The following is a 72,089-nucleotide window of genomic DNA, read 5'->3' on the forward strand; positions in this document are numbered from 1 at the left end:
ACAGTGAATGATCAGCTTAATGGATGTGTTAGTGTGCTCAAATATACGGTAATTTATGAAACTTCCTGGCAGATTAAAACTGTGTGCCCGACCGAGACTCGAACTCGGGACCTTTGTAGGCTGTGGCTAAGCCATGTCTCCGCAATATCCTTTCTTTCAGGAGTGCTAGTTCTGCAAGGTTCGCAGGAGAGCTTCTGTAAAGTTTGGAAGGTAGGAGACGAGGTACTGGCAGAAGTAAAGCTGTGAGTACCGGGCGTGAGTCGTGCTTCGGTAGCTCAGATGGTAGAGCGCTTGCCCGCGAAAGGCAAAGGTCCCGAGTTCGAGTCTCGGTCGGGCACACAGTTTTAATCTGCCAGGAAGTTTCATATCAGCGCACACTGCAGAGTGAAAATCTCATTCTGGATACGGTAATTTATATCTGAATTTAAGTACCTACCTTGATTTACCGAGCTCGTGTTGTTCCCAAGGATTATGTGACCATTTTGCTTAATCAGGTCCATCCATGGTACAATGATTGTGGCCCGATGGTGACACAGCTCAAATCACCCAGGACTGGTTTTGTCACCACTAGTATGAATCGTCTCATGTCCCTGGACACGCCAATCACCATATCACAATGTTACACAGCCTTTGTGGTCTACTGCGGAAAGAAGGGAGCGTAATGGTGACTCACCTCCATCATTTCTACAGGAACTTGCCAATATTTCGCCGGAAGAATTGTATAAGATCCCTCGAAAACCATAAAGGACCTGTGCTTATACACCGAGAGACGACTAGTAGCTGTTTTGAACGCCAAAAATTTCCCTAAACCGTATATTCATGGTAATTTATTGGGTTTTTGGTGTTCCCGCATGGCTGTTTGTTCCCATATCAATGTCTAGCTCCCCGTCCTGCACACAGGCACATGATAGACACATGAATCATTAACAACGCAGTCTGATTGCTAATATGAAGCTCTGGAGGTGGCGAAAATCTTGAAGTGCAACGAAAAGAAAAGGCGGAGGTGTGTGCTTCCTCGGAAGTAACGCAGATTTGATTTCAATTCGAAAACTGCCAGGGAACACTGCACTATAGCGCTTCTAAATGTGATACATTATGCCTTATAACTCAATTTGTATAGAACTAACATTGTCGTTAGCAGCCTATACTGTCTAATAAATTGGAAAACTAGAAGCTCGTGTTGTGGAAGAAATAAGATTCGATGACGCCATCTCTGCCGTCACGTATCTCGATGTACTTCATTATGTATGTTATACCTAGTCTCCCCCCACTTGAGTATAACACACGGAAAGTTTACAACGGTGTGAAACTATCAGAAAAGTTCTTCGGAATGTTGTTCAACTTCAACTCATGCTAAACCGAATGTCGGTTATGTCGTTAAAGCGTTGACCCTTCATGTGCGATTCATCCCGCAGTAGTGTTTTGTAGTTTCGGTCTGGTAATACCAAGTCTCGTCATCTGTCATGTGTTTCTTTTTCTTTCTTCTTTTTTTTCGAGAAAAGAATTGTCTGCATTTTGCACTTCAATCAAGTCACAGCAGGCTTCCATTTGTTGTGTTTGTTCCTGAGCCAAGGTGTGGTGGGACAAACTTCACAAACACATTTCTCTTCTTCATAACATTCTGAAGGAAGTCTTAAGAGATGTTGCTCAACTGTCATTTGTGACGTAACAACTTTTACACACTACGACTGCACGTTCTATACTTGACACTGCCTGCTCACAGCTGTCTGGTCGTATGCGCATCTGTTGTTTACAGTCGTTAATTCAAGCTGCCACTTAGTAATTTAACCAATAGAGTCCGGGTGCATAATTCTGACTGGGGAGAAATAACGTATGGGGTTCGCAAAACTCGGTCTTAGGTCCACTATTGTTCCTCATATATGTAATCGATCTGCCGTCTGATATACAACAAGCATGATTAGTTATTTTTCAGATGACACAAGTAATCAGTCCCAGCGTACACACAGAAACAGAAGTAATGGTAAATAAAGTTCTAAAAAGTATCATTGACTGGTTTTCAGCGAATGGTCTCACCCTCAGTTTTAGAAAGACACAACGTATTCAGTCCTCCTCATGTAGGGGCACTATACCAATGATAAGTGTAACACACTGATGAAATAAAAAAATTCGGTGGATCCATATTGATGAAAATAACTCCTAAACTAACTTAGTTCAGTCACATTTGCACTTAGAATCATAAAAATCTTGGGGAGAGACAAATCAGTAAGCTGACATCATCATTTCCGAGGGCCTTTGTCCCACTTCAACGCAGGGTCGGCCTTATTACGATGAATTGGAAATGTTAGTGTCAGAGGGTGGCCAGATGCCCTTCCTGCCGCCAGGCTGTACCCCCCCCCCCCCCCTCCCCCGAGACGGAAAGTAGTGCACCCCAGCTGTCTGCGTCTAGTGTAAGCCATGAAATAGTGCGAAAATATTCAAATGTCTGACAGTCGTGGAACTGAGGCGGAACACGGGGACTAGCCCGGTATCCACATAGTGTGATGTGGAAATCCGCCTAAAAACCACATCCAGGCTGGCCAGCACACGGGCCCTCGTCGTTAAGCCGCCGGGCGGATTCGATCAGGGGCCGGAGCGTCTACCTAAGTCCAGGAAACAGCGCATTAGTTGGTTTCAGTAAGCTGAATATTTTGCATATTTTCTTTCAGAAATATGATATGGAATAATGTTCTGGGGTAACTCATCTTTAAGAATGAAAGCCTTCATTACGCATAAACATGCTCTAACAATAGTATATGGTGCTGACCCATGATCATTTTGTAGACACCTGTTTAAGGAGTTGGGAGTAGGCCATACTGCTTCACAATATATTTATTCCCACATTAAGTTTGTTAGAAATAATCCACTTCAGTTCAAAAGGAACAATTAGGTACATAATTACAATATCAGAAGGAAAAATGACATTCATTACTCCATTGTCTTTAGTACAGAAAGGGGTGCACATTGCTGCAATGTGCAGAACTGGTTAACATCGCAGAGCCAGGAATTTTATGAGACAGCCATTCACCACCTTGTTTCACAGTGAGACAAGTGTCTCAACAGCCAGGATTAATACTTTTAACGTACAGCTACTGGTTTCTGTAATTATGCCTCTGGCTCGTTTCTGTTTGAACTCCCCTTATAAAATGTCTGAGAAACAGCAAGGCAAGAGAACCTGAGAAATTTTCTCGTTGACATCTCCTTCTATTCCGTAGAAGAATTTATATTACTGTAATGTGAGTAATTCCTACCCATCACCTTTTACATATTATAGTAACATATTTTTTTCTACGGAATAGAAGGAGTTGTCAACGAAAAAATTTCTCAGTTTGTCTCCAAATTTTACTTTGCTGCTTGTCGGACATTTTAATCACTGGGTTCCACATCATAGCGTTCTATCGTGCAAAGCCAGCCGGCGTGGCCGAGAGGTTCTAGCGCTTCAGTCTGGAACCGCGCGAACGCTACGGTCGCAGATTAGAATCCTGCCTCGGGTATGGATGTGTGTGATGTGATTAGGTTAGTTAGGTTTAAGTAGTTCTGAATTCTAGGGGAGTGATGACCTCAGATGTTAAGTCCCATAGTGCTCAGAGCCATTTGAACCATATCGTGCAAAACGATCCATGGAACTAACAACATAACTAACCATAGCTACCGTGGCAACCTCGCTTGTACTGCAGGAATAAAATCAGTCTCGGTAGTTTTCGGATGGACAGTTGTATAATGTAGCTCCTGAGCAGACTGTAACATAAGAAGTGAATGGAACACTTTTTTTTAATATAATCCATTATGGAGTCGAGGTAGCAGTTGTCGTTATACTGGTTATCACTGTTAGCATTCAACCGTGATTCTTATACATATTTTAGCAACGCGTTTCAAGAGACAATGCTCTCATCATCAGGTTGTGAAGTCTATGTCATGAAATTAAACGGACTAAAAAGACAAAATACCATCACAAATAGTTGGGAAGTCCATAGAGTAAAACAGAATTAAAAGTATATTGGACTGTGGGTCTTCGTCTTACATTGAAGTTGTTGACACAAGTCAATGGCCGTCCCATAGCTACCAGATATGCTGTCGCACTGCGTCGGCTCGGGAGCTGTTGTGGACTGACGTGCCTAGGTGTTGTGGCGTGGTTACAGCCGTGTGCTTGATGGTAACGCTACACTATTGGGCGCCTGATTTCCTTATTGCATTGGTCTGCCATCGTTAGCCTCTCGCAACTCCGTCAGTGACATGCTACAAGTTTAAAGTCGCATACCTGCCCTAAAATAATGCTAAAAACTCGCTAAAAAATCTCATTTCTTTAAAATTATCTTCTGCATTTAGAATATTGCTTTGTTTCTTTTCATGGATAGCTATCTCGAATTCCTCTAGTAAATCAAGTTTCCTCCCTTTCTTTTCTACATGCAATATTTCTACGTTGTCTTCTATGCTATTAAGGGGATGGCCTGTTTCATATATGTGGTTCGCAACAGCTGATTTGTCATAATTTCCTAACCTGAACGCATCTTTATGTTCTTTATACCGGATCGCGAATGGTCTTCCTGTCTGCCCTATATATTTTGCATCACAAGTTCTGCACTGAATCTTATAAACTCCCGATCTTTCAAACTTATTTCTCTTCTCGCCAATATCGTGCTTAAGGCTATACCTCACTAGGTTATTAGTCTGAAAAGCTATTTTGACATCGTATGGCTTAAAAATATTTGCTATCTTTTGTGAGACTTTTCCGTAGTATGGCATCGTGATAATTTTCACTTTCTCTCTATCAGCTTCATTCTTTTTGCGATTATTACTTTTCCGTAAGTTTTTTAACCATATCTATTCTGTAACCGTTATTCATCGCTGTTCTCTTAACGATATTAATTTCAGTCTCCCTATCTTTTTCACTCATGGGTATATTGACTGCCCTATGCACGAAACTACGGAAAGCAGCTTCTTTATAAGCCTGCGGATGGCATGAATCATTCGGGATCACGGCATCAGTCGTAGTTTGTTTTCTACAAACGGAGAACGCGTGTTTGTTGCCCTGCTTTTTTATATTCAGGTCCAGGAACTGTAAACAATTGTCAGTTTCATACTCCACGGTAAATTCTATTTTATTATGTGCGTCGTTGAATGTTTTTACTATTTCCTCAATGTCCTCACGGACACGTTTTGTGAACAAGGCCTTACGCTTTCATTCTGAAGTATGTGACATGTTGTGGAATTCGTAAACAAAGGAAAACGTGCAGGATAGTAAAATCGCAAAAACCAAACATATAATAAACGCAGTATAACTCGTATGTTCGGCACTAGCTGAAGTCTCACCATATCATGGAAGTTTTCAGTCGGGTGTGCTCGCTTTGAAAGTACAAGACAGGTGTTATGTCCGATCGATGTACTGCCAGGATTCTGAATGCTCTGCTCTTAAACTGCACGAGATGTTCCATCTGAAAATCATAAAGTCCTGATTGGCCCGCGCCGTTCGAAGCAATATCTGCTGAGTCCTTTGCAGTGACGTGCCGCTGCAACAGGCAGCTAGCCTCGGGTCACCTTTGAGTTGACAAGCGATTTACGCGTGGAGCGTAAGTACGAGATCACGAAATACGCTAGCGCTAAAGATGCGATTTTCAAACGTTGGCCAAACAAAAAATGGAAGAAGATCTTTCGTCTACAAATTATGTATGCTTTCTACAGGCAACGTTTCTGTACGCTTCGAAAAGTCACCCTGCATAAACTGAATGTTCTGCTCAGAGCCTAGTGGGCTCATTTAGGGTCTGCAGCCCTGCAATGGACGTCAAGCACCGCCTAAGTGTCGTTAAATGGGGAATCTATTATTAGAAGTCCTGTCAGAAGGCTACATTTTCCAGAGAAGAGCTACTAGCAAGATAAGGGGATTGCTGTTGAAAATGTCCGAAATTTGGTCAAGATACCGAGTACTCTACACACTAGGACAGACTGGCTGAAAGATCTCAGTGTTTACACGGCTTGGGGAGTTGCTTGAGGTTCCCGACCTTTAGAGTTCGGCAAGCAGCTCTTCTCGGTGTAAGAGGCATCGAGGGTATGCTGGCATGGAGGAACTGTTTCATAGAGTTACTCCTTTCTAATGGCAGTACTCGGTGGTCGACTAAGTTATTTTTCCAGTACGGAAAATTAACGGGAACTCTGCAGTGAGTTACTGTGGGCGAATGATTAGTTTTTCCAGCTTTTGCACGTCAATATTGTGGCTAGAGCATTCTCGATTGAGTAACAGACAGGCGTCTCGTTTTAAATCGTGTAGCTATCAGCTATCTGGACTTGACGTCTAGAGGAGAGACGCCACTGGCAAAGTCTAACTGAAGCTACTAAAGTGCTTCCGTTTCCGTGCAAAGTTGAAGTGTTTGGTCTTCGACGTGACTGTTGACCTACTTAGCTTTGAACTGCTTCCCTGATTAACTGATTTATCTTCGTGACGGTTTGTGCGGGAGTTGGCAGGAACCAGTTGACTGAAATGTACTGACTGCTAGTGGTGTACGTTTTCCAGCTCTGCAATTACGTCTCGGAATTTTTCGGGACCCATTTAGATTCTACGGACGATGTATCACTGGCATTAGAATAGTGATAATAGTGACGCTTATAAAGCCTGTTTTGCAAGCGCTGGAATTCCAAATATTTATTTGGATTCGTCCATAACTTATCGACTGCGGGATAAGTCACATAATTGGTGTGGAGCGGTGCACATCGCTATGACCGAGGCCCCCGTCTCACCCTCCTATGTTTGTCTTATTTCCTTATACGTGTCACCAAGCGAGATAACACAGTGGTTAACACCATGGCCTCGCGTGCCTGTTGGAGCGAAGCTCAAATCGCCTTACAGCCTTCCAGGGTTGCGTTCTCGGTGTTCCCTAAATCACTGAAGTCAAAGGGGATCTTTTGTCCGCAGCGCTAGTCGAATCTGAGCTTGTGCTCTGCCCCCAATGGCTTCCTCATTTGCACAATAACCCTGGGTTCGGTGTGGGGCGACGGTGAGGAGGGTGGACTGCTGTGGCCTGTTGTGCGGTTGTACGGAGGAACGAAGCCTCTCCGTCGTTTCTACGACCCCCGACCAATACACACACGTATGAGGGCAGGCGGATACAAGGCGCCAATGTAATCAATTCTAGAATGCTGTTGGAAGTGTTTGTAATTCTTATCACGAAGACATGTTAGGAGACTTCGAAAGAAGACAGAAATGTAATGCTAGGTTCGGAAAACGACGGTATAGCTCACACGAAAATGTACACAGGTACTGGAATAATTTTAAGGGGAATCTTGCGTGAAATGTGACGTCATTCTAGCGGAACGGTGTGGGATAAATTTTGCAAACTACTACGTCATGAACTCTGAGCTTTATTTTTGCTGTTACCATAGTGTAACTCGTGCAGGAATCATTAGATTAACATAAGATACATTAAGGGGCGAACAAAGGCTTTTTCCCTTCGCTGATTCCGCGAATAGAAGAGGACAGAAAATCCTCAATATTGGTATGAAATATCCTCTACCACGCCTGCAGAACAGCGGGCGCTACAGTGTACAAGCTTATGAAGAACAATGAACTGACATCAAACTCACTGAGAATAAATAATAAAGCAGTTAAGCGAGCTGCCCAGACGACTGTTGTTAAGGAGCCGCGTGGTTTTGTGGGTTGCAAGTGCTCTTTCAGCATTGATTCTACAGGAATATTTGTTCATGGTAATGGCTGGGTAACTGTTGCTGGGTAACTGAGCTATTACTACTGCTGTCGCTGAACTGGAGACTTCCAGTAGATAGATATTGTGTTTAAGACATCCCGTATTTCAGTTTCAGTATTTAAATCTACTTCCACGAGTAAGAGAGGGTGTTTTTGGTCTATAACAGTGCCCCAGGTCATTACACACAGGAGAGTCACACATGTTGTTTCTTTGCTTCTTTCAGCTAAGAGCTTTTGTCACCTCTTCCCCCCCCCCTCTCTCTCACTCTCTCTCCTCTCTCTCTCTCTCTCTCTCTCCTCTCTCTCTCTCTGTCTCTCTCTCTCTCTCTCTCACACTCACACACACACACACACATACACATCCCCCACCTCTCAGCCAGTATTCACCTGACAGGACACCCGGTGACTCCCTCCTCTTTCCCCAAACTAAGAAATCAATGGATGGCAGGAATTTACAAAATGACGACGAGTGTTTTTCGAGATGGAACGTTTCCTGAACAGCCGAAATGCAGACCTGTACAACCAAGGTCTCTGCCAAGTCATCCGGTGTTGGGAGAAACTCGTCCTTTTTTGGGCATGAATAAAGAGAAACGACGTCACCATGCCTCATAATCGCGGTTTGATTTTTCCATGCAGTGATTAAAACTCTATGTCTTCATCTGTCTGAGCTGCGGAACAGCGCACCAGTGTTCCACACCCAGGAGTAAAGCAGCCTGGCGGATGCAGACGGCACGCGAGAGACTCATTTCGTCAAACCGTGTGTAGCGCTGGCATACGAGCAGCATGCAAGGACCTCGTCGCTGTTCTCCTACGCTAGTATGCGCGGCAGCGCAATTTGAATAAATGCCGTCATTTCGTCTAGTTGGCTGATAAATAAACAGAGCTCAAGGAGTCAGAGCGCATGTCTGCAGTGCGGTAGATGCGTATCTGGACAGTCCCAGTGACAGGGAGCGAGGAGACGCGCGCCGCAGCATTAATTACCCTATCGCGCGTCCCTATCGGCGAAGCGGCCTGCTGCGACTGCTTGCTGCCACTAACAGTTCGGCCCGCCCGCTTTTTCCAGCTAGCACGCGGGCGCGCCGACGGCGAGCGGCGCATTCAGATCTCAGCGTGCTGCTGCACAGTACTGTGCCACCTCCGCTGTCGCAAGCTGACAATAAGCTGTCAACACACAGCGAGATTAGACGAAAGAATAGTAGACGGAAAAAATCTATAATGGAACTGTACCACAACAAAAGACGAATTCATGTTCACACTGTGGCTAGCAAAATTAGCAGCGTCGTGATAAAGTCGTGCAGCAAACGTCAAACTGGTCTAAAGTCTACTGCATGCTTGTATGTGCAAACGATTACCGTTTTAACGCAACCGCACAATGTAGGTATGAGCAATGCTGTCTATATTCTGAATATAAAGAAACATTCTTACGGTTTCACGTTCAGGAACTAAATTTCAATGCTGATTATTGGTGAGAGGAAAAAACACTCCAATTGTGTGAACAAGTTACATGCCACGGTTTGTTCAAGGCGCTGCATTCTGGAACCGCGCGACCGCTACGGTCGCAGGTTCGAATCCTGCCTCGGGCCTGGATGTGTGTGATGTCCTTAGGTTAGTTAGGTTTAAGTAGTTCTAAGTTCTAGGAGACTGACGACCTCAGAAGTTAAGTCCAATAGTGCTCAGTGCCATTTAAACCATTTTTTAAACCAACCCACGGTTTGTGGTTGTAACAGACAAACCGTCCAAGCGAGGGTTTTGGTTGGAGATGAGCAAATTCGTCACACTGAATCTTCCCCTTTGAAAAATTAAGAATGACTGTGCTGGTAAACTTCTACTTTATTTGATACAGAAACAACTGAGTCCAACTTACTTTCACAGTTTTCTCTTTACTTATTCTGATCATCACTAAACGGACACACGATATTTTTAGCGCAGCGCAATCTGACTTTCAATAATCCCTACAAAAGAGTGGCCCTCACTAACAATAACCTGTACCTTTCATGAATCACTTACCTCACAAAAATCTTGGTTATTCGAACTACTGCAGTACAGCGATCGCCAATACTGCCAGCTAACTAAAAGTTTCTAACGACTGAAGGCACTAACTACTGATAGGCATAGTTAGCAAATGAAAGATTTTGATGGAGAACAAACAACGTATTTACCTTAATAGCGTTCAAAAGACATAATATACCAGGTGTACCGGTATGAAATGAGCGTTAAGATACAAATGTGTCGATAGGGAACGAGCCTTAATTTTTTTTGTTTGGTTGGTTTGACATCTGTCAAAGATATTTAGTATACATCAAGTCATGGAACAAACAACATCATGTGTTTTCATCGTGTTAACAATGTCAAATTTTCTACCAGAAAGTGATGATTTGCGGAAAGCATTAATTTTTTGTTTTCATTTTTAAAAATGTGCTGCAGGGTCGCATCGAATGCTTGTCTAGGCATATGGTGATCATGCTCTATCGGCAGCAGCATGCAAAAGATGGTTTCAACGGTTCAGAAATAATGATTTTGATGTAAGAAATGAAGAACGTGGAAGACCACCAAAAAAATTCGAAGACGCCGAATTGCAAGCAATATTGGATGACTATGATACTTTGAGTCAGAAGCAAATGGGAGCAATGATAAATGTTGCTCAACAAACAATTTCTGACTGTTTGAAAGCTATGGGAAAGGTCCAAAAGTGTGGAAAATGTGTGCCACATGAATTGAATGAAAGACAGATGGAAAACCGAAAAACCATTTCTCAAATTTTGCTTCAAAGACATGAAAGAAAATCAATTTTGCATCGAATTGTTACTGGCGATGAAAAATGGATTTTTTTTAAGAATCATAAACGGAAAAAAACATAGGTTAATCCGGGACAACCATCAACATCGACTGCAAAACCAGATCGATTTGGCAAGAAGACAATGCTCTGTGTTTGGTGTGATCTGAAAGGTGTGGTGTATCATGAGCTTCTAAAACACGGTGACACTGTGAATACTAATCGCTACAGGCAACAAATGATCAATTTGAACTATGCATTGATCGAAAAAAGACCAGAATGGGACAGAAGACATGGGAAAGTAATTGTTTCACTCGACAATGCACCTGCACACAAAGCAAAACTGTTTCACGATACAATCACAACTCTTGGCTGGGAGCTGGTACCCCACCCGCCGTATTCAGCAAACTTGGCCCCTTCCGACTACCATTTGTTTTCATCAATGGCACACGCATTGGCTGAGGAACACTTCGATTCCTGCGAAGAAGCCGAAAATTGGGTGTCTGATTGGTTTGCTTCAAAAGACGAACATTTCTATTGCCGTGGTGTCCACAAATTTCCAGAAAGGTGGTCAAAATGTATTGAAAGCAATGGTCAGTACTTTGAATGAAATGTTTTTATGTTTCAACTCAAAATTAGTGTTTCATTTTCATAAAAAACGCTCATTTCATACCGGTACACCTGGTTTATATAATTTTGTGACATACAATTAAACGAATTTCCTTTTTCTGACGGACACACGTCCAAATCGTCCGCTCAAAATTCTGGCATCTCTGTGCCCACGTCCACCACTGCTGGCGGCTCACCTCCAACTGCCCAACACTACACAAGCGAATATTCCAACAATGAGTCCAACCAGCCACAGACTACACACAATGCAATCAGCAATTTTCATACAGAGCACTACGTGGCGTTACCAACATAAAAACCTAAACAGCCTACTTACAACACCTCGCAAAGTTTCTCTAGAGAACACCTGCTTCCTTCTACCTTCTAAAGATGACGCTTTCACAGGAGATGATAGCACCAGGTCCTGGCCTCGTTGAGATTTAGTAGCGCTGTTAAGTTAAAACTGCAGGAAAGTGAGCAGTTACTCTGCAGTAAAGAGCACGTCATGTATTTTACGAGATGCCACGTTTTATTACGATTTGTAAGTCTTGAACAATGGAAAAGAAAATTGAGGATGTGCTAGACAACGATCAGTTCGGCTTTAGGAAAGGTAAAGACATGAGAGGGGCAATTCTGACTTTGCAGTTAATAATGGAAGCAAGATTAAAGAAAAATCAAGACACGTTCAATGGATTTGTCGACCTGGAAAAAGCGTTCGACAGTGTAAAATGGTGCAAGATGTTCGAAATTCTGAAAAAAGTAGGAGTAAGCTATAGGGAGAGACGGGTCATGTTCAATATGTACTACAGAAAAGGGGAATAATAAGGGTGGACGACCAAGAACGAAGTGCTCGTATTAAAAAGAGTGTAAGAGAAGGATGTAGCCTTTCGCCCATGCTGTTCAATCTGTACATCGAGGAGGCAATGATGGAAACAAAACAAAGGTTCAAGAGTGAAATTAAAATTCAAGGTAAAAGGATATCAATGATACGATTCGCAGATAACATTGCTATCCTGAGTGAAAGTGAAGAAGTACATGATCTGCTGAACGGAATGAACAGTCTAATGAGCTAATGAGTACAGAGTATGGATTGAGATAAAATCAAAGAAATACAAAGGTAATGAGAAGTAGCAGAAATGAGAACAACAAGAAATTTAACATCAAGATTGATGTTCACGAAGTAGATAAAGTTAAGGAATTCTGCTACCTAGGAAGTATAATAACCAATGGCTCTGAGCACTATGGGACTTAACATCTGAGGTCATCGGTCCCCTAGAACTTAGAACTACTTAAACCTAAGGACATCACACACATCCATGCCCGAGGCAGGATTCGAACCTGCGACCGTAGCGGTCACGCGGTTCCAGGCTGAAGCGCCTAGAACCGCACGGCCGCACCGGCCGGCTAAAATAACCAATGACTGACGGAACAAGGAGGATATCAAAAGCAAAAGGTAAAAAGGACGTTCCTGGCCAAGAGAAATCTACTAATATAAAATATCGGCCTTAATTTAAAGAAGAAGTTTCTGAGAATGTCCGTCTGGAGTACAGCATAGTATGGTAATGAAACATGGACTGTGGGAAAACCGGAACAGAAGAGAATCGAAATATTTGAGATGTGGTGCTACAGACGAATGTTGAAAATTAGGTACACTATTAAGGTAACGAATGAGGAGGTTCTGTGTAGAATCGTAGAGGAAAGGAACATGTGGAAAACACTTATAAGGAGAAGGGATGGGATCATAGGGCATCTGTTAAGACACGAGAGAATGATTTCCATGGTACTAGAAGGAGCTGTAGAGGGCAAAAACTATAGAGGAAGACAGAGACTGGAATGCATCCAGCAAATAATTGAGGACGTAGGCTGCAAGTGCTGCTCTGAGATGAAGAGGTCGGCACAGGAGAGGAATTCGTGGAAGGCCGCATCAAACCAGTCAGCAGACTGATGACAAAAAAAGGGTCTTGCAACAACAACGGTTCAAACAAAATTATTTCCGCACGCTTTTATTAAAGTCTCACCTATCATTTGCTAGAACAATAATCCAACATTCGAGTCCGATAGTGTCTCGTTTAATAACGTGATTTTTCGTAACAACTGGCTATTGTCATCACAATCGCGACCATTTACTTTGTATGTCGTCACAATATTCTCATTAATAAACACTTAAAATTATTTTACAACAATTTTCAATATCTGGAGTATGGATAGCCACACACGACCGATCACTGTCGCTCACTCCGCCAAATTCTCACTCAACAATAGTATCCATTATAGTTAAAGCAACTGACGGGAGCCCACACATCGATACCAGCATTCATTGTGGACTCCGCTAACAGACTGACACCACCGGCAAAGGGATCGGAGCTCCTGAAAACACAAGGGAACTCCTGCCTCTAGCGTTTCCGCCAATGAGAGGAAATGAAATTTTCGCGTGGGTCTTTCTTATCCATTAGTAAGCGAGAACATTGCTTCCAAGTGGGTGACTCCGTGGTACGTCTGCAAAACGTTACCTATGCTTGGAATACACGAGTCCTTCTGCCCCGACTGAAAGTATGTGGCATATTGCACCATATTACGAATATTCGGTAGCCATTTTGATATAAGTGTTTAGTCTCGCGTGAGAAGGAGAAACGTCTCTCAGCATTTGTGGTAACTTGATAGCCGGAGGGTTGTCACCTGTCGGCACTGTGGCTTATCGTTTCGCCACATTGCTGCTCGCGTTCGTCGCGACGACTTTCAGGCAGATAGGGAACTGATAAGTTCAGGAGGGCCATAGTTAACGTCATGCGGTATGTCAACGACTTCGCACCAATATCCTTCGACAGAGAAAACGTAATTTTCGTTCGGCAGATACGTCACATATACTGATGGACTTGTTTGCAATAACAGGCACATACGATGTATGGAGCACCATTGATTTGCAAGACAGCAACTACTGTTGCAGCTTTCTTTCGACACTGTTCGCCTGCTTAGATGGGTGGTACCGTGCTTGCCTCCCATGCAGCAGGCCCGTATTCGATTCCCGGCGGGGTTGGAGATTTCCTCCGTTCGTGGACAGTCACCGACACGCAAATCATCGAGAGTGCCGTCAACTGCAATAAGAGATGCAGCACGGCGGCCGCACTTCACCGGTTGGGGCATCCCGGCCATCGTCGCACGCGATCATTTCCTCGACGCGGTAGCTAATTTTAGAACCGTTGTCACGGTTCTGCGTACAGCATCACCGCGACATATCCGCTCAGCAAGACTGCGAGGAGAATCAACGCTGTAAGACTGCATTCGCCATCGTTATACGGGCCCAAGACGTGGCGTAATCGCTGAGACAACACGGGATATACAACGCGATCACTATGGTTTGCATAACCGATAATTTGGACTGCAGGCACATCATTTCTGGCGTGCTGAGTACGGAGACTGAGCACCACCTTTTAAATCTCTGCGATGTCACCTTTGAGTCTTACCCACCACCACACAGAGAGTGTTCGGCTGTTGCCCTACGCGGCAAGCTGCCTAGATATCTCAGCTGGTCAAGATTTGCCGAGAAAAAACTACTCACCAGCCCTACAATCACAGAATTCTGGCATAAAGCTGGTGCAACATGGAATGATGTACCCGTATTTGTCATCCAAGCTCATTTGAACTTGAGACCCAGCCAGGTTGTAGCATTCCTTTTCAAGAGGTGAGCGCACTGTGTAACTAGTTTCAAAAACCAAAGCGCCTACAACTTATATAATGTGTTCTTTCCTCTGTACTACATAGGGACAAAACATTCAGAATGAAATGATACTTTAATCTTTCAACAACTGTTACGATGAACTTTTATAGAGAATCTTAGAAATATAAGAGAGATTTTTCAAGCTATAACACCTTTGCTTCACTCAGTGTCCACTTGCGTTGTGATCACAATGTTAAAATTGGTGAAATTCGGCCTTCGTGCAAAATGCAGACCACCGGTCTTTATTCCCACTAAACCATCCTAGAACGGAATATGTCGAGGAGGGGGTATGTTGGAGGGAAAACAGTGATGCATTATGTGCCAGTCAGTCACGGCACTGACATGTGGAGTACAGGTACAGACGCGTGCACTCCACCAATCCTCACCGTGCACCACTTGTTCTTATCGCACCAGCAGTAAACTGGGGACGGGGAGAGAGGTGCTCACGCCAACCACGTCACCCCCACGCTGGACTGCCGTTGCTGTGCATTCCATCAAGAGTCAGACCGGCCCATTTTCCGTGCGAAGCAACGCGTCACTGTTTCAAGTCCCCGTCCGCTGCAGACGCCGAGCGGCGCGGGTGTTAATACGCACATAACTACGGGCGCGTTTTAATGGAAGACTCTCGCCCCCACCCTCCATTTCTGCCACTTCTGGCAGCCGCCTCCGCTGGTGCTCGCGCGAACCTGCACCGCCGCTGCCCGCCGCGTGTCTCCGTATTAGAGGCGGATACGCGGTGTCGATGTTTCGGTCGAACAATAGCGCATTGTTCGCCAACCCGGTGCAATATTGCGCGGAATACGGAGGGCGCAACCGGCTGATGCACCGTCAGCGTATCACCCCCCCTCGGTGCACTTATTCCATTCTTACCCGTTGCATTTATACTTCTGCCTACTGCGAAAATTTCGCTCCATTTTCACGGCATCCTTCACGCTGTGGCAAGTGACAATGAACGAGAACGTGTAACAGATTTCACGTGAAACCAACCGTAAACGCTTACGACTGCATATCACAGATTAAGAAAAAAGTTCATTTAACCAATTGTGTGCTACGATGAAATATTGAGGTTAATACGCACACACGCTGCAAGGCATTCAGGCAACTCCTTAGCTGAGAACTCCATATAATCTCACTGTGCTTCAACAGTCATTCATTCTATAATTCATCAAGCATTTAGATTCGGGGATATGAGGTTCAAATAGGTTATCACTTACTCAGTATGCAAGTGTAGGGGGCGTCGAATCTAGCAAAAATCTACGAGATGATCATAGGTCGAAAATTCACCTACGATCACAAAACGACGACCAATAGGTGGCGTAAGCTCGAAAATCTACTGCCTGTGCAACTAACCGCAAGAATGTTTGAGTAGGCTATTAGACAATTATACGGTACACTCCGCCAATTTTCACGAGGATGTGGTAGGAATTCCGTCGATGATCTGGCCTTCGTAATCGTGTCAGAAGTAGAAACGCCGAATATGTGCAGAATAAAACAGCGATATTTTCGCCAAAAGTATTTCAGACTTAATTTCTATCTTATTTTACAGTCTTTAAAAATGGATTAAAATATTTTTGATTGCAATAAAATATTTAATTGCAGCGGTTACCGGTTTCGATCAGAATGTGACCATTTCAGACCATTTATGTCATGAAGTAGGCGGTGGCGGTGAAAGAAGGAGGCGTTGTAACTCCACGAACGACTGAGCGATTAATGGTGGAGTCAAAACACCTGCTACGTTCGCCGCCACCGCCTACCATCACGTTATGAAGAGTATGAAGACGGTAGCATTCTGACCGACACAAGTACCCACTGAGAATAGATATTTTATTGCGGTCAAGACTACTTTCAATCCATTTTTAAAGTATTTCAGGCAGATGGCTGTTTTTCTCCACGAGAAATGTTCTCAAAAGTAACTGATATCTCATTTTCTTTCAATATCTTAGTTTACAGTAACTGATCTAATTGTTAGAAGATCGCCCAAGGTCTTCGCACATCATCAAAAATTAAAATAATGCCTTCAGATTTCATAATTATTTCATCTTACAGCAACGAGTCGATTCTGATAATACAGTCCTGTTTGTGTAATGGAGTTAATTATTTTAAGAAACTAACAAAGTTACGATACTTCTCGTCAGTTAATTCAATAATGAGGCTTCATCCAGTAAAATCACAGAAAATTGCATCTGACAAACACAGATTTGAGTGAATTACTGTGCTGGTAAACCTCTTACGTTATTTTGTTTTCAAACAGCTGAGCAGAACTGAACGTACTCAGACATTTCGCTCTTTTTACTTATTCTGATCATCAATAAACTGACATACAATATTTTTAGGGCAACGCAATCTGATTTTCAAAAATCCCTACAAAAGAATGGCCCTGACTAACAATGATGTATACCTTTCATGAATCACTTACCTCACAAAAATCTTCGTCACTCGAACTACTGCAAAACAGCGAGGGCCAATACTGCCAGATAAATAAAAGATACTAACTACTGAAGGTACTAACTACTGATAGGCATACTAAGCAAATGAAACATTTTGATAGAGAACAAACAATGTATTTACCTTAGTAGTATTCAAAAGTCATTATATATATATATATATATATATATATATATATATCAGTTCATGACATCCAGTCTTACAAATTTACTCTCTCTGATGGACACACGTCCAGATCATCCACTCTCAAAACTCCGCCATCTCTCTCCCCACACCCACCACTGCTGGCGGCTCACGTCCAACTGCGCAACGCTACGCGCTGTTCACATCCAACTGCCCAACACTGCAATAGAGAATATTTCAACAATGCCAACCAGCCACAGACTGCGCACAGCACAGTCAGTGATTTTCATACAGAGCGCTACGTGGCGTTACCAACATAAAAACCTAAACAGCCTACTTACATAGCGCCCATGCTCCCCACCAAAAAAATTTACAAATTGTTTTGGGCAGTGGCCAATAATGATTTGAAAAAATTTTTCATAATTACAATAACAAAGATATCAAATGCACACATTTATTGATGCAATGTTGGTCAAAAGCAAAAATTGTTCTGATAAAGACAGTCCTGATCATTTATCACAATAGTAATTGCAGTTTTTTTTCTCGAAATCTGGGCAGTAAAAGAAAATGCACACGTAAGTAGAGGATTTCCATGCAGTCTTGAAGAAGTAGTGTTGTCCTTCCAACAGAAAGAGTGCTGACTGTTGACATGCAGACAGGTAATGAGCCACAACAGAGCAAACCCACAGCAGAGTCAGTCGAAGTTTTGAAGAATACTGGTAGGTAGGTCATTACAGAGCAGACCCACTGTAGTCCTGGTAGAGATCATGGTATTGGTGGGCCACCAGAGGTGCAGTCCCACTGCAGTCCTTGTAGAAATAATGGTATTGGTGGGCCATCAAAGATGCAGGCCCAATGTAGTCCTTCTGGAGATGGCCAGCAGCAATCTGTTGCGACTGTGCAGGTGCACAATCACCATCGAAGAGTCTTGTGGACAATATAGCAAGTCCATAAACCACCACTTGTGCACTCAGAAAAATTTTTTTTGAAATGTCCTTAGAACCAGCAAAGCTGTTAACCAGTCCCTTGCTGAATTATTAACACACGTGCAAATGCTAACAGTCCCCTTTTTTTCTCGCATATTCTGCATGTACGATGACGAACAAAAAAGTGTGCAGCGAAATGTATGCTTACAAGTTACTTAATTTGATAATCTGGTGTCCATTACAAATTTATAACATGAGAACACAATTACAAAGGTACGTAAAGCATCGTTAAAAGACATAATAATACAGATATCATTTGCAGTAATACCGGCTTTACAAAAGAATAGAAATAGACATATGCATCAGTGTTACAGGAATTATGACATAAGTAAATACATAAAATAATGAGAATAGCTTTCGAAACATTAATTTCACACATTTGCATTGAAACAGAACAGAATTAATAATGTATAAACATCTTTACAAAGAAAATAACATATTATTAGAAAAATTCTACAACATAACTCTTATCAGCTAAACACATAAAGACAGGAAAAACACAAATACACAAGGGTACACAAACACATAACGGAACAACACAAAAGGAAAGGACAGGGTTTGTTTTCAGTGTAACATTTGTTACTGCAGTCCAACCCAAAACTTCATTCCACCGATCTTTCCTTAAAAAAAAAATCCTATCTAACCCTGTTGTCCCTAAACCCTACTGTTTTGTTCGTATCCTCTTTCAAAATAAATATTTCTCGTTGTACAATACCCTTTTTTTCCCAAATCTTTTTCATATAACTTCTCAATGCATTCTTTCCCTATTGTTCATAGTTAGTTTCTTATGTAGTCTACCCCCTCTTAAGCTAACTTAAATATACTGAGCTCAGATATATATACTAAGGGACCAGGCAATGCAGCAGCACATAACAAATTAGCACAAACAGCAATGATAAAAAAATGGAAATTGGCAAAGCAAGCAGCAGTATATCTAAATTAGCAAAGAAAATGCTACATTACAAATAATATGAACGAATGTGCAACAACAAGAAAAATAAATCAATAGTAAAACTGGCTTAACAGAGTAATACAAAGTGAAATTTAGTAGCACTATGCCTGGCAAACAGCAGCAGAAAATGCTATTACTTATACCTACACATGACAAAGCTCAAGCAGAAATAAATGTTACAGTAAATATGGACATGTCTAATAACTATGTCACATCTTAACACTAGAGTGATGCATCACCTTGACTTACTCTACGAAACAAGTTACCCAGTCATTGACAAAAATTATGTATGCAATTCCTGTGAAGGGAAATGTCTTTTTGTACTCCCTCGTTTTTTTGTTTTTTTTTTAAGTAGACCATAAAATTATTATTTACTGGATCTGTAGGCATAAAATATCTATATTAGTACATCTATTAAATTTTATTTTAACCAATGCTGCAGTGCAGCTAGAAACTAAATATTAAACAAAATAGGCAAATATGTATACAAAGCAAAGCGTGAAACGTCATTCACTAGGCAAATGGCGTCTCCAAAGGCAGTAAAAAAAGTCTCTCAACTAGAAAGACAATAGATGTAAAAATGTTTCTCATCATTTCATTAGGCATTTTAGTAAATACCATAAATTAAGAGCTCCACAGTGTAATCATGCGTTTTCAAGTTTGAGCGTGTCGTATTTGCGATGCTTATCTACAAAGAAATGTCAATAGCCAGGATAATGGCGAATATCGCTCAGCTGGGTGCCCACAACGAGTTACGTCAAGGTCACTTACCTTTCTTAACGAAATTTACAACGTAAGTTGAAACACGTATATTGTGTGGCGGCAATGGTGAGGCATTGCACAATCTCTGACCAGAGAGCATAGAGTTCAGTTCTGTTGTGAGAGAGTAGTAGCGCGCGAGAGACAGTCGCTGTTGTGTGTGAGGAGTTGGCGGGCGTCGACATGGCTCACTGGTCGGGATTCAGGACGAGGTATATTGTTAAATAAGGTAATGAAGCAGCTTTGCGCTCAGCTAATAATGTATTGTAATGGATCTTAACTTAATTAATTTGTTCAAGAATCGCCCCAACAATAATTTTGTTTTTGTTAAACCAAGCATTTTAACAAACAATCCTTTTTTGAAATAACATTTCTCTTGGATTTTCCTTAAAGAAAAGTTTTTACTTAATTTCAAAGAATTTTTACGAAGCATTTCCTCCAAGCTATGGCGAAAAATAAGAGCAGATGCGGTATTATTGAGGTAAGAATTTGTGTTTAGTCAGGGCCTAAAGATCGACATTTCGGTTTATTTGCGTTTTCATTGACAATGAGATTTCATTTCTTATTAAATTGACTTTCATTTTTTGAAGAGGTTACACTTAGCACGATTGTAATTGTCATTTCAAATTATTGTCATTATAAGAAAATTTCTCTGGGAGGTTACGATAGTGTTTTTCTTCTCTTACATTTTCCGGGGAAGTTACACTTGGCGACATCCGGTTCAGGATCGTATTTCGTTGAGAATCTTCTGATACGTAGCCAGATATCTGCTCTTATTTACTTAATATAATTAGCATTTGGCGCAACGCTTTTACTAATTTTGTAACTTTCTTTCCTCAGATCATCGGCAATTTGTTGCTCTGTTGTATTTTTGTTTGTTGCTTTTGTATTGAGCTTATTTCATTTGTGAATAATTGTGAATACTGTAAAAATGCCACGAAAGACTGTGAATAGTATATCGCGGGGTATTAAGAATGAAATTACCGACTTAAACAACGTGTCCGATAGTAATTGTGATACGCAGAGTAATGATGACAATCCTGCGTTCACTGACAATCAATGCATTCCAACCACTAATGATGATTTTTGTATTAATAATCAACAAATGAACTCGGTTATGTCCTCTGTTGATTTGACGACAATCGATGACGCTGGGCGTTCTGTTGCAATGAGCGCTGCCCAGCGTAACACACCCGGTTTGCAAAATTTAAGTAATGAACAGACAAATTTGTCTAATGAAAATGAACAGTGTAGTCAGAGGTAGGGACTGATAGTGCACATACGATCAGCAAACATTTTCTAGAATCACAGAATATCCAAATGGATACACAAAACGTGACAATTGCAGGTACACTATCAAACAACACAGAGAATAGAAATGCTAATGTTGGCTCGGATCCAATTATGGCAGTGTTGCTACAACTTAAGGAAGATTTCAGACAACAGAGTAAAGATAACAAACAGTTCAATGAAAAATTAGACAACAATTGTAGACAGTTAAATGAAAAATTAGACAACAATTCCAAACAGTTAAATGAAAAATTAGACAAAAATTCCGAACAGTTAAATGAAAAATTAGACAACAATTCCAGACAGCTTAGTGAACAAATTAGAGACGTTGCCGCGCAGTGTCATGATACTAAAGAACAGTTGCGCGAGGAAATTGAGGCTTGTTCAAGAAAAAGTAGCGAAGAGATTAGATCTGTTGCGCAAGAATTAAGGGAAATGCAAATAGTTGCAACAGAAACACTTAGAGACGAAATTAGCGGAGTCGCTAAACAATGCTCTGAAAAGGCTACACAATTACGCGACGAGTTTAAAGCAATGACAGCAGAACTTTCGCGCACAATGGATGAAAAGATTGACGCGAAATTCGACCAACAGAACACTCAGATTGACGAACGTTTTAATCTTCACATAGAAAACAGTAATACGCGTTTCCGCAAATTTATTCAGGATCAAAATAAAGTAAAACGTCAAGTCATGGAAACAATCACTGCACAGAGACAAGAAGATAAACGTAAAATGTTTGCGAAGGCAAAAACATATGTAGACAACAATATTGCTACAGTGTCCGACAAAATTAATACCATCGAACAGTTGAACGCGGAATTACGTGATGAAATTTCTGATCTTAAATCAAAAACGGATACACACACAGAAGATATTCAGACAGTGACAGACAGATTTGAACAATTAGAAAGAACACAGGATTCCGATGTCGTCAAAGCTGACGTTAAAAAACTGAACGAAACCACACGTAAAATGCAAAAACAGATTAATGCCTCTGACACTAAAAACGATGAGCAGGTAAAAATACTGACTGAAAAATGTGATGAATTGGCCAGTCGTATTGATGTTATTGAAAGTAATAATGACAGCAAATCAGACGATACCTCACCAGTTTCATTTAACCAAACACCTGAATTCCAAAATTTACAGCAGACAATTAATGAGATCGATTCGTCTAATAACACGTTGCGTAGAAAATTGTCAAGTTTACAGCAAGAGGTGGCAGAGATAAAAAATGCTTCGGTTACTAGCACATCACAGCAGACGCCACTTTACGAACATTTTTTCGACTCACGCAGCGCGTATAATTTGGGTAATCTACAGAGAGTACGGGACTTAGATTCCGAACAGACACAGACAAATAGATTCACTTACAATCATGAACCTGTTCCAACATATAGAGACGATAATTTTGATTACAAACATTTTCTGTCAGTGAGAAAGTTTAAAGTGTTTAGGAATGACAGAACACAAATTCACCCACTGGATTGGATTCAACAATTTAGCTTTGCTTTTCCACCGACTTGGCCCGTTACGCATAAACGTGAATTTATTTGCAGTTTTTTGGAAGGGGAACCGGCAACTCGTATGAGACCGATCGCGAGACAATGTTATTCAGTAGAAGAATTTCAGAATGCTTTTCTGTCAGCGTATTGGTCGAAGACGACACAGCGCGGAATTAAAGATCAGTTAATTAGTTTACCAAATTATGAAAACTCAAATTTTCCTAGTGTGACGCAATTTTTTGAGCACATGGTGCAACAAAACCAGTACCTAAGTGAACCGTACAGTGAATCTGCACTCATTCAATTATGTATTTCTAAATTGCCACGATCATTAAGAGTGTCACTTTTAACGGGTCAGCAAAAAGAAAATATTTCGGCATTCAGGGATCAGCTGCAGCTTTTAGAAGTGCAGCAATCAGACTATTCCTTCGTAAACAAAAATTTTTCATATAACAACCAAGGCCAACAAACTTACAGTAACTACGGTCAACCACGTAATTTCAATAGCAAAGGTAGCAGACGCTTTAGGAACGACAACCACCAGGACTTCAATAGCAGACAAAATTTTGATTATCAATATCGTCAAAATTTTCAGCAACAGGAACCACATTTTAGTAACAATAGACGTTTTCCACCACAACAGCATGAAAGTCAGTCGGTTAGCATACCTAACCAACAATGGAATGCACAAGGTCAACCGGGCTTTAATGTTTCGCCGCGTGCACGCATAGTCCCTGGTACATCAGATAGTAACGCACGGCAGCAAGGAAATAACTATATACAGAGAAGACAGTATTATAATTCCTATCGCAATGCACCGTATAGGAATGACTATCACGACAGACGTAAAAACCATGAGGGCAATTTTCAGCGTACATCTAACAGTCGGTAATATCAGCAGCAAAATTATCCACAAGAACATATTCTCATGAATGAACACGACAGTAGATTTCATCCAGAGCGTAAAACGTCTGGAAGAAGTAATAGAACAGTTCAAATAGTCGAAATGCCACAGAATCGTCCTGAAAATAATAACACGTCAGATAGAATATGACTAGATACTGTACAGGTCGCATCTTCCAATAACACAAGCACTACCTTACACACGCAAAATGTTGTTCACGAAAATGTTATTACTTTTGACGACATCAGAGACACTCTTTTACAGGAAAGACCAGTTGTTCAAAAAACCATTTCACACCCTGTCATCGAAATTAAAATTGGTTCATCGAAATTTTCAGCAGTAATCGATTCCGAATCACCTATGTCAGTAATAAATGAAGAAACTTTTAACGAATGTAACAAAGAGAATACCTATCCTACATTACCACTAGGCAAAACGAAAGTAAAAGGAGCAGTATCGAGTAAAGGAGTAGACGTTAAATTACAGACACATTTATCATTTTGTATTGCAGGTCACACATTTCACTCAAATTTTTGGATTGTTCCTTTATTGACAACAGATGTTATTTTAGGTAATAATTTTCTGGTACAACACGACGCAGTTATTGATTTTCAAAATTCATATTTAATGCTAAAGGATGAAGATGTACAATTGGCTTTAGAATTTCAGCACTCTTTATCTGCAGAAGAACAGACAATTAATTGTACTGAGGTCATTTCCGTAACGCATAACATAGACTGTAATTCGACATTGTTCACAGATACGTACGTACATAACTATAACACTCCAGACGAAGGTGACTACGACGTAATACAGATGATCTCTGACAATGTTAAACAAAGTTGTGCAAATACAGACGACGAACGCACGCAACTACACAAAATTTTTTTACAGCAAGCTCCAGTTTTTGACAACATTCCTGGTACTATGTCCGGTTTTACGTATGAATTTCAAGTCAAACCGCATGATACATTTAAAGCAAAGCATTATCCCATTCTATATATCCACAGAGAACAGGTTAAAAAAGAGTTGCAGGATATGCTTGACCAAGGAATTATTGAACCAGCAGTTAGTCCGTACATAAACCCGCTCCATATTGTTAAGAAAAAGGATGGCTCACTTCGCCTTGTACTTGATTCGCGTCACATTAATGACATAATTGTTAATGAAACAGATCGACCACAGACACTAGAAGAACTACTACAGAAATTTCATGGTACGGCTATTTATTCTACATTAGATTTGAAATCGGGATTTTGGCAAATTCAGCTTCATCCGAATTGCAGGAAGTATACAGCTTTTCTCTGTTTTGGCGACTGTTATCAATTTTGTAAATTACCATTCGGCTTAACTATTTCTTCTGCAGCTTTTATTCGCGGTTTGAACACAATACTTCCGACAGAACTTAAAGACAGAATCACGACGTACGTAGACGACATTCTTATTGCAGAAGCTAACTGGTCTGAACACAATCTGATTTTAGAACGACTGTTACAAACTTTTTATGCACAAGGACTTACAGTTAATCTTAGTAAATCGCATTTTGGCAAAACTTCTATAAAATTTCTTGGACACGTAATTTCAGCAGAAGGCATTGCGCCTGATCCGGAAAAACTTCAAGCTTTACGTGACAATACTGTTCCTACGACAAAGAAACAATTACGCAGCTTCTTGGGTTTAATTAACTTTTTTCGTAAATTTATTCATCACTCTGCTTTAGACACACCTAGATTATGCCAATTAACAGGTAAAAACACTATTTGGTCTTGGGATAAGCAAGCACATTCTGAATTTGTGAACCTGAGAGAAGCCTTGTTGAATGCTCCACTTTTATCGCACCCAGATCTTACCAGAAATTTTTCCATTGCCACCGACAGTTCCAACACAGCTTTAGGCGTACATATTTTTCAGGAAATTGAAGAAGATGGTTCTACAGTAATTAAAAACATCGCATTTGCAAGCCGCATTCTATCACCTGCTGAACGTAATTATTCCGTTACTGAACTTGAAACATTATGTGTTGTTTGGGCTTTCACGAGATTTCGGCACTTTCTTTACGGAAGACATACCACCGTCTATACAGACCACAGAGCGATACAATTTTTACTCTCGGCTAAATTTACTCACGACAGGTTAAGCAGATGGAAGCTTTATTTACAGGAATTTAATTTTACAGTAGTTCACATTCCCGGCACACTAAATGTTGTAGCAGACGCACTATCTCGTTCTCTCAGCAACAATCAGCAAGACGTCGCAACCAACTTCTGCAAAACAAATTCCAGCATTATGTACATCCAGCAAGTTGCATTTGAAAATTTTATTTCATCGTCATTACAGGACATAGCACAAGAGCAAAGTAAAGACAACGTGTGGCAAGAAATTAAACACCTTTGGCAAGATAAGAATAATGTTACGATTAGAAGCCACTACACTGTACGCAATGACATTCTATTTCGCCGTTCTCATCCTGACAGCAACAATTGGTTATTATGCATTCCTGATGAACTTGTTAACAAACTAATCTGGTACACTCATTTAAGTTATGCACATTACGGAGCCAGAAAATGTTTTCTTATACTGAGACAGAACTGTTATTTTAACAACATGGAGAAACGTATACGACGAGTTTTAGCGTCATGTAAAATTTGCCAGAAAGCTAAGTCAGACACAACTTCACACACTCCTCCATTATATCCGATTGTACCAGTTAAATTAAGACATATGGCCGCAGTAGACATTTTTGGTCCGATTCCTAGAATTAAAAGAGGTTTTTTCTACATCTTTGTCGCTGTTGAACTCACTTCAAAATTTGTTACATTCACTCCGTTACGTAAAGCTACTGCCAAAACTGTTTCAAAAGCATTTGTAAAGCATTTTCTATTTCATGTAGGGCATGTGATGAAAGTAATTTCCGACAATGGACCACAGTTTCGATCTGCAATATGGACACGTATGTTACGAGCTAGAAACATTTCTCCGATCTATATATCCAAGTACCATGCTTCTTCGAACCCTTGTGAACGATTAATGAAAGAAATTAGTAAACTGTGTAGAATTTACTGCCATAAAAGACATATTGATTGGGACAGACACATACACTCATTCCAGGAAGTAATTAATTCCATACCAAATGAATCCACTATGCTATCTCCGTCTGTTATACTGAAAAACGTTGAACCACCAAACAAAATTAAAGAATTAATAAACTTTCCTAGATCTCATAGACTACGACACCGTGAAATAATTGACATTGCGCTGAACAACATCAAACGTGCCGCAGAGCGCCAGAGAAGACAGCAAAAACAGGTTTGTACACGCCGAGACTTTCACGTTGGACAGAAGATATTAGTACGTACTCACTATTTATCCAGCAGAATAAAAGGTAAGTGCAGTAAATTTGAACTTCTATACGCAGGTCCATATCGGATTCGGAGCATTCCTCACACCAATGTTGTACACGTCGAAACTTTGAGAACGAAAAAAAGTAAAGGCAATCACCACGTCTCCAACATCAAACCCTTTATTCAATGAACATACTTTATGATTTATCGCACAGTAATGCCATTTCCTAATTTTTTTTATGATTACGTATGCAATTATACTCACATGAACACTTACTGACGATTATCGTATTTTTCTTGGCAAGTGCCCGGCAAGGTAAGATTAGCAGGTCGCTCTTCTTGTCGATTACACATCAGACCGTGCATATTTTTCCAGTTGAACTTATACATTTTATGACCACTCATGCAATTATATGATTACCTACTGATGACTGTCGTATTTTGTCTTGGCAAGTGCCTGGCAAGGTAAGGTTAGCAGGTCGCTCCTCTTGTCGATTACACATCTGACCGTGCATATTTTTCCGAATGAATTTACGCATTTTATGACCATTTATGCAATTATATTTATGTGATTACCTACTGATGACTGTCGTATTTTTCTTGGCAAGTGCCCGGCAAGGTGAGGTTAGCAGGTCGCTTTTCTTGTCGTTAACACATCAGACAGTGCACATTTTCCATTTTTTTTGTATGTATGATTATTTTGCTGTTTTGTTTGTATGCACTGTGAAATAGTTAAGGTATAACACAGCAGTTGACTTTGACATTTTTTGCCCTATGATATCTCAACATAATGACTATTTTACATTTTTCTTTTTTTTGCTGCTGCATTGTGATATTCTCTGTACATTTTGCCTTTGAACACAGTCTATGTTTTTGACATATTACGTTTTCTGTCATGTTATGCTGTATGCTTAATTATGTTACTATAAATCAGTCATTATTTAATGGGTATATGATTTAAATGCAAGGCATTAATCTTTGTTCATCAATTTCAGAAAGAAATGATACGTAAATGAAATAAATTAAACGGAAATTGGAATTTCAACTACGGAATAAACGAAACAAGATGCAAAAACTTTATGAGAAAGAGTAAATGGATCAGAATTAACAAGCATTAACAAGAATATACAATACATATCGAAGAATAGCAGTCTTAACTAATTTTTTTTTTTCAGAATACGAAGCGATTGATGCAGGCTGTCAGACAGAACTACACATCTTAGTTTTAGTGATGAAATATGATAGAGATAAGGAATAATAGTATAATGAATAATGAAGTGATATTTTTTGCAGATGATAATGAGTGATGATGAATAATGATGAAGAATATGATAATATGGATAATGAAGTTTTTCTTTAGAGGTGATGATAATGATGGAGTTATGAATAATGAAGTGATGGATAATGAAGTTTTTTCTTTACAGATGAGGATATTGTTGGAGTTATGTATTTATCCAATGTAGTTATTTAAGTATTTGTTGCAGTTCGTTTTGACAGTAGGGATTTTGTTGCTTAGTAGGATGAATGAAGGTTTTGGAAAGGACAGCTATGGAACACATTTTTTATACACATTTCACTACCTGTTAATTCGAAGTTCACTACTTTTCAGCATAGTATGCGTTTCTTCTTTCAGCTCAATAATCCATTTTGTATTTTTTCCAGCAGAAGCTTTCCATGATACTTACTAAACCTGTTACTTATTATACCTGTACTAGCACTTACATTTTTTTTACCCATTTGTGTCTATCATTTATAAATGTGATCACATATACTGCCTTGTTTCACAACCTTGCTACAGCTGACTCATGACGAATGACGTTACACATTTTTCATTTACAGGAACAACCCAGAACCAATTTTTTTTCTTTTTTCTCTTCTTGCTTTCTCTTATAATTACCCAAGGCAATGCATTGCTAACTAACGAAAAAAAGTATTACCAGTCCCACATAATGCTACTGGTTTAAGAGAATTCTAAATAATATTGATCAGCTATGAATAATATGTCACCTGAAAAATGAGTAGTGCTAATTACTATATAGAGATGACCAATGCTTTGTAACTAGAAAGAACTGCTAATAATGCTTTGTAACTAGGAAAATACTACTAATTACTATACAGAGATGACCAATGCTTTGTAACTAGGAAAAGAATGCTCCTAATTATCTTTGTAATTAAGAAAAGAATGCTACTAATTATGCTTTGTAACTGGAAAATGAATACTATTAATTAATAATGCTTTGTAACTAAGAAAAGAAGGCTACTGATTATTACTATATTGAAATGACAGATGATTATTTAATAATGCTTTGTAACTAAGAAAAGAATGCTACTAATTATGCTTTGTAACTAGAAACTGAATGCTACTAATTATGCTTTGTAACTGGGAAAAGAATGCGATTATTTAATAATGCTTTGTAACTAGAAACTGAATGCTACTAATTATGCTTTGTAACTGGGAAAAGAATGCGATTATTTAATAATGCTTTGTAACTAGGAAAAGAATGCTACTAATTATGCTTTGTAACTGGGAAAAGAATACGATTATTTAATAATGCTTTGTAACTAGGAAAAGAAGGCTATATTGAAATGACAAATGGAAAATGAATACTACTAATTAATAATGCTTTGTAACTGAGAAATAATGATTGTATTGGGATGTCCAATGATTGAGTATCAACATTATTATTGACTACCTCCTGTTTTAAGTAATGACTCCTGATGAGCTGTAATTAGAGAACGGTGCAAATATTCTATGTAAATCAATTAATGAACATTTTTCTGTAATACTACATTCATGGTACAGAAATGTTCAATAACTGGGCTATGAATGCCGCAAACTACTAATGTAATTCCTAATGAAGACTAGTATGTGACTTGATGTCCTTCACCTACTGACCTAACTACCCTGAATTATTGCAATATCCATTTGTCCTGTCCATCCTCATGATCATGGAGCACTATATTTGGTTTTTGCACTAATTCTACGTTGGTGTGCCATGTAAAAGCGTGGTGTTGACACGACATGCTGTCCACCACCGTGAGCGATGAAGACGTTATTATGGTCCCACTGTTTGGTGTACCTGATGTACTGCTAAAATGATAACAGGGAATATTACTACGACATTTCAGTGTCTTGGATACGCTGATAAATACTTCTGGGAAAAGAACTGCAAATTGTCTCACTTGGTGTTGTATTTCTGTGGAAAGATATGGACTTTCAGTGCAGCTGCGTGCAACCTAAGTGCTACAACCATGACGCAATCCTTCCTATTCCTTCCCTAATTATTGTGAAATGAAAAAGCCATATACAGTGCGTGTGCACTTCTTTTCTTTTGTTGATGAGATCAGTTATCCTGAAATTACTAAAGACTTCGATAGTGCATGTGCACTTTATTACACTCCTTGATTTGTTTGTTTGTTGTAGGAAAATATCTTCTGTACTACAGTGCACTTTTGCCATTTATTAGTACATTTTGTGATTTGATGACATGTTCTAAACTGCAGTGCATGTGCACTCATGTCACTTGTCAACATGATTTTTTGCCATTATGTTTATTTGTTGTAAAAATGCTACAGACATTTTTTTTTCGATTTGTTGATATATTCTGAAGTACAGTAAATGTGCACTTTCGTCATTTATCGATACGATTTGTATATACCTTTTTTGTGATTTGCTCTGTATTCATTGTATATATTTTTTTTGTCTTTGTCTGAAATATTTTGTACTCAGTGCATGTGGACCATATATATCTCATATTCTATATCTGTATATTATTTATAATTGTAAAGTTAATTAGTTAAAAAAAAATTTGCCGCGATTGACAAGTCCAAATGACTCACCAACGCTGCCAAATTTTTGACCCCCCCCCCCCCCCCCCCCCCCCAGTGGAGGGTTATGAAACACGTATATTGTGTGGCGGCAATGGTGAGGCGTTGCACAATCTCTGACCAGAGAGCATAGAGTTCAGTTCTGTTGCGAGAGAGTAGTAGCGCGCGAGAGACAGTCGCTGTTGTGTGTGAGGAGTTGGCGGGCGTCAACATGGCTCACTGGTCGGGATTCAGGACGAGGTATATTGTTAAATAAGGTAATGAAGCAGCTTTGCGCTCAGCTAATAATGTATTGTAATGGATCTTAACTTAATTAATTTGTTCAAGAATCGCCCCAATAATAATGTTGTTTTTGTTAAACCAAGCATTTTAACAAACAATCCTTTTTTGAAATAACATTTCTCTTGGATTTTCCTTAAAGAAAAGTTTTTACTTAATTTCAAAGAATTTTTACGAAGCATTTCCTCCAAGCTATGGCGAAAAATAAGAGCAGATGCGGTATTATTGAGGTAAGAATTTGTGTTTAGTCAGGGCCTAAAGATCGACATTTCGGTTTATTTGCGTTTTCATTGACAATGAGATTTCATTTCTTATTAAATTGACTTTCATTTTTTGAAGAGGTTACACTTAGCACGATTGTAATTGTCATTTCAAATTATTGTCATTATAAGAAAATTTCTCTGGGAGGTTACGATAGTGTCTTTTTTCTCTTACATTTTCCGGGGAGGTTACACTTTCCGCTACAGTGACAGTTTCATACAAACAAAATTTCACAAGTCGAGAAATTACAGTAGAAATGTGTAGAAACAAAATCCTATAAATATAACAGGCATTGTGATACATTCACGCATATACACACATTTCATAACTCTTAAATTATGATTCTTGGTTTCCAACATCCTTTTTCACAAACCAGAGTTCCTAACCACTACTCATTATTCCTTACTTTAATACACATATACATATTCGTCGACACTTCTTCAATATTTCATCATAATAAATACATAGTATAATCAGTTTCCTCATATAGCATCAGTTTATTGATCATAAACATACCTCAACAGCATAATACAAATCGTCGTCGTAATAATAACATCATAACACCTCACCCAAATCTCAAAATCGTTGTAGCTTCCTACAATAATTTCAAAACAAAAAAAAATTCTCTGCTCATTTCAATAGTGTCATCTACCTCTACGTACTTTAAAATCATGGTCCCATACCAAACACATCATTCAAAGCTCTCATAGTATCGCAATGGTTCCGAAAAATATGAGCAGTTCACACAGTACAAACAAAATACAATTTCATAAGTGTGAAGTTATCCAACCATGTAATTATGTAAACACGTGTAAAAAAATGTTTGTTTCTATGTTAAATAATCAGATAGCTGTGTAATTCTGTGTTAGAGAAATATGGTACTGATGTGTGAAGTTGTATAAGCAAATACCATATTAGCTAGGGCTCCTTGTGCTTGCCAAACACTTGGTACACAAAGTAGGCGTGTACCCCCTGAGGATTAATGTAATTATACCGTCAGGTGTTACAGATTACAGCAACGGAATGAAATCTATCATGCAAAACCTTTGTATCATTGTAATTCAAAAATCTATAAAAATAAATGTTTTAAGTACAAAATTAATCACTCAAATACCAGTCCTTTAGCGCTAGATGTGCGTCTTGCTGTAAGATAATTCTGTGGAAGTGTCGTAGTTATCGTCTTCCGACAGCTAAGTTCTGCAGAAGACAATGTACTTACCTCATCATTTACCGTGATCAAGAAAGTACTATACTGTAACGTATTGTTGTGCTACGAAAAATGCTGTATCATTGTAACTATACCACAAAAGTTACTACTAAAACATGTTTTACTTTCCAGAAGAATTCAGAAAAACTGTGCAGGTATAAAACAGATACAGCACAAAAGCAACATTGTAAATTCTGTCACACATTTGTAGCATCGTGATATAATCGTGTAGCTGTCAAAAAAACCAAATACCAAGTCATCTTTAATGTCACAGAAAGTACTTCAAATAAGAATGTCTTTTCAAGTAAACCAAAATGTTGCATTAAAATCTCATTAGCAGTACCGGTATATGGTCTAAGTATGTAAGCCTTATAGTCGTTACATAATCGTGCAACTAACAAGCAAGAATATACACACACAATAACACTGTGTCGTCTGTTCACTATAACAATGCATTCGTAATTACTGTCTAAATATGTTCCCTAGGTTCTAGACTGGATAGTTGATTTTAAAACATAGTTGCATGTTAACAGTTCCAAAGTGTGACAAAGAGTACTAGTAGCATGAAGTGAAAAATTTTATATCAAAGACTAAGTAAAAAAACAGATTATCTCTCAATAAACGGTTTTACATGTGAAATGTGGTGCAATCCTTTACTCTTCCTAGTACGCAGAGTTTAAACTTCAACGCAATTATCATGTGGTATACGTCGGTAAGGAATGCTAAAATTTTTCTCAAGGTTAGCGTCTTTGCTATTTTTCTCTGAGCCAGCCGGCGCACATGGTTGCCTGCAGTGCGAGTCATTTTCTGTCTCTTTGTTGGCGCGCATCGTTATTAGAATTAGGAGACCTAACTTCTACAAATTCACCTTGTCGAGATGGTCCTGCCCTGTTTGAAGTCTGCCAGTTCTTATGCAATTCAGGTCTGTCGTTATGATTACATCGTCTGTCGTCATGTCGGTAGATTCCATAATTTCTTTCTTGTCGGTCATGTGGCGAAGAATTTCTCCCGGAATCGTAACTGCACGCTGAACTGTGTCAGAACTAACATCAGACTGTAATGTTGGGCGGGGTACAAATATGTCTGAACAGAAAGTGCACCGAACACAGCTAACGATGCGTCTCTGCACCGACTAATCATTTATGTGCCAATGTTGCCACACGACATCGGCTACTACGATTGAAACTGGTATGTGACCATCGACACTGGACGTTGGTTCAGTGGCAGAAGGTTGCATGCTCTGATGAATGAAAGTCTTAATATATGTGTTTTAGGTTACTTTTTTGTCATTTGTGTATGCATTACTAGTATAATAGACTAATGAATGTGTGATTTGTTTCATGCCTCCCACTGCAAATATTTCCTGTTGGAGAGAGAGGTGAATGCGGAGCACTACCAGCATCATTTCTCATCGAAAGGCAAGATCAAGAAAAGACATTGGCAATTCTCCTTCTGAGACTTATCATAACAGTCTCAAACTGATAGAATTACTAGAACTGTACACTACATTGGTTGAGGATAGTAATTTTCAGTAGTTTGAAGTATAATAATATTTATTTATTTGAAATGTACTGTGAATTTCTATAAACATATTTTCAAAGTGAATAATTTGAGTGTTAGAGATTATTGCATTGCACGTGTCTAAAGTTTACCAAAGGTGTCTAGTGCTTTTGTGCAAATATAGGGTGTATACTTTTAATTTTTGTGAGTATGTGTAATGGTTAAAATCTGTAGCTAATACAAAATGGATCAACAAAACGATTTAGACAACTATGAGACGGAATCGACTCAGAATGTGGTAGCTGAACATGGTGATGCAAGACCTGCATCATCGGATCAGCCAGATATGTCCACTGTGGACAGACTTTCGAGTGAAGTACTTCACGCGAAACAGGAAATGTACTAACGAGAGCAGTAGAAGATACTATTGCCCGAATACTAATAGATTTTCAAAAATTAATGATGAAGGGTATGAATAACATGGAAGAAAATAGCAGAAAAGTACTTGAAGTATCGTCACAAGTAAAGAATTTAGAAGAAGCTAATAGGAATAACTTAAAAGAGGTATCTTCGAAGATGGCAACAATGGAAGATAAACTGTCTTTACAGATTAAGAATATAAAGGAAGAAATAATATATATATATATATATATATATATATATATAATATTAATATATATTTAATTTTATTAATCAATGTTGGAGTAAGAACAGACAGCTGCTGGAACGAAAGAGCGACGCAAATCTGGGAGAATATTTCAAGATAGTAGATGGAGTATTGTTTCACAGGGGGAGTGAAAAGTCTAAAAAATGGTGCGTGTGTATACCTAACGATAGAGTAGATTTGTTGTGGTATACGCATTTAGCATGGGGCCACTTTGGTGACTCTAAGGGGTGCGTCGAAGATTGGGCGATATTGCTGCATACCTAACGGTATAAGTAGAATAGCCAGTATATTGAGGTCATGTGATTTGTGCAAAGATCGAAGGATAATCATCAAGGTAGAAAAGGATGGTTGAACCCGATTTTATCTGACATGAAACTTTCTTTGGTATCAGTTGATGTTTGTGGCCCTCTTCCGAAATCAACGGATGGCTGCAAATATGTCGTTGCTTTTCTACATGTATTCACGAAGTACGTGAAATTATACTAGGTAATGGCCGTAACGAGTTCGACCGTAGTAAGAAAGCTAATATGGGAAAACCGGAGGCGCTGATATCTGATAATGCTTCTACCTTCACAAGCTTTATCTGGTGGAGAGCATTGTCAGAAACCAATATTACACCAGTCCTTACCTCGTGCTACAATCCACAAGGAAGTCCGGTAGTAAGAATATTTCAAGAATCAAATCGTTTGTTTCATGCGGACATACTGTGAGGAAAAATAGTCTAGACGGATTGATTTTCTGGGTGTATTCGAGAGAACTGTAAACAACTTACAACACATGACAACAGAATTTACACCGGCTGAATTAATATTCACTAAGCTAGAGAAGAATGAATGGGTAAACTATTTGCCGGGACATGCTGAAGAAGAGCAAGAATTGCAATCAAAACTGCGAGATGCTGTGGTGAACAATCCCGAAAAGGCAAGGAAAAGGAAAAGGAATTTTGACAAGAATTTAAAGAGAGTATCTGAATACAAGATTACAAACAATGTTTTATCGAGGACATACCCCCAGTCTTCATTATTAAAGAAGAAGAACAGGAAGTGGTGAAGACTGTATACAGGGCCATTACAATTGACAAAGTACCAAAGCCTGGTGCATATGTATTACAGCACATAGGGTCAGGGAAAGTAAAGGGGATGTTCCCCCAAACAACATCTTAAACGCTATCATGAGTAGCAATTGATCAAACACATGAAAAACAGGGGGAACTCTGACGAAAATGTCAGTGTGAAATGTTGGGTAATTAGTAATAAGATAATTATTCAAAGTTAAGGATGGAGATGTGTTTTGATTGTGACAATGAACATGTGATTTTTCATGAAATTTATTTAGTAGTAAGTTATTACTGGTAGTATGCATTTAATGAGTACTGGTCTTTGCATATGAGGTCAAAGAATTAGCTAGAGATAGAGAGGTTTATTTTGGATTTTTCACTTTTTATATTATTATTAACAGTAATTGTTAGTGGTCTTTGAATAACACAACTTCACTGGTGATGGACGGCGGTTGTTAACGTGATGAATTATTGAGTTACTGTGAACCGAAATGTGTCCATTTTTGGTAGTAGCAATAACATCATGGACGACAATATTTGAACTAGTGTGTTACTGATCATAGGCATGAAATCTTTCTAACTGAAGGCATTCTAGAGATGTACAAAATGTTACAAAATTGCCGCACCGTTACTAAAGGTGTCAGTAATCCGTTCTTTTTAGGGAGTATAGCTTTGGTAAAACATTAATGCCCGTTGAATTATGTTTCATGTAATCGTTATGAGAGCGGTACCTGAGGGCGACATAAGAGTTTCGAGAAAGGTCTACTGTTACCCTCATATTCTAGTCTCCTGCTGAGTGTCATACATATTCCTGTCTATCCAACCACCTTCCGCTCCTGTAACATCACAGCTCCGCCACCAAGAACCATCTCTCCAACCGTCTCTTCTCTGACAACATTGTGGAAAAAAGACAATTGTTTCTCGTTTGTGCATTCACAAAATGAACATTTAATTTTCAGATATCAAGTTAATTTCAATCAGTTGCTTGTAAATTCAAAACATATCTCAATTGTTGTACAACTGATGTATGAAAATTTTGTACAGTTCTATGACGTTTTTGTAAAACTTAGAAAAGTGGGCAAGGTTAACTAAACGCAGCGTCCTACGATTTCCCTGGTTTTCGTGGGGTCAGGAGCTCGAATGAGGCGGCGAAAATCGCTATGTCCCGGGCTACAAAAATTACTTTAACATACAGAGGCAATTTCGGAGAGACTACCGTGTTTCCCAGTACCGCGCCAGCTATGCTACTGTTCTTGATATCATACGATATAGTGCCCCTTCCTAAGTTACATCTGATAAGAACACTTACGCCAAAGAAAGGGCTCGTAGTGCTTCATGTCACGCGATAGTACGAGTTCTGTGGAAGGACAACATATTAATTTGAAGCGTACTCGCGCGCAACGGACTGCGAGAAAGCAGTATTATCGCTGACGCTCTCTCTGTTCCTTGAACTAAGAGAGCTTCGCTTCGATGTTAGCTATTGTGAAAAGATATAGTCCAGCTTCTGATCAAAACGAGTATGAACGAATGGATTAGGCTTAAGAGAGAAGGCATTGTTTTGAGACCACCATCTTTAATTGAATGGCAATTTGTGCGAGAATAATAAGCCAGTAAACCAATTTCTCGGCAGCACAAACAGGGTGTGTATTGCGTAAATTATTCTCCATCTTGTAGTTTTACATTTTCAAATATCTGTGCATGTCTACGAGACTTTTCTTTGGACTGTGGAAGCTCGAACCTGCAAACTCTATAAGGACATTAATTTAAAGAGTTTTAAACAAATCCACTCCGACAGACAGGCTTCCATAGAACGTAGAATTGGAACGTACTTAACGTGGACTAAGACTCCTAGACATTCAGCGCGCAGTTCGACGACCGGCAGAGACATGCAGTACAGCTTACAGTCAGGGTGCAGCAGCAGATCTCTGGTCTACCATGCACAATCCCCTGAACATAAACATCGTCTAGTGAGATCTATTTGGTTATTTATTCATTTCAAAGACCTAAACTCTTCGCTTAGAGAGACTGAATACCAAAGAACTAATTCCTTAAATTAGAATAATAATAAAAATAATTAAATCAAATCAGTTATTAAATGAATAATAACACTGGTCAACACTCATTTTCTTGCCAAGGATATTTGAGTGGCTTTAGGATGGGTTAGTGGTGCTGAGGCCGAATATAGCAACCATTTATGCAGTTTGGCTCTAGTTTTTGAGATAATGCATGATTTATTCAAAAAATTAGAAAAAATTGCTAATACTGAACTCGAGCGCTACAAACTACAATGAAAAAAGAAAATAATCTTTATAAATAGCTTCTATGAAAACCTGATAGGCATTTGTCCACGTATAAAACATAATTGAAAAGTTTCTCTATAAGTATATCATTTTCCGTCCATGACGAACCGCTTCCTGCACGCTTTCCTTTTATAGGTCTCTTCAGAACAGTCACGTTGCAGATTCCAGCAATAATCTGCCATCATATGCCTGTCCCATCTTCCTTTATATCTTTCCTCTATTCCTTTCATATCTTGATGGAACCGCTCTCCTTGTTCCTCACTGAAATCACCTAGATTACGAGGAAATCGATCCAAGTGGCTGTGAAGGAAGTGCAATTTTATGCTCATGTTAGCTCCTAAGTTTTGAAAGTTAGTGAGCATGTTTTTGACCAGTTCCTCGTAATTGGGAGCTTTATGATTGCCCAAAAAACATTTTACAACAGCGACAAAACTGTTCCAGGCCGATGCTTCAGTGACAGTCATGACACTTGTAAAATTGGTATCGTTGATGAGCCTGCGAATTTGAGGACCATCAAATGTTCCTGCCTTAAGTTTTTCACTACTGAGTCCAGGGAACGTATTTCAGATGTATGTGAAGCAATTACCATTTCTGTCTAAAGCTTTGGTGAATTGCTTCATTAGTCCTAACTTAATATGTAATGGTGGAAGAACAATCTTGTCCCTACTAACCAGAGGTTCATTAATGATGTTTGCTTCACCAACAGCCATATGTTCCCTTGGAGGCCATGTTTCTGCTTCCAATGTTCGTGCTTTGCCCTACTATCCCACATGCAGATAAAACATGGGTGCTTTGTGTATCCACTTTGTTGTCCAAGCAAGAAGTTCACCATTTTCAAATCAACACAAATCAACCACCGGGGCTGCATATACTGAATTTTCTGCAGAACCATCTTGATGTTAGCATATGCTTCACAAAGTTTTGTTGAGTGGGCAATTGGAATAGATGCGTAACGATTGCCATTGTGTAGGAGAACACATTTTAAACTTCTAGTGGAACTGTCTATGAAGAGACGCCAGTCCTCTGGTCTATATTCCGGCAGCCCCAATTCAAGTAAAAGTCCAGGTATATTGCTGCAATACACTATAACCTCTTCTTGGTTGAAGTATGGAAGAAGGTTTTCTTCTCTCGTCCGGTAGGCTGTTATTTTAACACTTGGATGAAGACAGTTCTTTTCCTTGAGCCTGGATGCTAAGAGTTCTGATGCTTGCTTTGAAAGATTGAGTTCTCGTATCAAGTCACTGAGCTCCTTCTGGTCGAACTGCTGGGGTTGTGTCTCACGTCCTTCGTATTCTGAACCACTACTTGTACATTCCTCGCCGTGCACCTCGTCATCTGATGATGTTAGCGTGGGTAATGTTGTGAAGGTTGGTACAGGAACATCGTTGCTGTGCACCACCGGTCTTCTTGCTGACTCCAAATCGGGATATTAACACTTTCGTTTTTTGAACCTATTAAAACCTTTCAAATTAACAATGCAAAAATAGCAATCATCTGCATGGTTCTTCTGCTCTCGCCATACCATAGGCACTCCGAAGTTTAAGCTTTTCCTTTTTCGTTTTGTCCACTGCCGTAAGCACTCCACACAGCATTTACAAACTTTATGGGGTGCCCACGCCTTGTCTTGATCTCCAAGTTTAATTCCAAAATATGCCAGATACGCTTCCTTCACAAAAGGAGTGATATTCTTCCTGTTCTTTTGAAGAACGTATTCACCACAAATGTAGCAGAACTCATCTGGATGGTTCACGCAAAGACGGCGTGAAGAACTCATGTTTTCCTAAAACAAAATTGCACAAATACTACATATTATGCAGAACTTTCTTGTATTTGCATGTCAATCACATCCAACAAACATCATTAATTGTTTTGTGTGAAATGAATACTCACCTCTTATTTGCTACGTCACGATGAAAAGGTTCTATCTCCTTGAAGCTGCACTGCACATGTGTGTGACTTTCGACCATCGCCGTTTTTCTTATTTACACTGAACGCTACCTATCGGCTGTTGCGGGGATTACCTCGGCCAACAAATGAATGTCGAGTACCGCCGAATTCAAATCTGCACAACCCTCAATATCTTCAACACACGCACTGCACAACAGGACTGAACACATGCTGACAGTGTGATGTTTGCATGACGTAATCCTCAACCACACAGATGCACTCCCTGAGCACAATTGTTTAATAAAGATAGTACAATATCACTAATTAAAAAACAGGTAGCAAATACATTACACCATATATGGACCCTGCAGTCGATATTATCCACATGAAACTCTCATTTCCACAAATAACCTATATCTCAAAAACCAGAGCCAATTTGGAAAAAGTACAAATATACTCGGAATGAGTATCATAACAATATCCCATTTTCGTTCAAACTTCCCTGGCAACGAAAAAAAAATTTTATTTTGTAGAGCTGTGTAATAATAATAATAATAATAATAATAGTATTAGTTCATTGAGGCTACATTTCGTCTCTGGAAGGAAATTTCCAACACACATCTCCGTACAACAACTGGGTTCAAGGTGAAATAATGACTCCTCTCATGAATCATTACATCACAGTAAAATTATAACAAATTACCTTTAACGTGAGAGGGAGTTACAATGTAGCGTTGTTGCCACTCCTCACTATTTTACCACTGAAGAATAATACCTCGCTATCGTTTTCAGGATGCTCTCGAGTGAAGATAGTGGTTGGCGAAAACATGAGCAGGATAGTGGACGTCGAATCGAGTAAAATTTTTCACATACCCATAGGCCACAAACCCACCGCCGCAGAGCTTCGGCCATACATCGACAGCCAGTCAGGGACGAGTGCGCTCGTGTTCGTCTGGCAAGTTAACGTGTTTGAGGCCGTGGCAGTCATTCGCATCGTTTCAGGTGTTTTCAAGAGGCTGTGCCAATCATTTCTTCGACAGTGCCAACTTTACAACGATGTCGGTGGCAACAATTCAGAGCATTTGCTAAAAATAACCTGATCTGAGAAATAAAAGTGTTTGAAACATAACTTATGTTACTGCATGTATTACAACAGAAGTTCTTTCATCCTTTCTGCACACTTGAAACATGTCACTTTTAGATTTCATTATTAATAACATTACACCATACAGTACCATATATAGAGTATTTTCCTGCAGTGCCATTTATGGTTTACAGCTTAGTACCGTAACAAATAGTGACATTTCGGCACTTTGAACGTACCTGATTAATACTGAAGATTTACCAGGAGACAACATAGAAAATTCGCTTCTAACGTAACCAGCCACGGACAGAAATTTAAAGTTGTATGTTTAGCCGAGATCGTTGTATACGGGTAATTTAAATAGTAGCTGCGCTCTTCAGTTTAACCCGGTGTTAGCTGGGCCAAGTTAGTTTAAATGGATGAACCTCCGAGCCCTCTCCATTGATTGACTGTCGTTTCGTGGGTAGAGCTTCCCAAATGTGCACTTCTAACCTTTGGATATTTGAAAAATTTTGCTGTGTCTGTCACTTACCCTGCTGTCGTCTTACTATCGGCTTCTCGTGTATCTCGAAGGGTTGGTGTTGGAAGACGCGGCGACACTACTTTCCGCAACTCGTTTTCCCATCAAGAAGTTGGTGCTATACAACATTTACGTCCTACACTTCAGCGCCATAGCTGTTGTAAAGTCTGCCAGGGTTGTTCCTGCGTCAACACCGTACTTCTTTCGATTACAGAACGAGGACTATGTCGTTTGATAGGTACAAGTTTGCAAATGTGCCTGTGAAGGTTACTCATAACACATGGAAACTGACATGTTTTCTTTTGAAGTTTTCTGTTAAGAGTTTGACGATGGTATCGCTGTATATATAAGTCAAGAAATGTCGACATGAAGATGTTTTCCAGCAGAGGGGCACTAATAATCTCTTATATCTTCTATTCATTGAACAAAACTACTTCGCGTGTTTTGGAGATTTTTGAAAGTCTCAGTAATCCGATGAAAAGCTATTGAGTGGTCTGGTGGGACCCTGATTAATTTTTGATACTGTCAAGTAGCGAGACGTTTCAAATCACAAAGTATAGAGTCGTTATTTGCAACATTCTGGAGGGCAGAAACTGGTGTTTTAACTGCTCCAGTAATTCTGAGCATAACTTAATTGCAGGATAATTGTAACAGACATTCATTAACTGATATAAAACATCCAACAGTGTAACACTACTTTATAAAAAAAATAAATTAATTAATATGCGCAGAGTGAAAATAAGTAAAGTAAACCGTGTTACATAGAAATTTTTAAACATAAACAGTGACAAATCTACGGCTACTTAATTATCTTGTTGAGTAATTACATCGAACTGGTGTGTATCTATCGTCCAAATGAGTAATTTGTATCAATAAATAGACTCTTAGGAATAGACATTATCTATTAATTTGCAAAAAATGGCAACAGTATAAATGATTAGTCATCAACTGAAACTTCGTGTAGGAAACCCGAAAACAAATGATTGTGACCCGATGTCAAGAGTACTAAATAGACGTAAGAGTGTGCTTGTCTGCGCTTTAACAAAAGAACAAAACAGCTTCACATGAACAGCATCCAATGGCACTTTGACAGCAATCTTTTAAGTGAATAGTGTAACACAGAATGGAACATTGCAACTTTTATTCCAAGGTATGAAGCAGAGCACTTGTCCACTCCTCTGTTCTATTCAACTCCCGTATAGCAGACAATGTTAAGATTACCGTAGGATTTGAATGCTCTCTTCTCCGGTGGATGTAGGACTTGAGTTTATTTGGGAACGATAAGCGTATTTTTTCTAGGTTGGTGTAACGTCTGATTGCGATAAGGTTTATGTTCTGTCTACATATAACACGGAATGTCTACAGCGACACAATTTTCACCTAGTCAGATAAGAAAGAAAGACTACTGCTTTATATTGCGGTGAATAATCCGGCGACGGCTACGTCACGAAACATTCTTGAGATAAAATATAACATATTTAATTTGAATATATTTTATGCCATATTTGCGGGTCATAACCGAATATTACGATGAGAGTTACGAGTATAGTTTCGTCGTACTGTTCCGGCGCATGCTAGCGCCTGAAATACAATGTCCCTATCTAAAAAGTCACGCAAGTAGTGCGTGGCGGTCGCCCGCCTACGCCGGCGCAGTTCCCAAGTTAGAAACAGTCTGACAATCTGACAAGTATTCTGTTTCAGTTATCTGGGTCGTGACGTTCGGATTACATCATTCTGATGTATCATGAAAGTAATTTGTGGTAGGTTCGCAAAGTAACCGTTATGTAACAGACGTATTACTATTAATAAAACTGATATTCCGATAAAGACTCAACTGCGTTCAATATGAGTAGCTACAGAACATACACGTTATTTTTATCGTGATTGTACATAAACATATGGTTCTTCAACCTAATTAACAGGATGAATCAATACTCCCCGGAGAAGCTCAGAGGATTTATAGATATTGCAATAGGTATTATTTTCCGTCCCGCAATCGATTTTCCTCGATGCATGGTGCTGGTGTGTTGCTCTCTTCTCATTAAAATACTTCTTGCTGTACAGTAGTGTAATTTATAAGATAATTAAAATGTTTTATAACATGATGCAGCACTGCACTGCAATGCAGTACTTAAAATATTTTCAGTATTTCAATGTTTCTGGCTGTACTGTCGTTTCATTTATAAGATAATTAAAATTATCTTAAATATTTTATAACATGATGCAGCAGTGCACCAAGAATGCTTTATAATATTTTAAGTGTTTCATAACAAGACACCGTAGTACACCCATTTCAACGAGCCTACGCATTTATGTCGCATTGCTACCTTGTTTGAAGAATACGGTACCACATATGACTGGCTTGCTTGAAGGGAAGGTTGAGATATTATTATGTTTCCGCTGTTTATGCTATGCAGTGCCGAAACTGGCTGCTCAATAAAATAACGACTGGGAATATAGACGGCTGAAGGTGCTTTGATTTGACATATTACATTAAACAACTAAGATCCTGCAGCCATCTCTATAAATATGGACTTACAGAGGCTGTCATAAATATCTTTGTTACAATGAGCATCTAACTGCACATTGTAAAACACGCCTACCTGCCCACAGTGCAGAGCCTCCCATTTCCTTAAACAGCACCCGTCCCTAGCTTCCACTCCTACCGGCAACACTTGCGATGAGTCCCACCCCACCTATTCCATAAAATGCAAAGCCAAGCCTCAGCCAACCACACTAGAACTCACTGTCCGAAGTTGTCCCAGAAATTCCCACCGCCCAACCCCTCCCTGCACTGCTGAAGAGATCATCAAATTCATGACATTCGTCCATTCCAATGTCTACACACACTTCAACAAATCTCGCTTGCTGCTCAGTCTCAGCATCCAAACCACCCACTCTCACAACCAGGTCCACTCCCTCTTCACCCACTTCAACACCTTAGTGTAAGGTCCAGCCAGTCCTCACCCATACGCGCTACTGTTGTTTTCTTTGCTATGGCGCAACAGCACTACAAAATTTTGTACCATGACATCCACTCCTTACCCGCCAATAAATATTTTTCATTCATACCCTCTCCCAACACAACATGCATCTTTTTATAATTAATAAAAAGTTTCTCCAACAATCTTATACCATTCAAATATCTCCCTACATCCTCCATCATACAGACAGCCCTCTTCCTCTGGCCAGAGATGGAGTTGCAATCAGCCACCACAAAAGTATCTTTTTTCAGCCACAACCCTTGTACACTACTCCTGCAGAACACATTATCCTTAACCCCTTTTTCAAGACCTTATCCATGACCTGTGCAACCATCTATATCCCTCCTTATTACCCCATCTTCTATGATTTCAATGCCCACGTAAGTCAAACCTTTCCCACCTGTCTTATTGCCACTCAACATCCATAGTACATGACTCCATGGTGGTGTCAGTTTACCAGCTCCCTGCAAGGTGACATTGTTCCCATCCTATACCACACCGAACCTGAAAGCAACACCACCGCTGATGCCATTGTAGCATATACCAACCTCAATGGAATCTTCATTGCAGAGGTCCTCGATGCAATTGGAAAACACCACCTACCTGTACTCCATACCATCTCCTACAAGCAACATTGTTCCCTTGCACCTCATCCCCATCACCATCCAAGAGTTATCCAGGACTCTGTTGTACCAATAGGAATTTCTGCTGGGACTGCTTAGTAGCCATCCCCTGTCCTTCCAACAACCTGTCGATATCTCTCACAGCACATCCTTCCTGGAGCAGGCTTTCCAGTACTTGGGTGACATAACACATACAGCATTAAATACATCAATCACAGCACATGACATAAAACACATACTTCATAAAAAACACCACATCCCCTGGTCACGAGTGCATCACCTATCGGCACCTTAAAAAATGCTCCCTCTCCTTTCTCATCACCCTTTCTACCACTATCCTTTCCACAGGTTACTATCCCAAACTCTGGAAAACCTCGAGAAGCCCACAAACTGCACAAACCGTCTACTGATGCCTCATCTCATTGGCCCTTCTGCCTCACCCCACTCTTCAACAAAGTCTTCAAATCCATCATCTCCCAGTGCATTCCTCAATACCTAAACCAATATCATCTTCTTCCAATTAACCAGTGTGGCTTCTATCACAATTTTTCCACTGATAACATGCTATGTTCCAATTGCTTCCAATTGCTATGTTTGCCTTATTAGATCCTTCTCAACTAACTGCCCATGCTTAACAATACCAATTCCCATACTTGCATCACATCACAGGAGTGCTCCAAGGCTGCATCCTCTCCTTTATCTCCTATACGCTGGTGATATGCCCAAACAATCCCCACTGGACCACATTCCTCAGTATGCTGATATCACTGCTTTCCTTGCCCTCTACCCTATACTCTAGAAATGCCATTGAGCTCTCAAATCCACATCAATCATTTTACCCCCCGTTGTAACCACTGGCTCCTCAAGATCAGACCCTCCAAAACCAAGGCAATAGTCCAGAATCAGCCACCCATACCATCTACTTCCATGACTTCTAACTTATCATTTACACCCATCATATCAAGTTAATTAACATGTTAAAATATCTTGGCCTAACCCTCGACTGGCAACTAACATGGAGCCCTCATCTACCAGCAATCCAACAGAAGGTTCACAATAGAATTAAAAGACTAAAACTACTAACAGGCTGAACTTGGGGATTACAACTCTCCAGTATTCCCCACACCACAAAATACTCATCCAACCTATCACCTGCTATGCAAATCTTGCAAAGTTCTATAAGTCCCTCCAGATCTTTAACCACCTTACAATTTATCGCTTTCTTCATCTGTTTGCCTTCCCCCACATGAATCCTCTTCAATCTCATTCAGTTATCAACCCTCCTCACCCAGACTGAATATCTCTGCATCTCCTATACTAACTGCAAACTAGATTCCAATAATCCTATCATCTCACCTCTGAACACCAACCCTCACATGTTGCTGTGCCTTAAGCACATACCCCTGTCCCTACATCTACACACACTCCACATCCACATCAGGGCTCGTGTCTCCACTACTCTCTCAACCACACCATTCCCTTTCTTCTTGCATCACTACCCTCCCCACACACCACAACTCCTCCTCAACCTCTGTTTTTTCCATTGTGTATATTACCATTATCCACTTCACCTCCTAGCTATCATCTCCATAGTTTTGCTACCTAGCAGACCCCCTATCTCTTTACCCACAACCCTCGACCTCTATGGAACTCTTCCTTTTCTCCCACAATACTTCTCACCCAATGTAGGTCCTTCAGATTTTACATGCAAGTGCAATGCTTCATGTTTCTTATCAGAAGAATTTCACCTTCCTGTTTCTAAATTGTGTATGTTTCCGTTTTTTTAGCTGTCGGTCTTTGATTTAATTTAAAATAGAACAATGCCACAAATTTTATTTTCTCATGCTATATTTTTTAATCCACTTGGCTGACGAGTGGAATATTGTACCACTGACAGACCAACCCCCACCCTTATGGAGTGAGGGGTATAAAATAACAATAAAGGGAAAAAACTGGCACTATACATTGCAGAACACTCACCTAAAGAGGGCTGAATGGTTGCCAGGCGAAATATTGTGGCAAAAAGGCGACGTCATCTGATTGGAGTCCCGAAACTTCATGGAACACTCTTTAAGCTGGGAAAATTTCAATAATCTCAGACTTTTTAATGTTGAGAGTGAGGGTAGTCGTTGCTTGGGGGAAAACTAGCAGTAGTCGTGAGTTCAGTGTCAGCTCAGTGGAGCAAATCATGTTAGCTAATCTGAGCATCAATAAGCTCCACCAAATAGTTCGCGATGGACGGTTTGGCAAATTTTGCCATAGACCGTGACATAAATGTAGACCAATTTTCACGTAATATGTTAAAGTGAAGAACGCCTTCGTCCCCTTACAACAATGTACTTGTGGCTGGCTACCTTCTTTATTTGTGAAAAGCATTCTGGTTCCAATAGCTCTAAGCACTATGGGACCTAACATCTAAGGTCATCAGTCTCCTACACTTACAACTACTTAAACCTAACTAACCTAAGGACATCACGAACATCCATACCCGAAGCAGGATTCGAACCTGCGACCACAGCAGCAGCGTGGTTCCAAAGCATTCTGGTCCAGCTACGGTTATCTTAGGTGTGAGAAAGTGATGTTGATGATGTTTGGTTTGTGGAGCGCTCAACTGCGTGGTCATCAGCGCCCTTACAAAGTCACACATTTTACGCAATCTAGTTTATTCACAATCGAATCTAGCCACTGTCCCCAGACAGAGAAAATCCCCAATGATGAGGACAACACAAACATCCAGTCCATGGGCAGAGAAAATCCCCAACCCGGCCGGGAATCGAACCCGCGACCCGGTGACCCATAGGCAGCAACGCTTGCCACTAGACCATGAACTGCGGACTAGGTGTGAGGTAGGCTGGTTTTCACCTTGACGTCGAGCCACCGCAACCTCTGCAGCTCACTTAATTATGATTTTCGTCACGAACACGAGATGTGTATCCAAAAATCATGACACATACTGTAACATTTACATTAAACACTCATCATTTCAGTAACAATATTCACTCTTCTCGTGTACCTGAGCCGATGTATACAACTCATGGGGCGAAAAACTTGGCGAACTGGATTTATTTTCATTAAACACTCACCATCTCAGCAACAATACTCACTCTTCTCCTGTACCTTAACTGATGCATACGACCCTTGAGGCTATAACTCAGCATACTGGACTTTTATCCCCAAAATATCTTTTTTTTTCTTTATTGTGATTTCATTCCCCTGCCCCATATGGGAAGGGTAGGGCTGTCAGCAGCACAATCCGCCGCTCTTCAGCCGAGTGACACGACAACTAAAACAAGAATAAAATAATACATACATAAGGAGATAAAAAAGGGGAACATAAAACAGACTAAGGGGAGAAAATGGAGGAAAAAATACACTGACACGTAGACGTTCATTGGGGACAGTTAAAAAAGTCACCAGAAAGTTAAAAAACACAGTTGGCGATTCTTAAAACACAGAGAAGACACTGGATGCGCAAGCACAGGTTAAAAGTTGGCCACAGTATTAAAAACACTCCGAAACAACACACTTAAAACCCACTTGGAGCACACATAACGAAGAATAAAACTACCAGGTGGGACCTGCCGAGGGAAAGGTCAGAGAGGATGGAAAAGGAGGGGAGAGCGTGGGGCAGCTGGGGAAGCGGCGGGATGAAGAGAGGAGGGGGCAACCGTGGGTTCGCGAAGAGGCAGGAGACACATGGGGCAGGAGAGGAAAAGGGAAGACAGTATAACTCTGTTTATTCCTTTTTTGTAATTTTAATCACCTGATACAGGCGGGCTGGCAGCAGCATAGTACACTGCTCTTCAGCCGTAAGTGGGACAATAACATGACATGTAGGTGATACAGACAAGACAGTAAAAACGGCAGGCAAAAAAAGGAGATACAAAAAACAATAAACAAGAAGCCGTTCACGCTGAACGCGAAAAAACAGTAGCACTTGTGGACACGGCGCACAGAACACGGATGACGGCGACAGCACACGTGAACAGTTCAGGCGTGACGGTGACAGGACACTAAACACAAATCGAGGCACACACACAACACACAGATGGCGATGATCTCCGGCGCGCGAAAGTCCACTGAGCGTGTACGAGTCTGGGGACCTGCCAAGAGTGGAGGAGGAGGAGGAGGAGGAGGAGGGGAATGGGAGAGGGGAGAGAAGAGGTGCCATGGGCACAGGAGAGAGGGGGAGGGAGAAAGGGGGAGGGGAAGCCAGGGGGAAGAGGGGAGGAGGAAGGGGGGAGAGGAAAGAAAAGGGAAGGGAAGGGAGGGAGGGAGGGTGCCTAAAAGAAAGGACACAGGAAGTGGGGGGGAAGGGTCAAAGTTGATAGGAGGGGTAGATGGAGGGGAGGACGACATCATCAGGGAGGGGGAGCTGGCGGAAGCCACCTTGGGAGAGGGTAAGGAGGGTGGAGAGATGGAGACCGAGTGGGACGTGGGAATACAGGTGCGGCAGTGGGCGGGGGTGGGAGAGGATCGGGAAGACGAGAGGGTGAGGAGGATCAAGTTTATGGGAGGTGTACAGGATCCGTATCCTTTCATGGGAAAGGAGGAGGTGGGGCAAGGGGATGAGATCATACAGGATCCGCGTGGTGGAGGGAGACGGATGCGAGAGGCAAGGCGGAGAGCATGACGTTCAAGGATTTGGAGGGATTTATAAAAGGTAGGGGGGGGCGGAGATCCAGGCTGGATGGGCGTAACAAAGGATAGGGCGGATGAGGGATTTATAGGTGTGGAGGATTGTGGAGGGGTCCAGACCCCACGTACGGCCGGAAAGGAGCTTGAGGAGATGGAGGCAGGAACGTGCCTTGGCTTGGATTGTCCGGAGATGGGGAGTCCAGGAGAGGCGACGGTCGAGGGTGACGCCAAGCGTTCGAGGTCAAGGGAGAGGAAGATTGCGGAGCGACGGGAATTTAGCTGTTCGGAAAGGAGATGAGTGAGGTGAAGGAGAAGATCGTCGGAAGAGATATAACTCTGTTTTTTTTTTTTGTTTATCGTTTTTTTCAAACCTGGGTACAGGCAGGCCAGCAGCAGCATGCTATGCCGCTCTTGGGCCTCAGAGATACACACAAGATATAAAGGAAGACATCGAGAGAAAAAAACATGGTGGACATAGAAACGGAGACAATCACTATTTAAAACACATGGAGCAATTCACGGGCGTAGAGTCCAAGATAAAATTTGTGCAGACACTTGGACAGAGACGAATATTGTCACACGTGAACAGAGGTGCACAAAACGAATAATACAGAACCACTAAAGCACAAAACGACGACACACACAGAACACGAGGCGTAGATCTCCGGCGTGCGAATGTTCACTGTTCCGGGGACCTGCCAAGAAAGGAGGAGGGGTGGTGGGAGAGGGAGAGGGAGAGGGAAAGGGGAGAGCAGATGCCAAGGGCAGGGTAGACGGGTGGAAGGGAGGAAGGGGGAGGGGAAGCCCGGAGGAAGAGGGGAGGAGGGAGGAGACAGGGGAAAAGGAAACAGAAGGGAAAGGAAGAGAAGGGAGGGAGGGTGCCGAAAGGAAGGGACACAGGAAGTGAGGGGGAGGATCAAAGTTGGTAGGAGGGGTAGATGGAGGGGAGGAGGACATCATCAGGAAGGGGGAGCTGGCAGAAACCACCTTGGGAGAGGGTAAGGAGGGTGGAGAGATGGAGACTGGGCGGGACGTGGGAATACAGGCGCGGCAGCGGGCGGGGGTGGGAGAGGATCGGGGAGACTAGTGGGTGAGGAGGATCAAGTTTACGGGAGGTGTACAGGATCCGTATCCTTTCAAGGAAAAGGAGGAGGTGGGGCAAGGGGATGAGATCGTACAGGATCCACGTGGGGGAGGGGAGACGGATGCGATAGGCGAGACGGAGAGCATGGCGTTCAAGGATTTGGAGGGATTTGTAAAAGGTAGGGGGGGCGGAGATCCAAGCCGGATGGGCATAACAAAGAATAGGGCGGATGAGGGACTTATAGGTGTGGAGGATGGTGGAGGGGTCCAGACCCCACGTACGGCCGGAGAGGAGCTTGAGGAGACTGAGTCGGGCGCGTGCCTTGGCTTGGATTGTCCGGAGGTGGGGAGTCCAGGAGAGGTGACGGTCGAGGGTGACGCCAAGGTACTTAAGGGTGGGAGGGAGAGCGATAGGACGGCCATAGATGGTGAGATAGAAATCAAGGAGGCGGAAGGAAGGGGTGGTTTTGCCTACAATGATCGCCTGGGTTTTGGAGGGATTGACCTTGAGCAACCACTGGTTGCACCAAGCGGGGAACCGGTCAAGATGGGATTGGAGAAGGTGTTGGGAGCGCTGCAGGTTAGGGGCAAGAGCAAGGAAGGCGGTGTCATCGGTAAACTGGAGAAGGTGGGTGGGGGGTGTCGGCTGCGGCATGTCCGCCATGTACAAAAGGTGCAGAAGGGGGGAGAGGACGGAGCCTTGGGGCACACCGGCAGAGGGGGAAAAAGGTGTAGGAATCGGCGATATGGATGGTGACATAGGGAGGACGGCGGGAGACAAAGGAGCCGATCAGACGGACGTAGTTGATGGGAAGGGCGAAGGTTCGGGCGAAGGTTCGGAGCTTGAAGAGGAGACCGGAATGCCAGACGCGGTCATAAGCGCGTTCGATGTCAAGGGAGAGAAAGATTGCGGAGCGACGGGAATTTAGCTGTTCGGAAAGGAGATGAGTGAGGTGAAGGAGAAGATCGTCGGAATAAATATAACTCTGTCAAACAGCTGGGATGTTACGAGATGAAAGGTACAGAGACCAAGCGAGCACTGAGAAATTCTAAGAACGTAATTCGTTCATCGCGGTTTTCCAAGGAGCTTGTGCGATGGAGCGAGCCTTCTTCGATGCAGACTGATGATCAAGTGCGTCTGCAGCAGCGAGGTTATATGCCGTGTGGCTGCATCAGCAGCAAAAGCAGCGTTTTTCTCCGTCGCGCCCGTAACGGGAATCACGAAATATCGAGTGCGCAGGTGACTGTTGGCACCGACAGATGGCAGGGCGAGCGCGCGCTAGGTGGGGCTGCCTAGAGCCGAGGGCCCAGCCTTCCAGCCAGCGCCATCTACGGCTGAGGCCCGCGCCCCGCCGCGCCTCGCAGTAAAAACTGTCGAACGGCTGCTGGCGGCCGACGGCTGGCGGTGTGTCCTTGGGAGATTTACGATCTTCGTTTGAAATACAATGAGCGGCTGGCCGCCGCAGAGATGAGGCGGGCGAGGAAGGCCGCGTGGGCTCGTCGGCAGAGCTCTCTACACCTGTCCCAGCATGCTGTGGATGATAGACCCAGACTGCGTTCATCAAATCTGAGATATGCTGAAAACAAGCGTAAAGTGTTGCTGCCATCTCAACATCTCTGCAGATGCCCAACTTCTTCACCCGTTTCACATCCAGTACGAACAATGCAACGGGGATCGACCCTCACACCTCTCCGACATAAAAAAGGCACGAAATCCAAATCTCATGGTTAAACTTCACTAATATGCACTTCTAGTTCCTTATGATTAGTCTGACCCACAATGGGATAGGTCTCAAACAAATCTTCGACGTTTCACGGTATCCAAAACACAAAAAAAAGTATAGTCTAAAAGTGAATCGAGCCAGTAAGACCCATTTTCCGTGAATTTAGCTAAAGCCATCTTCCATCTGAATCCGATTTCTGAACACCACAAGCCTCGCTATGCGTGTCTGTACTACGAAAGTTGGGCTCCAGTCGGAACTGCCTAACCCCTAATTGACTTGGTGTCGCCAGGATTAGTGATTACGAGATATGGAATGTATCTCGCGACAAAAACCTCGCCACCGCAGCTGCCTCCCGTATGCCATATTCTGACCACATGGTGATAGAGCTCATACTAAGGAAAACAAAGAGAACTGACTCTTACCCATCTACTTCACAAGGCACACAGAGGGTCTACCCTACGAAGAGTTCATGCGGGTGCCCCTGCGCTCTTCTCACGCCAGAGGTGATGTTATGTAGGAAGACAACACCTCCTGGTGCTAATCGAGATGAACAGACTATGTGGCACCACCGGTTTCCATCGCCTGCTTCTGTTATCATATAACAGAAATGTGACGCCACACAGAACTACCACCCATTAGCGTCATCCAGATTCGACTCATACACTTAACACATCATTTTCCTACGTAGTTGTGGTTGTTTCCGTTCAAGAAGCAATGTGAAAGGTATGTGATTTTGATTAGCAAAATACATGAATCATTCTTACTATAGTATGAGATAAAACCGCATGTATACATTTACATTTCGATGTGGTTTCAGAAATGACACTGTTGGTCCAAAGCAATATGACCAGCTGCTTAATAGCGTGTTGGCCCTCATTTGGAAAGCAATACAATGGCGATTCGAAAAAAAAATTGACGGGTGTTATGAGGTATGTGACACCAGATGTCTACGGACATGTCACACAACGCACGTAAATTACTGGCCGGTAGTTGGCACGCACGGAGTAGCTTCCGATAGCGTGCCGTATCACGCTCAGATAAAAAAACACTTGGTGGCATCAATGTGAGTTCACTATCACGCTGCCCAAACTACTGTAGAACGCTTCTGATCCAGTGACACAGGGACGATAACCAACATGAACGGTAGATCACACGATTTCATTGATCCATGGTCCAGCCTCGATGGTACGGCTCCAACTACACTCATGCTCATAAATCAAGGATAATGCTTAACATAGTGAAACAGCGCTCTAGTGGGCGATTTGCGGGTTTAAATCACCTCGGAGTATGACCATGCGGTCCATTTGACCTGCAGTCGTCGCTCAGCGACGCTGGCAGCAGTCCACATATGCAGAGGTGTGTTGGTGAATGTCTGAGTACGGTGCAGCGAGTAAGTGTGCAGACGTTTTCAGACGTGCTAACGGTGACTGTGTACTTAAAATGGCTCAAAGAGTACGTATTGATGACTTTATGAGGGGTAGAATGCTGGGGCGACTGGAGGCTGGTCAAACGCAACAGGTCATAGCACGAGCCCTCCTTGTGCCATAGAGTGTGATCTCAGGATATAGCAACGATTCCAGCAGACAGGAAACGCGTCCAGGCGCAACAGCACGGGACGTCCACAGTGTACAACACCACAAGAAGACCGATATCTCACCATCAGTGCCCGCAGACGGTCACGGAGTACTGCAGGTAGCTTTGCTCGGGACCTTACCGTAGTCATTGCAACAGTTGTCTCCAGACACACAGTCTACACACGAGTGAACAGACATGGATTCTTTGCCCGGTGATCTGCAAGGCGCATTCCACTGACTCCTGGTCACAGGAGAGCCCGTAAATCCTGGTGTCAAGAATACAGTACATCGTCATTATAACAGTGGTCCAAAGTTATGTTCACGGAGAAGTCCAGTGATTCTCGCCGGGTTTTCATCTGGCGTGAACCAGGAACCAGATACCAACCCCGTAATGTCCTTGTAAGGGACCTGTATGGAGGTTGTGGTTTGATGGTGTGGGGTGGGATTATGACTGGTGCATGTGCACCCGTACCTGTCTTTGACAGAGGAATTATAACAGGCCAGGTGTATCGGGGCGTCATTTTGCAACAGTATGTCCGCCGTTTCAGGGGTGCAGTGGGTCCCACCTTCCTCCTGATAGATGATGACGCACGGTCCCACCAAGCTGCCATCATGGAGGAGTACCTTGAAACAGAAGATATCAGGCGAATGGAGTGGCCTGCCTGTTCTCCAGACCTAAACCCCAACGAGCACGTTTGGGATGCTCTCGGTCGACGTATCGCTGCACGTGTTCAAACCCCTAGGACACTTCACAAACTCGACAGACACTGGTGCAAAAATGGGAGGATATACGCCAGCAGCTGCTCGACCACCTGCCAACCCGTTGTGTGACCCGTGTACATGTGCATGGTGATCATATCCCATACTGATGTAGGGTACATGGGCAGGAAACAGTGGCGTTTTGTACCACTTGCGTTTCGGGACGGTTTTCTCAACTTATCACCAGTACCGTGGACTTACAGATCGTTGTCGTGTGTGTTCCCTTTGTGCCTATGCTATTAGCGCCTGTTTTGTGTGGCACCACATTCTACAATTATCCTTAATTTATGAGCAGGAGTGTACAATCATAATTGACGATGTCATTGGGTCAACACTGGAACACTAGCGGTCGTCTGCAGCGAAATCCTATGTTCAGCCAGTGTGCACTGAACAGTGTGCTCCGAAACACTTGTATCTTCACCAGCAATGTATACCGTCGTTATATCTGCTACACATCGCCGCCTGTCATACTTTACAGAGCAGGCAATCCTCCGACCTCCATGTTGTGTGACGAGGCGCGGACGTCCATCACCCTCTCTCCGACTCTGTGGTATCAACGTCTCTCAACCACTAGATGTTCACGACAGTTACACGAGTATAGAAACCAGCTTCGACGTTACCAAGATGGTCGGTACCAAGCGCTCTGCCATAACATTCTGCCCTTTGTCCAAGTCGCCGCTAAAGGGCGTGGCGGGAGACAATTTTGAACTCTTAAACAGGAACATCCAACGCTTTTCGTGGAATCGGATCCTACGGAAAAACGTGTAACTTCTGTAAGTAACACTTTTGTCGTTGTGTGATAGATGGCGCAGTAACCGACAAATAGCACAAGTGAGTTCCAAAATGGCACATCTGAAGAAAATGCATTGGATCAAAAACAGAAAAACAGACTTGTGCGGCAAACGACTCCGTGTTTCGCAGCTTTTTCCGTGTAGCTGTTTTGGGACATTCATTTATTATCTGAGTTGATGTCATTCCTTAAATATCTGCCTTTACAAACTGATTGTGTTATTACTAAGAAAATAGGCTATAACGACAGTAGAGAATATTGAAAGGGCTTACATTTATGACAGAAGTACCAGGAATGCCGATAATTCTATAGCTCCTCATGTTCAATGTTTTCGAAACAGTGTGCGACTATGCACGTCTTTTTGCCAAGTAGTTCGACAAAGGAAATGAGAGTATGGCGTCTTTGGCTGCGAGGCTACCCCGCGCGGCTTTATATTCGATGTTGACTTATTTCTTTTCTGAAGAAACGCATTCCTTGCCATTCCCAGGCTAAATTTTACATCCTCTTTGTTTCTATCATCGCCAGGTATTTCACTAGCCAAATAGCACAACTCATCTTCTAGTTTTAATATCCGATTGGTATCTATCTGTTCTCTCGGTACCGCCTGATTTAATTAGACGAATTTCCCTCATTCGTATCCCCTTTTTAAAACAATGTCAGCAGCTCGTGGTCTTGTGGCCAGCATCACACACACTCAATCACGGGACCGTGGGTTCGTTTCCCAACTGGGACGGGGATTTTCTCCACTCGGGACTGTAAATGCGTGCGTGTAGTCTGCACCAGTATTTCATCATCAGTAGGCAGCCAAGCTTTCCAGAATGGGACTGCCGGTATTCTGTCTCTGACAGAACTAAAGTGTCATGGGCAAACTTCAACTTATTTCGTCCCTCTAAAATCCCTTCTCCTAATTTCTCCATGGTTTTCCCTACTACACGTACTTGCCCATTAGACTGGATACTATCGGTACTATTCCCCTCTCAGCTACTGCTTCCCTTTCACGTAGTGTGGTTTCAGCACAAAGTAGTCTTGACTGGGAGTACCGCCGTCACTTGGTCCAAACACTAATACTGCTGACTTTTACATTCCGGTGTGGCGGTGGTAATGACAATACATACTATAATACTATCAAGTCTCCAAATTAAGCATTTGTGAAACGGTTTGAATTCACGACATCCAGGAATATACGTCACAATATCGAGATGCGTATGGGGCCTGAAGATGGAATAGTGGAACGCCGAAACTCGTAGGTAAAATAGAATAAAACAAAATAACATCTCAGTTGCACGGCTGTAGGCGAATTTCATTGATATTGATAATTATTTAACTAGTTGACGTCCCCTGTCCATGATGGATCAACAGAGACCACATACACTATTGGCCATTAAAACTGCTACACCACGAAGATGACGTGCTACAGACGCGAAATTTAACCGACAGGAAGAAGGTGCTGAGATATGCAAATGATTAGCTTTTCAGAGCGTTCACACAAGGTTAACGCCGGTGGCGACACCTACAACGTGCTGACATGAGGAAAGTATCCAAACGATTTCTCATACGCAAACAGCAGTTGACCGGTGTTGCCTGGTGAAACGTTGTTGTGATGCCTCGTGTAAGGAGAAGAAATGCGTACCATCACGTTTCCGACTTTGATACAGGTCGGATTGTTGCCTATCGCGATTGCGGTTTATCGTATCGCGACATTGCTGCTCACGTTGGTCGAGATCCAATGACTATTAGCAGAATATGGAACCGGTGAGTTCAGGAGGGTAATACGGAACCCCGTGCTGGATCCCAACGGCCTCGTATCACTAACGGTCGAGATGACAGGCATCTTATCCGCATGGCTGTAACGGATCGTGCAGCCACGTTTCGATCCCTGAGTCAACAGATGGGGACGTTTGCAAGACAACAACCATCTGCACGAACAGTTCGATAACGTTTGCAGTAGCATGGACTATCAGCTCGGAGACCATGGCTGCGGTTACCCTTGACGCTGCATCACAGACAGGAGCGTCTGCGATGATGTACTCAACGACGAATCTGGGTGCACGAATGGCAAAACGTCATTTTTTCGGGTGAATCCAGATTCTGTTTACAGCATCATGATGATCGCATCCTTGTTTTGCGACATCGCGGTGAACGCACATTGGAAGCGTGTATTCGTCATCGCCATACTGGCGCATCACCCGGCGTGATGGTATGGGGTGCCATTGGTTACTCCTATCGGTCCCTTCTTGTTCGCATTGACGGCACTTTGAACAGTGGACGTTACATTTCAGATGTGTTACGACCCGTGGCTGCACCCTTCATTCGATCCCTGCGAAACCCTACATTTCAGCACGATAATGCACGACCGCATGATGCAGGTCCTGTACGGGCCTTTCTGGATATAGAAAACGTTCGACTGCTGCCCTGTCCAGCACATTCTCCTGATCTATCACCAATTGAAAGCGTTTGGTCAATGATGGCCGATCAACTGGCTCGTCACTACTCTTGATGAACTGTGGTATGGTGTTGAAGCTGCATGGGCAGCTGTACCTGTACACGCCATCCAAGCTATGTTTCACTCAGTGCCCAGGCGTATCAAGGTCGTTATTACGGCCAGAGGTGGTTGTTCTGGGTACTGATTTCTGAGGATCTATGCACCCAAATTTCGTGAAAATGTGATCACATGTCAGTTCTAGTATAATATATTTGTCCATGGATACCCGTTTATCATCTGCATATCTTCTTGGTGTAGCAATTTTAATGGCCAGTAGTGTATTTCGTGAATGAAGAGCGGTCGTTAAGGTACTCATGTTTTCTTGCAGTAGTACACCCTTGCCGCTACCCCCTCTCCCCGATGTATCCAGCTCTGCATGGTGGTAATTAGGTACAGGACGGTAACACCAGGCAGGCGGAGAGCGCAGCTGCAGACGGTGGGGGCCTTGGCACCTTCTGCCGCGCATCGCACGCGATTCCGCAGCAAGCGGGCGGCAGCAGCGAGGTGACCCTAATGGGGAGCGCCGTAATCGCTTTATAACTGTCGCGGCGGCGGGTGCGATTCAGCCTCGATTACCGCCGTCCGATACGAGCAGCTCAGCCGGCCCTCGCCACAAGGCGCGACCTCACCGGATGCACGACAAAGCGGAAAATACGTCGAGCTGGAGACAATCGCCCGCCTCGAAGCCGAATCGTTGCCCTGTTTGGCAACAAGAATAATATACAGAAGAACGGAAAAAATTGAGGATGTGTTAGGTCACGATCAATTTAGCTTAAGGAACGGTAAAGGCACTAGAGAGGCCGTTCTGACGCTGCGGTTCATGACGGAAGCAAGGCTAAAGAGAAACCAGTACATCTTCATAGGATTTGTCCACCTGGAAAAAGCGTTCGACAGTGTCAAATGGAGCACGATGTTTGAAATTCTGAGAAAATAGTTGTAAGCTATAAAGTAATACAGGTAATATACAATACGCATAAAAGCCAAGAGAGAACAATTAGAGTGGAAGACAAAGAACGAACTGCTCGTATTGAAAAGGGTGTACGGCAGGGATGTAGTCTCTCCCCACCCCCCCACCCCCCAACTGTTCAATCTGTCCATCGAGGAAACAATGGCGGAAATAAAAGAAGGTTCAGTTCAGGAGTGCAATTAAAATTCAAGGTGAATGGATATCAATGATAAGATTCGCTGATGACACTGCTATCCTTAATGAAAGTGAAGAAGAATTACATGATATGCTGAATGGAATGAACGGTCTACTTAGTACAGAATACGGATTGAGACTAAATCGAAGAAGGACGGAAGTAATGAGAATCAGCATGAATGAGAACAGCGAGAAACTTAACATCAGGATTACATGATCACGAAGTAGATGGTTCAAATGGCTCTGAGCACTATGGGACTTTAACATCTATGGTCATCAGTCCCCTAGAACTTAGAACTACTTAAACCTAACTAACCTAAGGACAGCACACAACACCCAGTCATCACGAGGCAGAGAAAATCCCTGACCCCGCCGGGAATCGAACACGGGAACCAGGGCGTGGGAAGCGAGAACGCTACCGCACGACCACGAGCTGCGGACACGAAGTAGATGGAGTTAAGGAATTCTACTACATAGTCAGCAAAATAACCAATGACGGACGGAGCAAGTAGGACATCAAAAGCAGTCTAGCACTAGCAAAAAGGGCTTTTCTAGCCAAGAGAGGTCTACTACTAACAAACATAGGCCTTCCTCTGGAGCACAGCATTGCAGTGTAGTGGAACATGAACTGTGCGCATGAACTGTGCGAAAACCGGAACGAAGGAGAACAGAAGCATTTGAGGTGTGGTGCTACAGAAGAATGTTGAAAAGTGGGTAGACGATACGGTAAGGGGCCGGCCGATGTGGCCGTGCGGTTCTAGGCGCTTCAGTCTGGAACCGCGTGACCGCTACGGTCGCAGGTTCGAATCCTGCCTCGGGCATGGATGTGTGTGATGTCCTTAGGTTAGTTAGGTTTAAGTAGTTCTAAGTTCTAGGGGACTGATGACCTTAGAAGTTAAGTCCCATAGTGCTCAGAGCCATTTGAACCATTTGATACGGTAAGGAAGAGGAAGAACTCCAGAGAATCGGCTAGGAAAGGAATATATAACACTGACAAGAAGAAAGGACAGTGTCATAGGACATTAGCTAAGACATCAAGGAATAACGTCCATGGCACTAGAGGAAGCTGTAGAGGATAAAAACTATAGAGAAAGACCGAGACTGGAATAAATTCAGCAACTAACTGAGGATGTTGGTTTCAAGTGCTACTCTGAGCTGAATAGGATGGCACGGGAGAGGAATTCGTGGCGCGGGCCGCATAAAGCTAGTCACCAAACCGATGACTTAAAAAAAATTAGTATCACCTTGTCTCACATTGTTTCTGCCACCTTAACCATGGCTGCTATAAATGATTCGTTTGTTTTCAGAGTTCTATATTCTAGGAAGTACGAGTATTACACGTGCAAATGTGATTGATGCAAGAATAGAACTGTAAACTCACCAAGTCTGCAATTTACACTCTACCCATGTTCCATGAGAGCTCCTCTGGTCACACATGTCCAAGTGTTAGTCAGCTTCGTTCCCTACCTTACGTAGCAACATCCTATCAAAGGTCATCATAGTAACGCTGATGCGTTCCCTAAGCTGTTCCCGTACTTTTGCCAGTGGGGTGTGTACACATGGTCCTTAATGTACCTGTAGCCGCTAGCGGTCTGCTAGATACGATGTAATGACAGCTAATGAAATATAATTAAGGTCATTACCGGAGCAGATGAATTCTCCGTTCCCAGCAAGCCGTGAGATCTGTCATCCACCTACCTGTCGGCTGTTGTCCCGACCGTGGCTGTCACTGAACTTCTTTTTCCTTTAGCAGAGGTTCAGTTGATGATTAATTAAAATAATGGACAGGCAACAGTAGAAGCTACAGACCAGAAGAGATGCGCCTGTTCTCGAAAATCATAGTATATTGTACTTCCAGTAGCACACAAAAAGGTGAGATATTCATAACAAGCAGTTACTGTCTCTTCTTGCTGCAGGTCAAGAGTACTACACAGAAAACATAGCTTGATCACCGATACCAAGATGGCGGTTGGCTCGAAACGACAACCATCGTAGCTGTTCAGATCCGTTCCACTTAGTCAACTGCCTTTTCTTGCGTCTCTGTTCAATTTTGCTGACTGAAGGACCTCAACTCTGTATGCTTCCGCAAGCGAGAGAGGGGCGTGTAGCCAACCTAACCAGCGTCTCTGTTACCTTTAGCACCCCCGTGTAGGGGTCAGAGCGCCGGGCTCATAGGCTGCTGCTCATACTATGGCAGGGATTCCACGGAAACGACGGGGCCTCGTGTGTCCTTCCGCGGCGAGCAGCCGTAACCTGGACGTGAAGTTAATGGCTGCCTAGCCTCTGCCGATATTCGTCATCTTGCGGTATTGTAAAATTAATTGAATTTTGACCCTGAAAATTCGTCCGCCTCCACGAGCCCCTAGTCCGCTGATTAGCCAACTCGGAGGCGATCTCAAATCGCCAGGGGAAACTGGTTTGAGATCGCATAATGAAAGATTAATTATGATGATTTTCGAGATAATTATTTTATCAGCTCGGGTGGCATACCAGATGAAAGATAATGTAACGAATAGCCCAACTCTGAAGTCAAAATTATTGATTTAATTTAATCGGTACTCTCTCTCTTTGTCACCGAGCTGGACCATGTGGTGACAGACCTCGTGGCCATTCCACGAAAAGTCTGCACTCTCCATACCCCAAAAGCAGTAACTAACAAGGTTTCCGGCCAAACGACGAAGGGGGAACCGATGGAACAGAGCTACATCTTCAACACTTATCCCAATCCAGCCATGTGGAAGTTCGTCGGTCAGGTACGGACGAACATTGGTGCTCCATTGTGGGGGTGCCCCGTCTTTTTACAAGATAATTTTCGGAATCAGCTGTCAGTTCTGGTTGTTTACCCAGAGCTGCAGCATGTCAAGGTAGGAGGTGTAAGTCCCAGTTCTAACACAGAAGAAAAACGTCCCATAAAGATTCATCTGTGACATTGTACAGAATCCAAGAATCTCGTTCATGCGCCACAGTTTAATGAGGATTTTGAGCGTCCCACACTCTCACATTTCCATATACAGGGAAGGTTACTCCGTCACTGAATATGAGCTTGGAGGCGAAATGTTCATCCTCTAGTGCTTCGTGCATTGTGATGCAAAATTGAAAGTGCCAGCCGTAATTTTTCTGTTTTAATTGCTGCCCGAGATGCAAACGGTACAGTCTGAAATGTAACCGCTGTCGCAAAATCGTCCACACCGTTTGCTGCGTTATTCCTAATTCGTGGCTTGCGAGGACCGTCGATCTTTTTTTGGACTGCGTAAGAAAATTTTCCTCGCGCTCCCCATAGTTGCATCTGGCACACATGGTCGACCACTACTTTTCTCCTTGTAGAGACAACCAGTATCCCTAAATTATCAGTAGCAACGCATATTCCTCTGTTAACATGTTAACATGGCGATTCTTTTCCATAATTTCTTCTGAATGCACGTTGCGCTGTTCAAACAGGTAAACATCCAACATATTCCAACACTCAAAAACTCTTGTCTTGGTTGTCACCATTTTGTCAAAGCACTACACTCGTAACGCCAACTGGCGAGCACTAAAAAACTCAGTTGGCTTACGGTTCTATTCATGCCTCAATCACATTTGTCCATGTAATACTTTGGAAGTGACGGAACTCTGAAAACGAAAGAATCTGTTATAGCAGCCCTGTATTTACAGGTACGCTGCAGTCTATTGTTCTTTTTACTTGTTTTTACGAATTTTCATTATACAAAGTAATGTGTGTTTCGACTTGTTTGATGCTGCATTTTCCCTATCTTCCCACCTCTACGTAAAAATTAGACCAACAGACTATGATGTGTTCCAGATATTCTAAGCTTTCTCTGCCCCTACCTTTTTTTTGTTCTGTTGGTTTCAGTACCGAATTAACTATTCATGGGTGACGCAGCAGAAATTCCACTAACTTGACCCTGCTTCTGACCAGGTTTTCCGCTAGACTCCTTTACTAATCTATTCTTATTAGGTTATATCCGTTTATTTTTTAATATTATTGTATAGTACCACATTTCCAATGATTCCAGTTCTTCTCCTTATTTTCGATGGTACGCATTTTAATTGTCCGCAGCTGAGATGTCAGCGCAGCTGACTGCCACATGGGGACCTGGGTTCGATTCTCGATATCGCCTGGGATTTTTCATTGGTGGAAGGGCTGGAGAGGGTGCACTCAGCCTCGTCATGCTAACTGAGGAACTAATTAACGGAGTAGCAGCAGCGCCAGGCCTTCTACCCCGACAACGGCTGGGAGAGCAGTGTGCTGATCACACGACCATCCATAGCGCATCCAAATGACGCCATTGGCGAGGATGACACGGCAGCCGTTTGAGCCCAGTTGGCCCGCCTTGTTCAGAACAGCGTTGCTACATGTTTTACATCCGTTCAGTGCTGTGCTCCAGTTGTGCGCTTTTTCAGGAACTTCTTCCTTATTTCGAAATTGGTATATGACGCAACCCTTCCTTCTCCTGATCGACTCTTTCCCTGAATGAGATTTTCACTCTGCAGCGGGCGGTGCGCTGATATGAAACTTCCTGGCAGATTAAAACTGTGTGCCGGACCGAGACTCGAACTCGGAACCTTTACCTTTCGCGGGAAAGTGCTATACCATTTGAGCTATCCAAGCACGACTCACGCCCCGTCCTCACAGCTTTACTTCCGCCAGTACCTCGTCTTCTACTTTCCAAACTTCACAGAAGCTCTCCTGCGAACCTTACAGAACTAGCGCTCCTGGAAGAAAGGATACTCTATTTACTTCAGCTATCTTGAGTAATCTTGTGTAGAAATGACAATTACTCCACTTCTTCGATTATTCAGTTCTCAGTTTTGATATTAAGTATATTATTATCTACATGATTACTCTGTAGTTCACACTTCAGTTCCTTGGCAAAGCGTTAATCGAGCACTTCCAGATTATTTTTTTATCGTCCTATTCAGGAGTAACAATGCAAAGAACGAACCCCTAACACTCCCCAAGCGAGATTTGATGGTTTTTGTGACGGTGACTGTTTTTCCATATGTCAACAAAATATTCCGGCCTTGGAAGGAGACAAGTGGTGATTCAATTTTCGTGAAAAGGTCTCGCCGCAACAGAAAAACACCTTTGTTTTGATCATTTTCGTCTCAGTTTGTGTATCAAATCCGAAATACTTCCCTCTTTCGCGATAATACAGAAAAAGTTACACTTCTATGACAATTTTCGACGTCCTCTTTCAGTCCTATCTGGAATGGGGTACAATGTTCGAGGAGCTCAACATAAACCGTAAATTTCTGTACTCAGTACTGACCGACGCTTGAGGCTGTGTAAAGAGCGGTACAGTATCCAAATTTGCCAATAAACCAAATATACTGCACTCCTTTAATGAAGCAAACAAACATTTTGCACTGGAATAGGAGGAAAATACTTGATTGTTGTCGGTATCCAAGATTCTATTGTTAACAAAAATATTACTTAAATAGGTGATTATGAATGTCTTATGATACTTAGAAATGCACTACTGGAGAGAGAAATACGAACAGTGAGAGGCGACAGCGGAAAGTGGCGACTTGTTTGCTACTCACTTGGCAGCAGAACCTCGGCCTGTAGCTGCAGACTGTGGGCTTAGATCCACCTTCCACCCACGTAAATCTCGGAGGTAACTTAGGCCTCGCTAACAGTAAGCGCCAGGCTCTGTCTGACAGGCTCACAGTATCCCTCTGAGTTCGTAACCCCTCAGTATAAGCCTCTAAACAACACGGTGTCTCAGTACGAGGTCCGTTGTGATGGACACAATCCTCGTTTTGTTGAGCCGAATACTTGGACAATCTGCTAAAAATCTGTTCTAGTAAGAACAGATGTCGAGTGAAACGCCAAGTTTACTTGTACTAGTCCCTGTTCACTTATTTCCACAATGTGGTTCGGAGGTTTAGATCTCCGTCGTCAGGAACACTTATGGATATTTATATTGCAGTATATACAGTGTTAAGACACTGGAGAAACCTGTGGTACTAAAGTGGTCACAGGATTCACTCAGGGTCGTGATACATCACGTACCTCACCACACTTGTTGAAAGTGTGCCAAGGAGCATCTAGGCGGATTACATAGCGTGGGATGGATCAGCATGGTACTGAATGTCACTCATTATGATTTTACATATGTGTAAAGACAGCTTTCGAACAGCCGACACTGCGGAACAGAATCAGAGAAATTCCGAAAGTCCAGAAACAAGGATCAACCAGTGCGCTTTTGTCTGTGGCCCTTTGGTTCTCAAGGACGATTACGAGATCTCTGCTTGCAGGATTCATGTTGTTTTCTATAGAAATTTTTCGATCTCCAAAACGACCATAATTCTTGATTAGAGAATTTTACAGCATATTCTCGTCAGTGTTATTTTTAGAGGTCCAGAATTATTTGCGTGGTAGCCTTTCTCGATTAAGGGAATGAGCTATTGCTTTTTATGATTGCTTGGAACCTTTTGTTGTCCATGTAAAGTTAAGCAGCTGCTCGAAAAGGGGCAAATTCTTGCGCCGTAATACGCAAAACGATCCAGGAATTTCATAAAGTCGGTTGTCTTTCCACTTCAGAACAAGTTTCTTTGATTTTCTATTCCGAGATCACTTTCCTCAATATGCCCTCCAATGATTTTCGCGTTATGATTGAAAGCAGGTACTGTATTACCAGTACCTGTCCGTATACAACTGTGAGATCTTTGAACATTATTAGTGAATAAACAAAAGGTAGGCTTCATTAAATCGGCAAGACTCTGGGAAACAACAGGTTTCTTATGACGAAGATCATTCATATAGCTCTTTGAAGTCAAATGTGGAATACGTTTGCGCCCTTTGAATTCATACTGATTTGGGTTAGTGGGAGACAATGACCATATCCCAAGAAGAAAAGCACAATGATGATTAGTTTGTTTGAACCAAGAGAAAGAATTATAAAGGTGTGGGAAGTGCTAGCAATCTGAAAAATTGTAGATAATCTAGTAGATTACACACAATTTGACATTTCACGGATGGATGTAGGAGAAAAACGTAGACGTCACTTCCTTACTTAGTAACGAAGTAATATCAGGCCATTCGCCGTCGGCACAGAGCTGCAGTTTTACATTACCTCTACCGTCGTGGACTTGAGAAAACGATAACATTTGGAAATAATAAAGCAAAGCGCAGAGTTTACCCAAATTCGTATAAACAAAAGTCCGTAATCGCAAAGAGCCACAAGCAGAGTCACTGTGTAAGCTAAATAAGAGAGTTTTATGTGTCACAAATAAAATTTCTGTTTTGGGGTTGTTCATGACTGGTTTCCATGTAAAGGGGAGGAGATTTTGTGTTTAGAGAAAGGTGTTATAGTATACAACTGGCCAGTTATCAGGCTGTGGAGGATAAATCTTGTTAAATCGCTGCTTAGCGGAAATTTGACGCGTTGAGCCGCAGACAGACACAACGGAAAGTCAACGTTACGCTGTCCGGCCGCAGCGGCTGAAGATCAGTAAAGTAATATGGAAATGTGCGTAAGACATTAATGTGTAGAAAATTTGAGCTGAAAGAGACACAACTAGCCGAATGAGAACATGTGTAATGGATATAAATTATTTGACATAAAAGGAGAATAATTTTGGCTTTGCAATTATTTACTCCAAAGGCAGAAGCAGTGTTATTTCACTCCTTTCTCTTGTTGCAATAAACTTCGCGCCGTCAAATAATTAGAGACATGGGACCGAATATCCGGTAAATGCGAGTCCGTAAGCGAGGCAGATAATTACGTTCCTAACAGCTGTTATCACTGAAGCTGTACCGAGTCTCTTTAATATTAACCTTTGATGAGAACTACTTCAATAAATTTATGCATGGTTCACAGCACGTGCTCAGTATCAAAACAATCCACTTTGCTCATCCGTCAGCACGCACTAGTTTTCAAATTATTTCGTGAGACATTAGTCGACGATATGAAGGGCTTCAGTACATTTATATTTCACAATCTAAGCAACACATCTAAAATGGTCCACTTAACAAGTCTGTCCCTTGACTGTTCAAGTGTCGTGCCTTTCATATTGTTTCCTAAGATAATAAATAAAATACATGACGAAAATCACTTTAATAAGTACATGCATTAAATTCACAGTCCGCTATATGCACAGAAAAGGCTAAAATATTAGTGGTAAACACACGTCATTCCTTCCTTTACTGGTTAATAAGAACCACTTTCTTGTCATCAATTCACACTACGGTCGATGCAATACTAAGCTCTCTCTCTCATATTAACAAATTTTGATATTATTCTGATCTGTTATGTGAGGGATAGAGGGATAGAAATGCATGAAAAACTTTAGAAGTAACTAAAATAAAAGTGAAATTTCCGTCAGCGTCGTTGTGTGTCCCAGGATGTACACTTTACAGGACATCACTGAAGATATCAGATTCATTCAGCTGCGTAGTAATGCATAACAGAAACAAGGGACGTATATTTCTAACATGCGACAGGCGACTGTGTTAGCTACCTGTCATTTCACGCCTCATCAATGAAATATTTAATGGATCGTAAATAAAGGTGAAACTTAGATGCAGAAATCTGGAGACAGTATGTAACATTATGCGATTGCCTTATCATTTTAAATCATTTACTAATCGAGCAGTCGCTTGGCAACAGCTACAGTTAGCAAATAATGTTGTGAGAATGTAAAAGGTGAACGTCCTGTGACTTAACGTGTTTATTGTCGAAGCGCCGTCAGAGATGCAGTGAGTTAATGACTTTGAAAACCGCGGCGCGAAAAACGGACAGAAGAAGAACAGTTTTACACATTTTTTTGATGTACGAGATATTCTCGATGAACAGTTACTCGTTTTTCTCTTGTCTCTTGTAACTTGTGTCGGACGCCCATGTCTTGCCACCGTATTATTATTGTTAAAAATAATATTTTAGCGTAAAGTAAAAGTGCAATACTAAAAGTGCAATACTGCAGAGCCGTAGATTTATTGTGCGACGTGTATGTGAAAACGTCAAAGGAATTATTTTCATTACGAGAAGAGAAGTGCCAGTCAAAAAGGCATCCATGTTAAATCCTTCATTGCGGTGTAAGTTCATCTATTAATTGCCATAAATTCAGAGTTAAATGGAACTGGTGTATGGACTATTTATTTAGTATAGAATCTATGTCTCACTCCTTTATGAAATTATTTAATTTTCTTTATGTTTCTACCAAATAGAGAGTTCACAGTTACGAATTCTTTCGTCGCAATCGGACGGAATTTTCATGCGGAGAAATATTTTCTCCGCGCCATATTCTACTGGTAAATGCATGATAAACTACGGTCCCTTAGGAAATTCATGTTGAGCTATCCAAAAATAATTATATTTTGAATAGGCATTTACTCTCGACTGATCAGACGATCCAACACGAAACAGCCGCACACGGTCGGCGTTCGCAAATATATTTCCGCCGCTGATTATAGACATATGTTACAGCACAAAAGTAAACATATTGTTATAATTAGTGACTACGAACGGGGACATTTATAACTGTATGTTTATGTATACACATTACGTAAACATATCGTTATAATTGGCGCCCGAACAGGGACGCGAATTAAAAAAATAACCTCAAAGGAATAAAAATTTATATAAGATACGCATTGTGGAAATATTCATAAAGAATAGTAGCTAATCTTGTGCTTTTTATTTGTTACATGGCATCAAACACCATCCAATAAAATTTCCATTGAGCGAAAGAAACGAGATATTCAGAGAAAATTACGGAAGAGAGATGTTTTTTTGGAACAGAATTTGTGCGAAAATCTAGTTGCAACGCCCAAGGCAGTCATCAGCAACGTAAGTTAAAATTTCGTTAGCCGTAGCCAAGCTTCCTTAATTTTAGCCGACATTAATCAATTTGTGACGATCTTTAGTAGTTGGAGTAAAAATTTGCTTTGAATTCAGTAGGGTGCATTTAGTGGATTGGTAATTTCTTTAAGTATTTTTTAAATTCCATTGTTGTGTATTGCATATCACTTGTTTTTAAATGTCCGCTGCCTGTTCACAGAGCTGACCAGCCTTAGTTTTCATTTATTTTGACCAGTGTGCAGCCATACTTTCTTTACGGTCCAGAATAGTCTCTTGTTCTCGTGACGTGCAACTCCCGACATTCCGATCTTGTGACGTAGCAGTGACAACCGACTCCCAACCGAAAAATTACATCTCTGTTAACAGCTGACGGCCGTAGCTCAAAACGAACTTTATTGACTTACTGTTTGTAAATAAGTGAGCTATGGCAGACGATAAAATGTCATCACTAGATTCAAACGAACAGAATGAAACGCGTGAAGTGTCGCGTCGCTTACGGTCCCGCAGGATAATTAGTAGGGCTGAGACACCAATCGAAACAATTGTAGAAAGTGAAGTGGGAAATCTTATGAACTTTGGTGCCTCACATCATAATGTTACCGGTACTGAACTATACAATGCCAGCATACTTTCTGCCACTAGTACTCATAGCCATATACCGGTTCCAAGGGAGGTAGGTGAAAGCAATTCAGGGGTAGTGACAGACTATGTATTCAAACAGCTACTGAGTCAAATAAGTCAAATGACGCAGGACGGAAATCGCCAAATGGTGAATTCCATTAAAAATGATTTGAAAGACGAATATCGACAAACGAAAGAGGAAAATAGACAAATGTTAGCGTCGCTTGAAGTTAAACTATCTATAGTAAACGAAGAAATAAAAACTGTTAGAGAAAACGTAGCCAAACAAGTAGCAAAGCAAGTTAAGGATGCTGTTTCTCAAATGCGAAGTGGAATAATTTTCGAACTGTATGACACTTTAGTTACCATGCAAAGCGAGACAGCTGACATCCGAAACGCTACCAAGAATCTTGACTCCACCGTAACCACGGTTAATCACAGATTAGACAGAGTAACTACGCAGGTAGAAAAACTAACCGAGGTAATGTCAAATTTGACTCTGGAAACTGAAACGAATGTAAAGGAGAGGCTAGATAGTCATGAGAGAGAATTTAGAGAAAAGTATGAGAACTGGATTGCTGGAAAGGACAAATTTGTCGAAAATAACATTAACAAAGACCCAGTAGAGACTGTGAAAGCAACCACTCTTGGTATCTTGTCAGCTCCTGGAAGCTCCGGAGATACCGTAATGTCTGAACTCGGTAGCATTAGGCGTACGCTTCAACAAGTATTACCAAATTGGAAGCAAGAGGCAACGGAACAACTAAATAACCTAAGGGCACAAGTGAGTAGTGGTTCCCGAATACAGAGACCGAATTATCCTAACTCTTTAGCCTCAGAGGAAGAAGATGAATTATTTCGGCAATTCCGAATACCTGTTGTATCTAATGAACACACTACACCACCACATATTCCAGTTAGTCAATGAAACCAAGAATCTGACTCAGTAGTACAAATTATGAGGGAAGGAAGCATGATAAAGCATCAAGTTTTTCAAACCTTTATCCTGGAAAAACGAAATATCCACCCACTTGTTTTTCTTCGTGGATTCTCTGGCATTTTTCCAAATTGGAATTCATGTGTGGACACATCGAAGGCCAAGCCGCGGAAAAGATGCGGGGTGTGGCAGTGACGTGTCGGACTTATCAGGAATTTGTTGGTGCATTCCTGCGGACCTACTGGTCAAAGGAAATGCAAGACAGGATTAAAGAGGAAATAATATTTTGTCCTGAACTGGAAGTGTCCGGGCATAGGAGCGCAACCAAATTTCTTGATGAGTTACTCAAGAAGAATCAATTTTTAGATAGTCCATATAGCAACGGAGAAATCATTAAATTTTGCTTTTCCAAATTGCCAGTTAGGTACCAACAGACACTTGTCGGCAAGTGTGGATCTGACATAGAAGCATTCAATGGTCTATTTCGTGAACTCGAAGTAGTCTTTGATAAACAAGACGCAAAGGACAGGAAGAAGGGGCAAAGTAACAAATACCACGGGCCAGGAAGGGAAGACGACAACAGATCGCATAATCGCACTGGTCAGTTAGGAAACAAGGGTTACGGAAGTCAAGGTTACGCTATTCAAGGTTATGGAAACCAAAGACACGGAAACCAGAACGTCAGGGAGCAGGGTCAATCTAGACAAGGAATCTGGGATAGGAGGAATAACGAACGGCAAAGTGACCGTAATTGGAGAGAGCGAAACCAAGGACAACAGTGGAACCAGGAGATTGAAACTAGACCCGCAAATCCTAATGCACGTCAGAGGAGGGGGAGCTTAACAAGGGATATACGCCAGACTAGTGCGAACACAGGCCGCCGGAATTTCGCACGTAATCTCGGACCTGGCCAACTACGGATGATGCATTACGAAGATTTATCAGAAATCCTGCTCGAGGAACATAAAGCAACTCCCCGACAAGATCAGCAGCCTCTTATCACAGTAGCAATAGCTGAAAAGAGTATGAATGCGATAATAGATAGTGGAAGCTACATAACAGCAAAATATGAGGCAGCATACAAGAGGTGCTCTCAGGAGATGGACTGGCCTGTTCTACCGGTTAAGAAAACCAAAATAAAAGGGGCATTAGCGGGTAAATGTACGGAGGTAACCCAACAAACAAGACTGGAATTCTCCTGCCAAGGACACAAAATAGAGTGTAACTTCTGGATCGTGCCAA

The sequence above is a fragment of the Schistocerca cancellata genome, chromosome 6 (assembly GCF_023864275.1).
Source record: "Schistocerca cancellata isolate TAMUIC-IGC-003103 chromosome 6, iqSchCanc2.1, whole genome shotgun sequence".
Lineage (NCBI taxonomy): Eukaryota > Metazoa > Arthropoda > Insecta > Orthoptera > Acrididae > Schistocerca > Schistocerca cancellata.